Source organism: Malania oleifera, chromosome 9 (assembly GCF_029873635.1).
Source record: "Malania oleifera isolate guangnan ecotype guangnan chromosome 9, ASM2987363v1, whole genome shotgun sequence".
Lineage (NCBI taxonomy): Eukaryota > Viridiplantae > Streptophyta > Magnoliopsida > Santalales > Ximeniaceae > Malania > Malania oleifera.
In genome coordinates this window covers 21,296,049-21,368,137 of record NC_080425.1, presented here as the reverse complement: position 1 = coordinate 21,368,137, position 72,089 = coordinate 21,296,049, and the positions used below count along the sequence as shown (strand labels likewise).

The following is a 72,089-nucleotide window of genomic DNA, read 5'->3' as shown; positions in this document are numbered from 1 at the left end:
CATGTTCATTAATTACCTTATAATATGTTCAAGTAAATGGTGTTCATTATATTCTCATAATGTTTATCATGCAAGCATTGTGAATCCTATAATCAACCATCATACTTTAAAGGGTACGGATCCTATCCCATTCAGGAATGTTGCATTTACATTGCGATCAATTGCTCAAATTCCTTCGTCATAGTCGTTATAAATTTCGGAAGCATCTCCCCATAGCTCTCCAAGTACACGAGATGGGGGAAGTGAAAATTTTTCTAGTTTTCCATCACTAACAAATTGTCACGACACCCCACTATGCACCCAAAGAATACAAGTAGAGACGCGCTCGAAATATATAATGACAATTGACAAAGTATGAATGATGACAACAATCTAAATACAACTTCCTGAACTGTCTACATTAGACAATCCAAGAATGGTTGAAATACAAACATTACTAATCGTAAGTGAAACAAATAATTAACATGTTCAAGTGATTATTAGTCAACATAGTATGACTAATAATCAATTGAAATATAACAATTGATTTGTCTCACATGTACGATTAGGAATGAATGTATAGTAACCGTTCTTGGACGGGTTTAAGCTTCAATGAATACATGAAATAACAGTAATTAATTTGACATTTTACTTCATATTCCATTTAGTTCTTGACCTTTCACTGTACACTTACGATTGTTGTTCTTAGCCAAGTCTTTTTTATTTTCAATTATAAGATTAAGATCGTCTCTTTTCTTACAAATTTCAATACGTGAGAGACGCGAGTTAGAATGACTTTAAGTTTTAACTGATCATGCATGTATTTCTTTGTATATAGTTTTATTATGGACAAATTTTAATGAAATTTCGGCAGCGTGCCGTCTGTAAATTGAACATTTCTCAAAAAATTCCTACACTAAAACTTGATAGATTCAAGCAAACAAATCACAATAATACACATCATGCAGATACCCGTGAGTTTGAGCATGCGAGAACCTAATTCCAATACCAGCATACAATTCACAATGTACTACATCAGTCATGCAGTTGGCGTTCAACACAAGCATGTATTTCAGTAGTTCAATTTGGAAAATAAAGCTCCATCTAAACTATTTTTAAATAATTTTAATTAAAATAAAATAAAACTTGAAATGAACTCCAACAATCTCTTCAAAACTCATATATTAGCCTCATTTTCTTTCTAATTTTATATATTATATATATTATAATTGATTTATTAGACATTTAAAAATATAAACAAATCTGCTATATTAATTATCTAATTTGATTTGATATTTTTTTTCCTTTTCATTTAACTACTTTTAACTTGAATCAGGCCTTAATTTCATATATACAATGCATTGCCTTCACGCTAATTCATACCATAATATATATATATATATATATATATATATATATATATATATATATATTCATATTCACATTTAAAGTGAGTTTGTCTTCTTTAGCAGCTTTCAAAATATTGTCAGATCTTTTTATTTTATTTTATGGAAGGTTGTATCCATTCATTTATATTGTTATATATATATATATATATATATATATATATATATATATATTAATATTAATATTATAATTCTCTATATTTATAAATATTGCATTTTTTGTATTTTCTGCTGTTAAATATATATATTTTATTATAGATGAATAAAGAATAACTAAAGGGTGACCTGAAGTTGAAGGTAATAGGTACGCCCTATTCGCGCACAGAAAAATAGGGGTATACATAATCAATTAGTCATGAGATTGATGGTTTCCTTTCTTAACTTTCATTTGGGGCATCTCAATTTATAATATAATACATATTGCATGCAATTCAAAAACCCCATTATGCGCTATATATATAAATATATTAATGAATGAGTTATAATTTGCTATTAACTTTTTTCAGGTAAATTGTTTTAGCAAAACATTTAATAATAGACAAAAACTCAAAAAATTTAATGTCATATGTGAGTAGTGTTTTGACATTAAACCCTTTTTATAGTATTATATTCTCAACCCAAATGATATATTATAATTAAGGTGGCTAGCTTATCTTACATAGCACACATATAATTAAAACCGTACACTTAAAAATTAATTAGTTTGTTTCTAATTCACTTGACCATTGATTTAATTATAATTACCTTTTCACTAATAGTTAGCTAATCTAACTTAACTAATAAGATGAATCTCATCATTTATATATATTTGAATATATATATATACATACATACATATATGTATACTTGTCAATTCCAAGTGGTCGCCTAGTGGTTGCTAGCAGTTATGTATAAAGCTAGCTAAGGGTGACCCAACAATGCAAATAGATTCATCTGGTTTTTTTTTTTTTTTCTTTCTTTCTTTCTTTTTTCATAAAGGCATATATATATTATGAGGACCTATAGCTAGCTAGGCAGCTAGCTCCAACCCAAAGTAATGAATGAAAAAGAAAGATGGAGTAGTGAAGAGTCCATTTGTCGTATTTATCCAAAGAGCTAGCCTCCAATAGGATGTTTATATACATGTGTGTGTGTGTGTGTGTGTGTGCAGGAGGTAATTAATAAGTGTAGAGTAATAGAAAATACGTCAGATGTGGCATTCGTCATCAATCCTGTTTACTGTGACGTAGTTAATTTGTGTTCATCCAACTACAAATATAAATCACCAAAGTTGGAAGTATCACATGCATGCACCGCTATCTATTGCTTTCTTGCATATCATATCAATTACCAATTAGTCGCATGTTTATTTCCTAATGTTTTAGAGGAATAACTATGAATAACTCCTACACATTTAATGCATTACCATTTACCAATGGCTGATCATAAATTGCGGTTTCAAGACAAGAGGGAGATGGACAACTCAGACCCCCCACCCAAACAACTCAACGGTTTTTTGAAATCCCAATTAAGCTCTGCTATAATATTTATTGGCTATGATTCATCAATTGATTAGGTAATTTAGGGTTTTGGGTTAATGGTATATTTGATAATGTATGTATAAATATTAAATAATGTTAGGTTGTGGAGGGCATTCTATGATTATGATGAATAAAAAAGTACATAAATGGGCAATGAAATGTTTTGTTGAATGTGGTTAAAACAGAGCCAAAAACTATAGATCAAGTCGAACCCAAAATTCCAAAAAAAATAGAAAGGAACATAGAGACTTAGGTAGAGCTACTAGTGCCTCTACCCTCCCATAATATTGTTTCTTTATTTATGATTTTCATAAAAGTAATATTACTTTGGGAAAATTAGGGATTTTTTATGAGAAGGCTAGAAGACACTGGACGACCAAACAAACAGCCGCAAGCCCTTTCTTCCTCCTCCTCCTCTTCTTCTTCTCTCTCTAGGAAAATGCGGAGGCAGAGATAGTGACTATAAAGTGTCAAAGGGTGTAATGACCCGAATTTAAAATGAAATTTAAATAATAAAGAAAGGGAAATGGAAGCCGGAAACAAAAGGAAGTTGTTGACGACATTGAACTTTGGGAGGAAAATGGAAAGGGGATCAGCAGGACTTCGTCGACAAATACAGGGGATTCGTTGACGAACACAGAGCTTCTTCGACGAGAAAATGCCGAGAGAGGTTTTTAAGCTGACTGAATTTTATCGACGAGGAGTGGATTTCGTTGACGGAATTTGTGAAGGACTCGTCGACGAAATTCGCTGTTCTATAAATATGGGAAAATCCGGATATTTAAGCTTCTTAAAGAAGCTAACCCTCTCCCTCTCTCTCCCCTTCGGCTCACCCTCTCTCTCTCTCTCTTCATTTTTGGGCTATTTTTATGCCGGATCGACAATCCGAAATCACCACGATACTCCTTGCAGAGTTCTCTTCGAATCTGCTGGAGCGGATCATCGGTGAAAGTAAGGTGGAAACCATCCCAAATCCAAGGTAAGACTTTATACTCAATTTTTGGATTTGTGACAGTTGAGAGAAGTGTTGTACGCGTTAAAATATTAAAGTTTAATACTGGAAGTTTCCGTTTCCAGGGGTGTTAATTGAGAACGTTGGGAATCATCCCTGAGTTGAGGTAAGACCTTTTAAACCGAATTTGACTTAGTGGTAGTTATAAGAAGTGTTAGACGTTTAGAAATATTGAAGTTTAATTCTGGGGGTTTTCATTTTCAGGGCGTTGAGTTAGGAACCTTGCGGGTGCGGGGCAGTTCTATTAGGGGCTTTCCAGGAATCAGGTAAGGGGATAAAGTAAACTAGTTTCTGTTATTGAGAAAATGCTTTAATATATATATATATATATATATATATATATGTTTTATATTTGTAAAATACTATGAAAATGATCGTATGTTGAATATGTGGAAAATCCGTTTGTGTGGCATGAGTATAAAATGTTGTAAAATACTATTTTCTAGGAATGTGGATGATATGGATTTTTATGATGGAAAACCGGCGTACGGGCCGAGATATTTATATATATATATATGATTTGCTGACGTACGGGCCGTGCTATGTGAATATGTTTGCCGGCGTATGGGTCGTGCTATGTGGATGAGATTTGCCAGCGTACGGGCTGTGCTATGTGATTTTTCAGCGTACGAGCTGAGCTATGTGATTTGCCAGCGTACGGGCTGTACTATGTGATTTGCCGGCGTACGGGCCGAGCTATGATAAAATGTGTAATACCGACATACGGGCCGATGATTTTCATGATACACGTATATATATATATGCAAATGATATGATCGATGTGAAAATGAGTGATATGAGATATCTATGTATCACGGTTTTAGTATATGTATATGATATCAGAACCTGGTTGGCTTGGTTTAGGCTAACACTTGCACGGTATCGTTGCTATGTGTCCATGGTCCTCGTGATCATGATATCTGTGTTAACGCCGCTGTACGGAGTGGTGTGAAATTGGATGGTTGATGTGGTTATTTTCAAGAAGTGTGCTGTTATCGCTCCTAGTATACGGACCAGTCTGGGTAGACCCATCAGACCTACAAACTAGACTATTGACTTGGCAATGGTCGGCTAACCATTGTCAGGTCCCGCCTTCGGGCCACACAACCCAGTCATGTGAGGGTAATATATGACAACAGCCAGCTAACCTACCAGGATGGTTTTTATGTTGTTATTATTATTATGATATGAGATGAGAAATGTTTATGAAAATGCAGTATGTTCTGCCATGTTATGATATACATATGTTTTCCCAGATTTGATAAAAAAAGTACTGAGTATGATATGTATGGTATATGTAGAACACGGTATACTCATGTTGCCATACACTGGTATTAGTTTATTTCCCTTACTGAGAGGTGTCTCACTCCTAAACTTTACAATTTTTTAGGAGTCCTGGATATGAGAGCGGGAAAAGCCCCGCTGACATAGTGTGGTTTATCCGCCCTTTTTTGAAGGTAAGTTTTTGATAGGGACAATTAGGTTTTTGTGGGGATTGTCCCTGGATTACATTTTTGGGATGTATGTATGGAAATACAATGAATGTAGTATCTCTGGTATTGTGATATATGAAATGATGAGATGCATGAGATTGTATGTTTCCTGCTGCTTAGGCTTCTGCTATATATATTCTGATGTATCCCTCGTACCCATGGGTCCACGTGGATTGTGACCTGCTGAGCTGGAATGTGGGATGTGTGGTATTGATTTTATGATGATTTTATTATAATATATATATATATATATATATATATATATATATATGTGTGTGTGTGTGTGTGTGTGTGTGTGTGTGTGTGAAAAATGAGTAGGTCGTGACAAAGGGGGCCTAGGACACTGGTCAATAGAAAACGAAGAGAAGGGCTGAATTTTGAAAGACCTCATAGCTTTGTGCCCTTATGCTATTTTCCCTTTCTTCTTATTATTTTTTCGTAAGTGACTCACTCGAAAAATGAGCAGTTCGAAAGCTATCCCAAGTATAGGAGTTCTATTGTGTAATATTAAGTCCAAGGGCTAGATCGTCTCCTTAGGGAATGCGTTTAATCTCAAAATTTACATTCGTCCAATCGAAAATAAAAATGCACTGAACTTGGTTCAGATTCGGATTTTCAAGATGGTTCAATTTCACTTTTGATGAATTAAATGACACATAATTTAAAACCCTAAACTAACATGCACTAAATAAAAGAAAACAAGAATAGAAACCCTACATCTACTTAAGGAAATACCTAAACACGCATTATTAAAGATGGCAACTACAAATAAGGAATTAAAACATGCAAAGGAAACTCAATCAAACACACACACGCGCAATAAAAATCAAATCTGCAACATGAACCAAAAATTACGAACCAAAATCACAATTTAAACACTGACTAAATACTAAACTTTTAATACGAGTCAAGAACTCGAACTGAAATAACAAGACATAAACAAAGATCAAAATTTAAATAATAACGAAACACAATAAAACCTTTCTTTTTTTTCTTTTTTTATTTAGAACCCAACCAGAAATCATCGAAATAATTAAATAAATTGAAGCACTAGTTAAATCTACCACAAAATTAATTAAGAAACTAAATAAATAAACCGCGTCCCTAACATTCAAAATTAAAATCCTTCCATAAACCTCAATAAAAAAAAATAAATAAATAACAATAGTCACTTAACAAGAGCAGTAATAATAAGACATTCAAAAAAAATCCAAGTTAACTAACTTCAAATAAAAAAACAATAATATCCGACTAAAAAATAATAATAAAAAAAAGGTGTGTGTGTGTGTGTGTGTGTGTGTGTGAGAGAGAGAGAGAGAGAGAGAGAGAGAGGAGAGAGAGAGAGAGAGAGAGAGAGAGAGAGAGAGAGAGAGATAGAAAAGAAACAGAGGCCTGTGGAGTGTTCAGATGTGTTGGAATGGTGGCAGTAGGGGAAGATGGCTTCGGATGCTCTAGCTGCTGCTCATGGTGGTTGCTGGTCGTGGATTGCTATGGCGCTCTACTCAGATGCTGGAGCTGAAGGAGTTGCAGAGGGCAGTGGCCAGAGAGGGGGCTGGAGCTGTTGCAGCAGAGAGCTGCTGTTGCTGGCCGAGGGGGACAAGGGTTGTGGCAGCAGAGAGTTGCTGCTGGTGTGCTTCGCGGGGAACTGCTATGGCTGCCTTGGCTGTGTAGCAGGGAAGAGGAGAGGCTGGGACTAGTGTTGCTGGAGGTACAGCAGCAAAGGGACAAGGGAAAGACAGAAGAAAAAGGGAGAGAAGAGAAGGAGGAAGCCAGGGAAGATTAAGAGAGAAGAGATAGGGAGCAAAGTAGAATTGAAAAGAATAAATAAAACAAACTAAAGAAGAAGAAGAAGAAGAAGAAGAAGGAGAAGAGGAGAATGGGGAGCCACAGGGGCTGCCTGCGCAGGGAGAAGAAGCAAGGGAATAAAAAGGGGAAATTTGGTGCCCTAGACCCGGATCCAGCCAACTTGACCCGGCAACTTGACCCGAATTGTTGTACTTTTTTTTTTTTTTCATTTTTTTCATTATATGTTCATCGCAAATCTGACTCTTCTGGAGCCCGTATCTCACAAAACTCAAAACACAAAAGTTGTAGATAATCCTTTCCTCTTTCTCCAAAAATTTGAATTGTTTCGATCAGAGCTCAGACGGAAAAGTTATACATGAAATACAAATAGGTGTTGGTTTTGGTCCCCGGGAATTTTCCTGCGATAAAAAATTACCAAAACTTAATAAATAATGCAATAAAGTTCAAGAATGATAATTTTGGCACTTTATTAAAATATTGGACAATTTTAGACATTTAATTAAAAATATAAACCGTAAAGTTCGGGTTAAGTTGCCGAATTACGCAGTTTTGGCGCGTAATCAGTAAGTTGCCAAAATATTTTCTAAAATTTGAGTTTTGACCTCACTCTAGGTAAGAGAGACCTGACAAAATGGATCAATTCCGATAATCTGTAGTGGATTAGACAAATTATCGGATAAAAAATTATAATTCATATTCAACTTATTTAAGTGATTAGATAATTCATTGTGGATGGCAAATCCTCAAATATAATTTTGTTGAAAATTTATTTTGTATCATGTGTAAAATTTAAACTTTATTTTGAGTTTGAATAAAATTTAAACAACCATGTTTGTATTTTTTTTAGTTCATAGCTGTATTGCATCACATTTTCAATGTGATTATTTACAAAATTCAGAACATATTTAAAATTTAATGCATGCATAACATTTTAAATTTTAAACTGTCGAAATGCAAAACATGAGTTTTGAAATTTACATTTTTCTCTAAAATAAATACTTATTGATAAACATCTATCAATAAATTTATATGACATTCAATATATTCAAAACGAAAGAATAAAGACAAGGGATCAAAGTTTTATACATGTATACATAATCATTCACCAAGAAAGAAGAAGGAGTCTTACCCAATTAAGATGTAGTGGATGAATCTTGAAAGATGAACCTGCAAAAAATGAAATAAAGGGGCTTTCAAATCAGAGATGAAACTGAGAAAGCAGAAATTTTCACGAGTGGGCTAGGACTCCGACCAAACCTAAGATGTCGCGAGATCAAGGGCGTCACTCACCTGGGAATAGTGGGAGACTGGGAAAGGGGTTTGACGGGGGTCACAGCGGGAGACTGAGAGAGGGCGTACGTACTAGGCCGTTAGTCCACTAGGGCTTTGATGAAGCCTGAGATGTACGGCGAACAGGGCGTACCGGACGAGAGCAGCGGGAGACTGAGAGAGGTTCGCGAGTGGCCGGGTAGCGGCTGCGGCTCCGAGGGCAGCTAGAGGCGGGGTACTTAACGGCGACTAAGTGGGTAGGGAGGAGGAAAGAAGGGAGGAGGGAAAGGAGGGGGATCGGGGAGGGGAGGATTGGGAGAGCAATGGGAGACGAGCGGGAAAGTGATAAAGGAAATGAGGGAAGAAAAGGAAGATTGGGGTAAATTTAATAAAAGGACTAGTAGTAACGAATCAATAACCGTCACTACTAGTGGGGCAATAGTGACGAATTAATAAATTCGTCACTAATACTCTAAAACCAAAATTCTTTTTTTTTTTAAATACGGGAAGTATTAGTGACGGTTCTCAAATTCGTCACTAATACTGGGGCAATAGTGACAAATATGTAAAGTCGTCACTAATACTCTGAAACAAAAATATTGGGATTATTTTTTAATACGGGAAGTATTAGTGACGGTTCTCAAATCTGTCACTAATAATCGGCAAATAGTGACGAATAAAGTGATTCGTCACTAATACTCTGAAACAAAAAAAAAAATTATTTATTTTTAAATACGTGAGGTATTAGTGACGGTTCTCAAGTCCATCACTAATACTGGGGCAATAGTGATGAATATATAAATTCGTCACTAATACTCTGAAATAAAAATATTAAGATTATTTTTCAATACGGGAAGTATTAGTAACAGTTCTCAAATCTGTCACTAATAGCAAGGCAATAGTTTCTGAAATAAAATATTCTTATTTATTTTTAAATACGGGAAGTATTAGTGACGGTTCTCAAATTCGCCACTAATATTAGGGCAATAGTGACAAATATATAAATTCGTCACTAATACTCAGAAACAAAAGTATTGTGATTATTTTTCAATACGTGAAGTATTAGTGATGGTTATTAAATTCGTCACTAATAATTGGCAAATAGTGACGAATAAAGAAATTCGTTAGTAATACTCTGAAACAAAATTTTTTTATTTATTTTTAAATACCGAAGTATTAGTGACGGTTCCTTAACGAATATATAAATTCATCACTAATACTCTGAAACAAAAAAAATTGTTTATTTTTAAAATAATAGTAGTGACTGTTATTTATTTGTCACTAATAAATATCTTTTAGTGACGGATCTTGTTTGTCACTAATACTGTACAAATCGTCACAAATATTTTCTCGAGATATTTTATGCGCGAAAAACTATTTCCCGCGATTTTTTTCGATTTTTAGTGACGAAATTATTAATGACATAACTAATAGTTCCGTATTAGTGACGGTTCTCAAATTCATCACTAATACCCACCTTTAGTGACGAAATTGTATCCGTCACTAATAATTTCGTCACTAAAAACCAGTATTGTTGTAGTGTTTATAGATTCTCAGAAAATTTGACAGTTAAGGGACACGCTCGGTATTTTGGAAAAAAGTTTCATTAAAAAATTAATAGCGTTTTAGCCCTTAAAAAATTTCCAACCTGAGAGGTTCCGTCGACCTAGGTAAAGGTTCGGTCGACTACTTTTGTAAGTTCAGTCGACCAAGGTAAATTTGAACTAAGGATATAGTCGACCGTCTCAGGGCGATTCTGAACCCTTCGTGGGTTTGGTAGACCAAGACAAAGGTCGATTGACCATTCATATAGATTTGGTCGACCAAGCTCATTTTGAACTATAAAATCGGTCAACCAAGTACTTGGAAAAAGTGTATTTGTATATATAGGTCAGTCGACCGAGGAAGTTTAGTTCAAAAACAGTCCAGTCGACATAGACATCATCCACATTTTGACTTTGAGGCGAACAATGGTTCAGTCGATTATGGTAATATAACATAGAATCGGTCAGTCGACTGAGCATGCCAAAATTACAAATATGCCCTCAGGGCGAGTTCGGTCGACTGAGGTGATTTAACATATAAAAGGTCAGTCGACTAAGACTTTACAGCACATGCCTCACGTGGCACATTTGGTTGACCGAGTCATTTAGTACATAAGGGTTCGGTCGACCGAGACTCTTTTGTTGACTCTATGAGTCTAATCTCGTTTTGATTATGACAAAACTAATGTTTCTCACCTGTGCACTGAGCATCTTGAATAGGTTCATCCTTAGCATGCACTGATGGTAGAAACTCAAGGAAGCCTTATAGACCACAAAGATCATGTTTCATATATGGATCTAAAGAAGCAAAAGGATGAAGACCTCTTTGCTATTGTATTTGCATTAAATTCTATTGGGTTTGTAATATAATATAATTTGTAATAATGCATCTACATGCATGATAAGACTAAATTCTCAAGAGGTCATTGATTGACTATTAGGTCCCTAAAACATCACTTGCAAAATCCTCTTAAACTCACAAGTCATATCTATGCAAACAAGGAAGAATTTTAATCAAAATCAGGACCTATTCTTAACTTTGAAAGGGCTTCGACTGACCAAACTTAGGGTGTTAAAAACGCCTCGGTCAATCGAATAGGTAAGATTCAACAAAGTTGACAGAGGCCCGGGCGAATGAACTTAAAGTGAGCTAACTATCCCTGGTCGACCGAATATTTAAAAGCTACTTTTCCATTGTCTATGGGCGACCGAACGTTTAGTTCAAAATAGGCTCGGGCAACCAAATTGTGAGATTTGACAAATTGAACTACTTATCAGGTGACCAAACCTCAATCGTTTGGAAAATTGCCTTGGCTTCAGCCAACCGGACTCACCCTCAGGCACCCAAACCCAAAAGCTCACATTTTCTTTGTGTGTCTGGTCGGGCGACTGACCCTAAGGACCAGATGACTGAAACTCTTGGATTACCACATTTTTATTGCGGTAATTGGGGTTAAAACTTGTGTAAACATTTTTAAAATACCAAATAAGTCCCCAACGGCTATAATTTGTGGAGTATCTATAAATACTCGTTCATTTTCTTTGATTAGCAACAAGATTAGCAAATAGATTAGCAAAAAGTTCTCTCAAATTTTTACACTCCTATTTGCTCATACTCCATAATTTTTCAAGTAAATATTGTTCATATTCTCTCAAACTGTTATTTGCAAAAATCATCTTTGATAAGAGAGTGTTTATTGCATTCTCTTCATTTGCATTATTGTTGCAACTTGAAGAGTGAATATATTTGTGTGCTTCATACATTATCTTAATGCTAGTATTCTCTCTTATTCATTATTGTTGAAATTATTTTTCAGAGAGTCAGCTTGAGTTGATCCAAGATTATTTCATTGATAAATATTATCTTGGGATAACTCTTTTCAGCTTGAGGATCTTTGCATCTTTGTTGTAAGATTCAAAGGCTAGATTTTGTACTTATTGTAAAATATTTTTGAGAAGCTAATCTTGACTATCTCCTGATTTTATTGCTAAAATATTTTGTGGAGATAAAGTTATTAGAAGTATAGGTCTTTGAAATACCATTACTATCTTACACCTATTTGATTCAAAGATCAATCTTAACATCATCTCTTATTTTAATTGATTGATCAAATCTCACTTGAGCATTAATTCCTTATCATACTTGAGTGCTTTGATTATATCGTGCTTATTGCTGGTACATATTTGCTTAGTTGAGAAGCATTTGATTTGTACGCAAACTTTATATTCAATGTTGTATTCCAGGCGTGGCCTGAGGGGGTGTTAATTTAGCCCGTAAAGATTGTTTGTAAAAGTTGAGGTCAGCCCTCGTAATTTGACCTGGTGTTGTAAACGGTATCGCTCCACCAAGTAAGCGAGCATTAGTGGAATCTTCTTGCTTGTGAGCTTGAGGTAGGGACATAGGCAATATTGGCTAAACCCCGATATCATATGATGTGTTCCTTTAATTTCTACACTTCAATTTCCTTATATGTATGTTATTATTCATTGTCTTAGTTTACATACATGATTTAAATGTTTGAGAAACACTAATATTGATTTATTGATTTAAATATTTGCTTAGTAGGTTTTCTATGATATTAGGAAAAGTTTAGACAGACCCTAGGTTGTGTATTATTACTGCTGGCTTAGTTAAACCTTGGAAGAATAATTTTTTAAATATCCAATTCACCCCCCCCCCTTTTGGATTACACCAAAATCAACAATTGTTTACAACATTATTTTTCTGGTTTATCATTTAAGCACAAATCATAGAGTACTAGAAAAATGCAACCATATAGATCCAAAGATATTAAATAAATTTAAAATAGGGATCGTATGACAAAACCTAAGACACATGTGGCTAAAAAATATATTTTAAAACAAAATTCTCAATAAAATCATTTTGTTTAAGCACAAGCCACAATGAATTCAACAACATATCTAAGCCAAAAAAATTGGTGAGCATAACAAGATAGAATTTTAGCCTAAGATGCTCCCCCTTTTAATTTGAATACGTGCTTAGATACTGTTAGCTACTTATACTCATACAAAGTATGAAAATTTATTAAGAGTTCAAACAGTATAAGTACTCTTTTCAGATTTTACTGGATATATGTTAGACCCATAAATCTCACTAGTATGTCCCTAAACACACATACGCTAAATATCAAGCAATAGGTCTTGCATGGTGTTCATCCATACCGTGAACAATCCATATCAAAGAATGGTTCAGTAGAGACAGGATATGAGTTCAGGGTACCAAAATAAATTTGGGACTCAAAAAGTAGAAACAATGAAAGTATGAGTCCATGGGGCAGGTGAGTTATAATCCTTATATCAAGGATGAGGCTTAAACTCCCTGGTATAGTCTCACGCACGCATAAGTGCATTTACGCTCAAGGATGAATTTCATTCAAGCACATTCATCACATGTTCATCCTTCTAAATATTACTCAGCATGTAAGAGATGATAAATATTAAGTTCATTTTTCTTAAAAGTGGGGCTTAAACTCCCCTGTATATTTGCATGCATACATATTTGCATTAAGTTCGAGGATGATAGTCATTTAAGAGCATTCATAAAAAATTCATCCTTTCAAAAGGGTTTCCAGTATGCAGCAAATAATAAGCATTTAGCACACAACATTACATATTGCATTTTAATTTAAAATGTGATAGCCAGTCAAGGCTATACTTAAAGGTAATGCAATAGGGATTCAATATAAGAATGACACAACTCAAAGTACACAATGAGTGTGTGTGATAAACATTCCCCTTAAGTCAAGCAATTGCTCATAGTTACATGGACTTAAATATTATAACATGATGATTGACCATTTGGGTCCTTCGTGAGGTTCACATTCCAAGGTTAGGACCGAATGGTGTCCATGAACTAAGTTTCTCCTAGGTCCATAAAATGTGTACATGTTTTTAGTTTAGCGCAAACCAATAGGATTCTACATCTACAAATCTATTTAATTATCTAGAAACCTAGGAAATGACATGAAGATTGTGCATGTTTTTCTATTAAGCATATACCATTTAAAATTTAACATGCACAAGCGGACGGTTCAACATGCACCTATAACTAAGGATGAAAATTGATATTCGTTTATGATTCACTCATCCTTTCAAAAATATTTTAGAATGCGTTAACTTATTATCCAAATACATGATTTTATTTTTGGAAAAAATTCTACCGAAATTTTGGCAGCATTTTGTCTATAAATTGTACTTTTTCCCATTTTTCCATGTACTTGAAACTTGATAGATTCAAGCAAGCAATATAAAATAATCTACATCATGCAGATACCATTAAGTTAAAGGCATGCGAAAACCTATATCCACTACTAGCATGGAATTCTCATCAATTACATCTGCCATGCAAGAGACATTCTAGACTAAGCATGCAATCAGGTAGTTCAATCAATATATCAAATAATATAAAAACTATCCATCAGAAAATAAAATCATTACAAAAGTAATGGATAGTGACATTCAGCTCAAAAATCATTTACATCCTCTCCTTACGGGGGAAAAATCCCAACTTAATTACTAGGCTGAGCCAAATTAGTCTCACTTATGGGGCTGAGACTCCCTAGTTCAATTTTTGGGTTGAACCGAACCAGTCTCATTTACAGGGCTGAGACTCCCCAGTTCAATTCCGGCTTGAACCCAACCGTTTCAATAAAAATATTTTTGTACATATAATAATGCTTCTAAAATACAAGCAGAAATGTACACAATACAGCTCAAAATACATACACTCTAATATGATATGAAATATGCTCATTTGCTCTTTTAATAATTTTTGCACAAATAATATATATATGAATATATATAAGTGAGAAATATGTTCTCCAACAAAGATTTTTGCAAATAAAAGCGTTTGGAGAATTTAGAATTTTAAGTCCAAGAAAATGTTTGTGCAATAAATAATTTTTCCTGAAAAATATTTATCGCGGAAATAATCGGGAGAAACCCAAGCTATATTCTCAAAAATGATTTTCAAAAATAAATAGTATGTGAGAGTATAACATGTGAATACAAATATGATTGTCCAAAACAAATATACTCTCTCACAAAATGATTTTGAAATAAATGGATGGAAAGAGAGTTGGAGAGTTTAGTTTGAAACATTTTGCCCCAAAGAAGAATTTTTTGTAATAAAAATGGTTTGGGGGAACTTTGATTAACAAAGGATTAGAGAGAAATTTGGAGTTAATCAAAGTTGCTAATCTGAGTTATGGAGGGGGTATTTATAGATTTTTTAGAAAATTTGAACGTTAGGGACATATTAGTCATTTTAGAAAAAGTTTAATTGAGGTTAATAAATTTGAACTGCGTTTTAACCTCGATAATTCTCGCCAACCCAAGAGCACCGGTCGACCAAACTTAAGGTTCAGTTGACCAAGTTGCTGAGTTCGGTCGATCGGGAGAAATTTGAACTGAAAGGACACCAGACTTGCAGGGTTCAAGGGCAATTTTCCAAATCCACGCGATTTAGTCGATTGCGTCAATTTGAACTATGAAATTCGGTCGACTAGGCGGTTAGCATTTCCTACACGGGGGTTCGGTCAACCAGGGCGTTGCCCATATAAACTTGGTCGGTCAACCGAGTGGTCAACTTATTGACCCAGGGAGGTTCGGTCGACCAGAGCTTGCTTGTATATATTTGGTCGGTCGACTAACTGAGTTCCTCGGTTGACCGAACATGCCAATTTGGGCATTTTTGGCCTTTTTCTCTTTATAATGTTGTCCCTAATTATATGATGTTTATTTTCAAGACTATGAGGGACATTTTTATGCAATATTTAGGTTCCTAAGGTCAGTCTAAGGCCTTTGAGAAATAACCCTAAAAAACCGGCATCGGGTGCCCTAAGGTCATTCGGTTCCCTATGGTCAAAATATGGCCAACTGAGCATATAAGACATATCATGCAGATGCATGCGTTATTACAGACCAAGATATAAAAATTAAATGCATATACAAATTAAAATGAACGTCTTCGTCTTTTGCTCTTTAGTCTTCATGGAATACGTCGGAAAATATGATCTTTATATTCCTCCAGGCTTTCATATCCTTTACCTCATGTGTGTGCTGAATTATGAACCTATTCCAAAACACTGAATGCACACATGAGATACTTGTGTTTTATCAGCATCAAAATAGGGATCGAACTCAAAAAGTCAACATATATATATATATATATATATATATAAATGTATGTATATACGTATGTTTGTATGTATATAGTAAATGAGTTGTTTAAAATAAAGCAACTAGTTATAAGAAGACAAAAAAAGGAATCATAAAATATGAAAATAATTATTCTTTGTCTATTTATTCTATGAACTTTGAAAAAATTAAATGTTATTTGTTTTATGATGATAATAAATTGGTTAGGAGCTTTTGGATATTTAATAATTTTTTATATATTTATTTTTTAATTATTGATTCAATTAGGAAATTTTGTTTTTGTAGTATCTTATTTGTCATTGTAAATGAAGAAAAATATTGGAACACCTTCTAAATGCATTGATGATGAAGTCATTTATGTTGGAAGTAGATATGAAAATGTTGATAAATATGAAAGTGACATAAAAAGGGATTTGCATGTTGAGAATGTTGTAAGGTATGAGAAGGAAAGTGATGATGATTTGCTTGGCCAAATTGTGGGCAATGAGGAAGAAGCATTCAATTTATACAAAAATCATGCACTCCGTCTTGGCTTTAGCGTGTAAAAAGGAAAACATTCTTATTTTGCCAAGTCAAAAAATCTTCTCACCCAAGATTATTATGGTTCTAAAGAGGGTTTCAAGGATAAAAACAAATCCTAATGATGCAAATTATAATAGACCAGAAACTAGAACTAGATGTGGAGTAATGATCCGTTTCAAAGTAAGAATGACCAATGGAAAGTTATTCACTTTGTTATTGAACACAATCATGAGTTTGCAAGGCCTAAAGACAAACATTTGTTAAGGTGCGAACAATCACTTCCAATTGTCAAAGTTGTTGTTATAGATTCAATGGTGAATGTTGGAATAAGAATAGTAGATGCCTATGCTTATGTCGCTAGTGGAGTTGGCGGTGTTGAGAATGTAGGTTATACCAAATTAGTTTGTTACAACTATGTTAACAAACAAAAGATGATGATGATTGAGGCTAGAGATGGGCAAACTTTGGTTAGTCATTTCAAGCATAGAGCTAGGGAAGAAGGCATGTTTTATTGAGATGTACAAGTTGATCAAGAAAATCGAATGACAAATTTTTTTTGGAAAGATGGAAGATCAAGAAATGATTATGATGGTTTTGGTCATGTTGTGGTATTTGACGTACACAACATTACCAGACTAAATAGATACAATTTGGTGTGTGTGCAACATTTGTTGGGGTCAATCATCATTGGGAAAATATTATGTTTGGATGCGCATTCATTCTCCATGAGACAACTACATCTTTTGTATGGCTTTTCAAGACATTTTTGGAGTCAATGGTCAATCGCCCATCGAAGACTATATTCACCAATCAAGATCAAGCCATGGTGTAATGACCCGAAAAATAATGTTATTTAAATAATAAAGAGGGGGGGGGGGAATGGAAATAGAAACAGAAGGAGGCAGTAATAACCTAAGGAATTTTCTCATGGCCTCGTCAACGAACACAGGGGATTCGTCGACAAGGATACAAGAGGGTCTCGTTGACGAGGGCATGTTTTGTCGACGAGAAGATACTGAGAGAATGTTTTGGGAGATTCTAAATTCCGTCGACGAGGGGAGAGTTCATCGACGAATTTCCTATTAGACTCTTCAATGAGATGAAGTGACTCGTTGACGAAGGCCGCAGTATAAATAGCCCTAAACTTGGTGTAATTGCAAAAATTCGATGGAAAACTTCCTCTCTCTCTCTCTCTCTTTCTCCTACGGTCTCCCCTCCATCTCTTTTTTATTCCAACCCCGTTAGTCGTTGGATCGACGATCTGAGACCACCACGACACTTCTGGCAAAGTTCTCTCCAAGTTTATCGGGGCGGATCGTCAGTGGGATCGAGTTGAATTTCTTCCCAGAATCAGGGTAAGACCTTTTATTTAGTTTTTGGCATTTTGGTAGTTGTAGGAAATGATGGAGACAAAGAAATAATGATATTTTGTTCTAGCGAATGTTGTTTTCAGGGTGTTAAGTAGGAAACCCTACGGGTATTGGACAGATATTCAGTAGGGGATTTCCAGTAGTCAGGTAAGGGGAACATGCTATGCTAGGAAACTTCATTATGATTTCAGTACAAAATATAGGTTGTTATCAAATTATTATTCAAATTATATATATATTTATAGTTTCCAGAACCTGATAATATTAATATTTATTTGTGTGGCTTGAGTTGATAATAGAACGGTACTATATTTATAGAATTGGTAAATACTATGTTTATAGTTATTAACAAAAATACCATGATATTTGCATGTTTATAGAATGACGAATTTTTCAGTGTATAGTATACTCATAAATATGCATTTTCAGTAATTCTAGAATAGCATGTTTATCAGTACCATAATGCCCCAATATACAGATATTCAGACAGTAGTTCAGTTATACAGAAAACATATTTTCAGTCAGTTTATTTAGAATTTCAGATAAATTCTATAGGGTTATGGTTATTTTAGAAACCATAATAAAAACAGTATATTACAATTATCAGTTACCTATATAGTATCAGACCCTGATGGATCAGACAGTAGAGCACGGTACCGTACCTACAGATATTCAATTCAGAGTGTAACCACTTTACTTAGATAGTAAGTGGTATGAGGTCGATCGTGCCCATGTCGGGACAGGCTCTCCATCAGATATGGATTGAGGGGACTGATCAGACTGTCAGAGTTCAGTTGACTTACCCTGATAGGCCAGCCAGGATAGGTCCTGCCTTCGGACCGCACAACCCTGTTATGAGGGGTTAAATCATGACATACAACCATCCAAGGAAATTTTCTCAACTATCATAAGTAGATTTTTCAGAAATAGTAGTAGTATTATGAAAAGTGATTTTTCAGAAATAGTAGTAGTATTATGAAAAGTAAATTTATATAGTCTAATATATGTTATTTATACCAGCATTTATAATTTCAGTTATTCATGATATTATTTTTAAATCAGATTATTTATATAAAAATATAACTCAATAGTCACACACTAGTAATAGCATGTTTCGTCTTACTGAGCGTTGGCTCATCCCAGTATTGAATTATTTTTCAGGTGAACCAGTTAGGCGAGCGGAGTAAGCTCGTAGGTAGTGGGGTTGTTGTACTACCCTTTTGGAGAGTGAGTATTATTTTTGGGTGACATGTTTTTTGTAAACCCTTAGTATCAATAAGGGTAACTTCGAGAGAACAGTGTTGATTGTATATTGTGGGTTGATGTGATACTCTGGTATTATATTATGTGTGGATTTATTTTATATGATTGACCTTCCGTTGTTGAGGTAAATGATTGAATTTAAAAACTAGGGAAAAACATTTTATTTTATTAGCAGGTCATTTCAAATGGCAAGGGGAATTGAAGAGGTATTTCCTAATACATGTCATTGCCTCTGTTTATAGCATAATTCAAAGAATGTACCCTTATACCTTTGAAGTCTTAATGGTAAGCATGAATTTAGTCATTTATTTAATAGATGCCTCCAAGGTTGTGAATTGGAAATGGAATTGCAGGAAACATGGGATAAAATGATGACTATGGTTCGAAAACCCAAAACTAATGGTCGACTTGCTGATTCGTATAAGCTTCGTTAGAAGTGGTGCACTAAAGATCATTTCACTCTTGGGATCAAATCTTCTCAAAGAAGTGAGAGCACTAATAATGTTTTGAATGGAACTGCTAATAAAACAACTTTCATTACAAAGTTTGTTCTTGCATTTTAGAATTTAGTGAAGGGTTTGCGTTCTAATGAAGGTGATAAGGACTTACGTTGCACCCCAAGTGTGGCTTCACGTGTAAAAAAAAAATAGTGGCATCTTAAATCATGCTTCAAAGGTTTATACACATAATATGTACATGATACTTGAAAAAGAGTATCTTGATGGAGTTGGGACAACCACTTTTGAAGGGGTTTCTTATTATGCCAAACATTACACTTTTGAAGCAATGATAGAAGGAGGGAGTTCACGAGTGTGAACCATCCATTTTGATGTTGAAGCTTTGGAGATTGATTGTAGTTGTAAAAAAATTGAGTCGATGAGCATTCTTCGTTCAATTGTATTAAAAATATTTTGTGTAAAGAATATAACAAAAATTCCTAAAAAATACATTCTCAAGCGTTAGACAAAAGATGCAAGGAAGAGGATGTATGGTTACATCAAATGCAAATCCTCACAACAAGGCAATGTTGAAGGTGACATTGAGGCTGAAGTTGATTTTCGTAATCATATGATACAATTTGCATATAACCTAGTTATGAAATATCAAGATCATGAAGAAATTAGAAAATATGTGAGGATGGTTTTTGTGGAATTGATGTTGCATTCATGCATGGTTAGCGAAGTCTAGTAAGCAACATATAATGGTAATGGAAGAGCATGAAGTTGATGATTATGCTTGTGAAGAGCAAGAAGTAGATGAGGTTCAAGTACAAGATCCTCCTTGCATGTGACCTAAAGGACTTTCCAATGCTAGGCTTAAAGGATACTTTGAGAAGCGAAAGGAAGAAAATGTCTAAAAGAGAAAGAAATTTGAGTATTTCAATTATTCTTTATTAAGAATAAATTATTCTTTGCCCATAACGAAGATTTGTTTCTTTTGTAGACAAATAAAAAAACCCAAGAAATAAGCTCCCTTAGAAATACATGTTGTTGTTGATCCAAACTCCCATCTTTTCTCATTTCTTCTCCCTTCTAACCCTAACTTCTATAAAGTAAGTTTGCTATTAGTTGGTTTATATTAATAAAATTTATTATGTTAGTTTATCATATGCAACTTGTCTAATGTCTAATATGATGTTGTACAATGAAAATGTTTTTAGGATATTAACTTGGATGGAGCAAATGTTATAACCAACAAGTCAATTGACTCAAGTAACTTTCTATTAAATTAGTTGTAATTTTTAAATATTTTTTTTTTGCAATTAAAATTATAATTTATATATATTCTTAAATAAATATGTTGTAAGATTCGTCTACTTCAAATGTTGGTCCTTCTTGGAGTTTTATGTCAATGGGTTTGCCTAATACCTACGAGTGAAGAAAAATGGATGTGATTGGATTCCGCTATTTGTTTGGTGTTGTTGGTGAAGAGAAAGTATAGGTTTTCAAGATTAGTTTACTTCTTTGAGATTTTGGTTTTTTCTTTGAGTGTATTTGGAAGTACATTTCCAAATGATTTGCAAAGGATTCAAAAGCTGCTTGTAATTTTAATTATTGAAATGATCAACATTAGATATCACCGTCTTATAACTCCTTGAGGTTTTTGAATGGGCCGAGAGTTTCATGGACAAATGAAGTCCCTCTAAAGTAGCTTTGCCTGCACAATAAAAAAATCATGGTGTTATCTTCATAGTAATATATTTATATTATGTGTGCCCCCGTGTGTCTGAGAGAGAGTTTAGCAGTGGAAATAATAATTAATAAAAAAATAGAAAAACAAAGAAACATACAATGTGATGGGAAATAGACATCCTATAAATGAAAGTCACCACTATTTTAACAACAAATGAAGTATACATAAATAAAATTATAATGTGATAATGCTCCACTTTTACTATTAAACCATGTTATATGAAAATTGTTGAATTAAAACTTATATTGTAGGATTTAGTGTTTTGAGCAAAAATATGTACCATCGTTCCTATTTGTTAACTGATCTAGAAAAAATTAATCTAATTGATTACGATACATAGACAAGTTTAAAATTATAATTTTTTTTTTAAAAAGAAGAAGAAGAAGAAGAAGAAGAAGTTAAACATCATAATTTAAATTTTAATAAATAATTTCTAATTCTATGAAATTTTAATTTTATAATTTCTCTTAGAGTTATGACTCAAAACAGAAAATGTATTATCATCAAAAAGCAAATAACAATTTAATTTTTTTAAAGTCCATAAAATAATTTGAATAATTATTTTCAAATTTTCTTGTTAAAATCTATTTCCTTTTTATTCCTATAATTAGTTGCTTTATTTTAAACATCCCATTTATTTTATATATATATATATATATATATATATAAAATTTATACTTAGTGTGTATAATAGACAAAGAATAATATTTCAAAAATAATTATTTTATTTAAAAAATAATCATTTTCAAATCAAACAACCCATTTTTATAGTTTTTACTACACTAATTTATTAAATAACCCATTTACTAAAAAATAATGAGTACAATAATTATCTATTAAACATACCAATTTTTGTAATTATATGTTGCCGCCGCTCTTATATGTATATGTTGCCACCGTTGCTAGTATCGCCGCCGCTATTGGTGCTTCTATTAATGTATATGTTAGTTAAAAATTCAAAACGGAGAAGCAGTACAACCATGGAGAATTGAGATTTGGGAAAATTGAGATTTACATTTTGAAGAAGGAAACGACAACTATTATTGGATCTTGCTGCACTGGGATTGCCGCCGCTGCTGTTGGTGCTGCCGCCGGTTGAGGTGTGATGGGCGGCTGCCGGAGGTGGGGCTACCGTGCCTTTTGAATGAGACGACAACTATTATTGGGTGTTGCTGCTGCTGGGATTTTCGCCGCTGCTGGCGTGATTGGCGGCTCCCAGAGGTGGGGCCGCCGTTGCTGCTGTAACAGGGAGCGAACAGTAGTGAAGGAGAGGGAGAAGGTAGAACCGTAGAAACGCTGTAGGGTTTTGAAAAAATTAAGAATTAAATGTAAAAGATTTGCTTATGTGGCATTTATTGCATGTGTTCTCAAGTTTTAATTGGCGTAGTCCATAGATAATGTGTAGACAATTCTACCTAATAATTTCTCCTAGAGCCGCGGCAGAGACCATATAAAGAGGGTAGTGCGGAGCTGCCGACGAAGCAGAGAATCGAAGCAGCAGCGAAAAGATGGGAGTGGAGAAGGAAGTTTTGAGGCCAGGAACAGGTCCCAAACCTGTCGCTAATCAGGATGTCACCGTCCACTGCACTGGCTACGGTCATCTCTCTCTCTCTCTCTCTCTCTCTCTCTCAATACTACCGATCTCGCTGTTTCGTTTTTGAACTTAATTGCAGTGATTTGCGTACTCTTTAACTATATGGGTTTTCTTCAAATTCTTTGAATTTTGTGGGCACTGTTCGTTTGTTATTTTCTGTTGAAAATTGATGCGAATATTGTCTTGGATCCATCTTTCTTCCTTTATTTTTTCTGCGATTGTGCATACGAATGTGATCTGTTGCACGTGTAACTACAAATATAGTGATTATCATTTATTCTTAAATGAGAGAATAGGGTTGGAGGGTGGTTGGCTGTGAAGAAGTGAAGGGAAAAAGAAATCCTGATTTGATTGTTAAGATCAGTTGCTTTTAATTATTCTTCGGATGTGTTTAGTGTGTCGAGCGATAATGGCAATATAGTAGTATTTTATTTGATTTAAGATAGAATATTTCTGACACGGGGGTTTGGACTAGGGTTTAATTAAGATTTATGATGTGTGATTGATATTTAAGAGTCGTACCTTATAATGTTCCATGGTTTTGAATGTTTTTAGTCATGATCTACCTGTGCCAAATGAAATACAACAGAAATTCTTGATTGAGCAGAACTCGGAGCATCTCACCCACGTTCTATGCTTCGTGCCTTTTTTTACCTTTTTGAAGCTTTTTGTTCCACCTTCTAGGAGCTCTTAATTGGTGGGTATCTAATATTTTGGCATTGCTGAGGAGATTTGGGAAAAAAATAATTTCAAAGGGAGATTGTCTGATTGAATAAAATACCTGCTCCAATTGTGTCCTTCAAAAGAGTTGTGCAAAATTTTAGTCCAACTGAAGCATATGGGTATCCCTTGAGATTAAAATAAAGACGAACTTGATGTACTTGATAAATAGAAGAGCGCATGATTTTAATAGGAGTCTTTGCTTGTTGGTAAATGCTCCAAAGTTTCTGCCAATTTTGGGATATGGCCATGGCTCATTTTGCATTTTATTTTTTGTTATTTGTGCTGTCTTTTGATGTTCTATCTTCCCCTTTTTTTTGGCAGGGAAAAATGGTGATCTTTCCCAAAAGTTCTGGAGGTGAGGATTGTATTTCTATTTCTTAGCATTTATTCTTTGGTTTATTCAAAGGGATATTGGGTTGTACTTGGGCTTTGCTGACTCAACTTCTGCATTTTGCTTTGTTTTAGCACAAAGGATCCTGGGCAGAAGCCTTTTAGCTTTAAAATTGGAAAAGGTTCTGTTATCAAAGGTAGACTACTGTTATCTTACAAGTGTCCAGTATTCCATGATCATGTTTATTTCCTGAATTACCACAGGCTATGCAAAAAGTCCTGGCCTTCTGTAAATTTTTTTTTTTTCAGTGTAGATTGGCCGTCTTTGGCCTATAGATCACTTCCTTGCATGATTTTTTCTTTCTTATCTAGAAGTTAGTTTGTCAGGTCGGAAGAAGAACTTGTTATGCCTACATACTATTTGGTTAGACAATTGGAGATAAGAGAAAAGAAATGGATTCCTCCCCATTTCTCTCATTTGGTTCACATAAGATAGAGAGAAGAGAAAGCATTTGTGAGAAGAGGGGGAGGGGAGGGAGGAAAAAAGGCCACACTTGCTCTCCCAAATCAGAATAAGGGGATAAATGGAGAAATGGAGAGAAACTGCTTAAAAAGACATGAGTGCTGATAGACAAACTAAAGAAGTGGGCTTTGTGGTTTTTGGGGGGGGGGGGAGGGCGCTAATCTTTTGTTTCACCTTGTTGAACCAGACAGAGGAAAGAAATTAGTTTGTTTTGTTTTCTCTTTTGTTCTCCTATAAGTTTTTCTTCTCTTCCCTCTTTTCTACAATGAAATGGACTGTAAATTTTGATTGCTTGTGATGGGGCGGGCTAAACTTTTGTTTCACCTTGTTGAACCAGACAGAGGAAAGAAATTAGTTTGTTTTGTTTTCTCTTTTGTTCTCCTATAAGTTTTTCTTCTCTTCCCTCTTTTCTACAATGAAATGGACTGCAAATTTTGATTGCTTGTGATGCTTGTTTTGCCTCATCACCTATACTATTAATTAAAAAGACTTCGGCAGTTTTAACATGTCCTTTTTGGTCATAATAAGAAGTCCTGCAAAACCACTCAAAACTAAATATTCAAGAGAGGGGTACATGAGTAATTCAAAATTAAAAGAATTTTTTTAAAAAAAATAAATATTTAACTGTTTAAAATGACCCACTAACATTTGTAACCACTTAAAACTACTCATAATTAGAAAACAATTTAAGGATTTTGAGATTAAATAATGATCAACTGCTAGTCTTTCATTATGATATGTTCATAATCACAGAACTTCCTAAAAATTTTGAGATTAAATAACGTGTGATGCTTGTGCAGGCATAACATGTGCTCAACAGCTAGACTTTCATTATGATATTGTTCTTTGATATATTTATTTACTTGTATATTTATTTCTATGCTTTGTTCTAATGTAAGAAAATTATATACATATTGATGGATTTAGTTGCTTTTTTATTTTATTTTATTTTATTTTATTTTTCATTGTTATCTTGGTTGATGGTTCTGCTGTAAAGTTAGCGTGGATATTTGGTATTGAAACATGTTCAACTCTCCATGTGCATGTGTTCTGTGTTGTATGTGTTTTTTTTCTTCAAATTTTAAATAACACTTTTCATAGAATTTAGATATTTAGCTTCAATGCATAAAAAACGTAATTAAATAGATGGCTGTTGCGGCTAGCATCCACATGCATGCATAGGTATCACAAAGAAAATTTGCATGTGTTTATGTTTATCATGCAGAGGATTATCAGTGCTTATGATATTGAACACAAGGACAATCAGCAAGATGGTAAAATCTTATGCTGGAAGGAATGACTTTTAATGGGTTGGAAAAGCAGAAGAAGATTTGTGTTTCCAATATGTAATAATTAGGGAAATAGAATTTTAGTTTATAAAAATGACTACAGTTATGACGCACCTCGATCATTTTAGCTCTGTTGCTTGGAGTTTGCAACCAATTTGTCTGATTTCTTTGGTGAAAATTGGGTATGATTACTTGTTTCCAAGGTTTGCAATGGATAAGTTTGCCATCAGGTTGTTTATCCAAAAGAAAAAAAAAAAAAGAAAAAAAGAGAAGAAGAAAAGAAAAGAAAGAAAGAAGTATGCCATCAGGTTGTGGAACTGTTTTGTCTTTGCTTTACTTTTGAGGAATCTGCTTGGAAAACAATGATTGCATCTTTAATGGCTGTTCCCTGGATTCTGTTTTTATTTGTAAACTAGAAGGACTCTAGGGGGTTCATGGAAGCATGAAGAAGCCATACAGCCAATCAGTGAGCTCAATAGAATAATCTACAAAAACAGCGAGGAAACTAAAATTGTTACAAGAAGAACTATTGTGCCGAAAGTACTAAAAATCTAACCGCATCCCTTTCAGATTTTACACTGGAGGTTTCATGCCTTCAAAAGCTCTAGCGATCCCCTATCTGCAGACAATCCAGAAAAAAGGTTGTGAAATGACACCCTGAAGATTCTTATGTCTTGCCATGCTTCTAGAGCTCCTCCAATCCTGCAATTTATATCCAGCCTTGCCAATCACCACCCCAACCAATGGATTCCTACTGCAGCATAAACTGAACTCCACATATCTTTCATCTAAACTCAATGCAACAAAAGGCAATTAACTGTTTCACTTTCCTCGATGCAAAATAACACCTATTAACTGTCACAAGATTATTTACTGGTAGAATCCTTTTCCAAAATGCTCTCTTTAAAAAAATCAACTTGGTTGGAACTTTCATTTCCAATTTACCTTGTTGTAGCACCTGTTCCCCCATCATTTGCTGAACCAGTGTAATAAGACTTCACTGAGACTCAGAAACTTCCATTATTTGCTTGTGTCCATCTAATTTTGCCTACCACTTTTCCTTCTTCTTTGTCATAGGGAACCTTCATCGTGTTCAAGTAGCACTGCATTTCAGCCTCTCTAAAGTTTCTTTGGAAGCTCAAACCTTATCAAATTTGATTTCACTCTCTCTACAACTGCTCATGTAGTCATGGGCCAAGCAACCACCACATTATTGTTTAATAAAAAAAAAATTGGCTATCCTCAATTCAAAATAAACACCCTTTAAAAACTCTTCCCACCCTTTACTGATGAGTTTGTCGCTTGCCCTTGCTGTAAGGGACTTCTAATAGCACCCACCTTCTACCAATCATGGCTTTTCCATATATTTCACCAACTATCGATCTTCGTAAATTAGACTTTTCTTGGGTGTACCATTTCCTAAGAAGATCCCTATTTTTCTTTTCTATAGAAAAGAAGAGCCTTTTTTACTTTGGTAGAAAAGAAGAGCCTTATTCATAAGAATGTAAATCCAAAACTCCGACTCCACCCATTTGATGTGTGAGTGTCACTATACCTGATCTGACTGTAGGTATTTGAGAATGTTATCACCAAGACCCCTGAGATATAAACTGAAAGTTAGATAAAGTGCTTCTGATCATTGACAACCCCTTTTGGAGAGCAGCTGATCATTTCAGCCTGCTAACTTCTCAAAAATTTTGATACTTGGCAGTTCCCACATTTTGTTTTTTCATTTTAAAATTTCCTCAAGAGGTAAGTCTCAAAAAATCGTGGGAAAATAACCAAACTACTTCCAAGATATCAACAAAGTCCTGTCTTTTCATTTTTCTCTAAGCTGAACTAATCAAACAATTCTCCATATTCAACTTTGACCATGACACAGCCTGAACAGCAAGGAGAATGCATTCGAGTTAAAAAATTTGATCCTTGGACTCTCCACTCTAAATGAGTGAAGGCCAGAAGGGTTGCAGTCTTCCTTCATTCAAGAGGCTTCCCCTCTGGCAATGATTAGGCACCTGAGAAGCTGGGTTCCCTGAAGCTAGATCAGGTCGGAAATTTGACTGCTCAGGGAGGCTGGTGGGTAAAACTGACAGGCAGGTTCTTTCAGTAGGGTCTGACATGCAGGTGTTTTGAATGAGAGCATTGCAGTCAGGTGCTGAGGCGCAGCACATTTTTGTAACAAATGGAGAAGGCACTTAAAGAGGAATAATGATGGTAGTTTCACATTTATGGAGTGTCTGATTTATACATGGAGTGCTTCTGTGGATATGGGTTGCAAGGTTGGAGATCCAGTAAAGGGGTAATAAACATGGCAAAATTTTGGGTGAGGAAAGTGAGTTTTTGACAATGTTTTTGATTGTTGTCACGGTTTATTATTGGATGATATTGATGCTCAGTTTGGTTGCTATACGGAAGTCCTCAGATGATGTATCCCATGTATCAGTGATTCACACAGTTGATTTAGGAGTATCCTTATTTAAGGATGAAGGGATTGACTTGGATGAGGATTGTGAGTTTTTGACAATGTTTTTGATTTTTGTGAAGGTTTTATTATTAAATGATATTGATGCTCTGTTTATTTGCAGTCTGTACTTCCTCAGATAACATATCCCGTGTGTCAGTTATTAGTGCACTTGATTTAGGAGTACCCTTATTTAAGGATGAAGGGGTTGGCTTGGATGTGAACCAAGGTAAGCTAAACAAGGAAAATGAGGATGTTTTTAAAAGGCGATGGCCTTATACACGCACCTGTCTTGATTGAGGAGTTGAATGAGAAGGATAAAAAAGTTTAGGATATTCTGGACAAGATGGGTTAGCCATTGACCTGCTCTCCCCTGGACTGCAAGAAATTAGTTTGGATTGTGAAAAAATTAAGAAGAAAAAGGGCCAAAGAGAGTTAAAAATAAAAATGTTCGATTAGTTATGATGGGAAAGGTATACAATCTTTCTGGTAACATATTCACAATCAGTAACTCCAACTAATTCAATTTCCTTTCATCTTTATTTGTTTATTTTGATAGAAAAAAGAAGAAATTCATTAATAGAGAAGAAAATGTACGAAGAGGATGAGAAAATTTTCGTATTACAAAAGAAGGGGAAAAAACAAAAACTACAACATACAGGAAAACAAAGAAGTAAGCTAAAATGCCAATCAATCCTGCTGAATATCAGTTAAGGACATTCTATCAAAACATCCAATATTGAACACCCAAAATGATGCCAAAAACTAATACTGTTCCAAATAAGATATAGTGATGAAGCACAACCACAAAAATCCCATCATTCCTCTCCAATTAGGTAACCCAAATAGCTGCAGAGCAGCACACTGCCACAAAACCTTCGCCTTCGTTTGTTTCCCAAAGCTGACAAATTGATGGAGAAAAAATTCTCCAAAGACTCTGAACAAATCCACCACTCTATCAATGAACAAAAAGGCTTACTCAGTAAGCATCAAACCACAAACAGTGAAGCAATAAGTGTGCATGATCCTCACTATTTAGCATAACGCATAAATGGATTCCGTCGTAGAGGGGTCTTCTTCCATGATATTGGTTGGAATGTAAGGATGGGGATGATCATGCTATAATAGGAAGGATTATTTCCACTCAAGTCTTGACATCCCATAGTTTTACTGCATTACCCTCTTTACGCTGAACCAAATGAAGTCAAAAAATCTGCCCCATTCCTGACAAATAATTTTCAAAGGTGGACTTCAAACCATCCATTGCACACCTTAGGCCTTAGCATACCAATGTATACTATCCTTGCAATACTTGTTCCCAATTATTCTACACTCAAATTTCTTTTTCATATGCCAAACCTTTACAACCATTTTCTCAGTAAGCCTTATTAAATGGGATCATCTTTTGCGAACCCAAATCACTATCTGCACGGTAGAGCAAACTAGATCCGACTTGAGCTAATTTTCTATGATTATCCAATCCACCTGTATCCAAGTAGCCAACTGTGTCAAAGAATAGGGATAGGCAACAAAGACAAAAAAATGAGTAGGAAGAGTGGACAGTGTGCTCTTTATCAAGAAGGTCAATCGACCACCCGTCCACTAAAACATATGCTTCCAATATGCTGACTTAAGTCTCCATTCTCCAAATGATTCCATTCCTAATCCTTTTGGACTTATGTGCCATCTCAACAGAAGCCCTCTGTACCTGCAAACCAGAGAAGTTTAAATCATCCACTTCCCTTGGCCACCACTATTCTCTTACAGTCTTACCCAAATTTATTCTAAGATTAGCAACAGCTTCAAAAAAGTAAAGCAGGACACAATGTAAAAATACGGCTGGTCTTCCTTCCTTTACATAGCATCTGCAAACAACAAATGTCTTATCTGTAGACTCACACCAATAATAGGAACTACACAAAAAATTGACATCAGCCCAGACTTCAACAGTATTTCCAGCAGTTCCATAACCATCATGAAATAACAAAGGTAAAAGTGGATCTCCCCATCTCAACCTTCTTATATACCAAAGGATTCATCAGGGGAACTGTTAACCAACTCCAGGAAGCTGACCATAGAGATTCCAATGCCAAATCAACTGTCTAGATTCCTCCTTTGAATAGAAAGGTTCAAAGCAAGAATCATCAAAGGAAATATGGACTGTAGTTGTTAACAAAAAGCAGGCTCCTTTCCCATGCAAGGAAGGACCAATGAAATGAATGGACTTGTCAAAGACTTGTACTAAATAAGAGATAAGAGCTTCAAATTAGGGCTGGAGGGTTCACTTAGTTTGAGAGGGTTTGGATGTAGATCCTGGCATCCTGCACTAGATCAATGCAATCAAACTAGTTTAGGATTTTGATACTTTCTGTTTGAGTATGTATTTTTGTACATTTTCGTGCACAGCTTGGATTGCACAGATGTAATCCAACCTGAACTCATGCAAATTTTGCAGATTTCGAACTCTAATTTGAAGCATGGCAGAACTAATCCTGGCCACAACCCCCCATCTCCTTTTGTGCCCCCATTCATGCATGCATGTGTGTTTTTCATGTTCTTTTCACTTACTCGGTTCAAAGTGAAGTGGAAATAGGATTCGATTTTGGGAGGATGTTTGGGTGGGGGGGGGGGGGTTGTTGGCTGGGAGGGGTTTCATTGGAGTTGTTGATGCCTCGTCTGTTTAGATTATCTGCTGTTCATAATGCACCAACTGCTACTTTTTTTTTTCCCCTCCAAAAGGGGTTTTTCTATGGACTTCCACTTCTTTAGGAGTCTTAATGAAAGAGAGGCTGATGAGCTTACCTCTTTATTGAGTGTTTTGATTCTTTTGTTCCTCAATAAAAGGGAGATTTTCGGGTTGGCTAGTGGATTCTTCAGTTTCCTTTTCTTCTAAAAGTCTTTCTTATTCATTTTTGGAAAGCTTCAATCTCTCCTACCATGTCATTTAAGGCCTAGGTTCCTTTTAAGATCCCACTTTCATCTGACCCCGATCTATGACAGGATTAATATTATAATACCAATGACTTGGTACAGGTAACTCAGCATTGATATATGTATGTTGTGCCTCGAGTCCAATGAGACTCATGCACACTCTTTTCTTGAGTCCTGGGTGGCAACTGGCAAGACAATTTGGAATGTTCTTTTCTATTGTTTTGGTGAAGCGTGGATGTCAAAGTGTGTAGGATTTCTTGCTAGTGACTTTTTGGATAAGTAGAAGAGGGTGGGCTTTATGGACTTGTGCACTTTATGCCATCTTTTGGACACTTTGACTTGAGAGGATTGTGAGAATTTTATTTCTCCTTCTTTGTTGTGGGATAAAGTTAATTTTTGCTTCTTTCCAGGGACATGCATTTGGGATATTTGGGGTGATGTCATTGTCCAATCCATCAAAGGGATTGGAGGGCGGTGTTGTTGTAGTTAGATGAATTTTGGAGGGTGTTTTATCCTCGTATCTGCTGTACTTGTGTTTAGTTTTCAATAAAATTTGAAATTTTTTGTTATCTAGGAAAAAAGGGTTATTCAAGATCCATGTTTGCTGTCCACTTGGCTGCACCTGTTTTTTTTTATACATCTGATTTTGCCAAAGAGTTTTTCTGCAATCGGAATAGAAATTAATAATTGAATACCTTGTTTCAGATTCTGAAATATAATACATCTTAACAAATTGAGTTTGGACACTCTTCATACTATTGTCAGTCTGCTTAATCCCTATATTAATGACAGCTTGTACTCAGAAGATAATTACTGTTTATGTCGATTAAAAGATGTTTCTTCTTTGGGATACCCATGATTGCACATCACTTTTCTGACAACATGTACACAACTTAGTAGGGCATTATTCTTATTTGAACCAACATTCATGTTGTTCAACCATTTTGCAGGATGGGATGAAGGTGTGATGGGAATGCAAGTGGGAGAAGTTGCTCGTCTCCGGGTAAAGCTCACTCTTTTTGGTTTCAATACCATACTACTTTAAGTATTTTAGACTTCAATCATGTTATTTCTGATGCTTCAGCAGTCGAGACTCGAGAGTTAGAATATTTGATACTATAGGTCCAAGGGAAAAGTTACTGATCCTCCATGACACATACATTTTTAGGAATGGCCATATGAGGTCTTTTAATCTGCAGCAGATTTTGGCGCTAACTCGATTAAGAATGACCATCCACACAAATGTGTTTTAATGTTGTTGTAGGGGTTTTTGCCCAGGCCTAATTCTAAGCAATGTCAGGTGGTACTAGTCTCTAATCTAGTTAAGCGGGACCATACCAATCCATACTTATTAGATTTTGTGCTTACCCATTTCTATCCAAATTTTTTTTTGAGGCTGACATTAGGAGTTGATGGGATGACTTTAAGATACGGGGCCAAGATGGCTTCAAATTCATGAAAGAGTATTAAGTTTGTAAAAGAAACCCCGAAAATTTGGAATAAGGAGACTTTTGAGATGTAAAAGAGATGGCCAAGTTTTAACCCAATTTGTTTTGCAAAATCAACCCTAGAATAGAATCAAATTTTAGGAATAGAATCATATTCTTACCTTTGATTTTCGGAATCCATCTTCATTCCATAGAATCAAACTCATTTTATAATAAAAAATATTATAAAAATAACAAATAGTAATAATAGTAATTATTATTAAGGCAAAAGACACTGGCCTCTCCTGATATTGACGAAAAAACAAGGACCTTCCTAGAGGTTTCAAAAATCTCTGGTCGGGGGAGGTCCTTGGGATTTTTGAAACCTTAGGGGACGTCCTTGTCTTTTTTCCGAACCTCAAGGGGAGGCCAGTGTCTTTTTCCCTAATTATTATAATAGAAATAATAACTAATAATAATTACAATAACAATAATATTTTTTGTTATACAAATAATAATAGCAATGATAACAATATTAATAATAATAAAAGACCAATAATGCTAATTACCGTTACTATTATAATAAAAATAGTAACAACTAATAATAATTGCAATGACAATAATATTTATTATTATTTAAATAGAGAAGGACGAAATAATAATTAATTTAATGATAATGATAATTAAAAAATAATAATAACTAATGATAATTTTTATTATAATAAAATGATACTATCAACAATAAAAATATTTAAAAAAATGCAAAAATAATATAATAATTATTTTAAGGAGAATAATTATTATAAAAATAATTAAAAATAATAATAACAGCAGTAAAATATAATAATTATACTAATAATAATCACTTATAAAAAAAATAATAATAAAAAAAAACAACAACAAATAATAGTACTATTATTACTCGAATTATAAAAATAATATCTAATAATAATTACGAAAACACTAATATTTACTACTATAAAACTAATAATGACAGCAATAATAACAAAGGCAGAAATAATAATAATATTTATTTTTAAGGATAATAATTATTAAGAATAATAATAAAAAAAACAACAATAAAAAAAATCACTATTTAAAATAAAAAATAATAATTACAAACTTAAATAATTATGCATTACAGGTATTTATAAAAAAAATGACTTATTTTTCATTCCATTATTGTAGCCATTAAATAATATCAAATGTTGGAAAGAAATCAAAACTGTGCTACGGTCAATTCAATAGTGATTGTATTTCAAAAGTAATTTCATTCCTGCCTTGATTCCATTACTTCCTCAACTTTTTTCCTGATGATCATAGGGCTAAAACACTTGGTTTTAGTAACAATTTGGAGGAGGTTTTTATGAGGTAGGAAATTAATTTGAGGCAAAATTGGTCGAGGGGAGGGGAATTTCAATTCTAGATTGTTCTAGGTGGTTAATAGGGCAAAGAAGAAATTTTTCTGAAGGATGTAGACTTAAGACTCTTGTGCCATTGTGAGAGATCCTAGGCAGATTGGTGAGGAGATAACTGGTTTTTACAAAAATTGTATGCAGAGAGAGAAGGTTCAGGATAGGTTGATGATTGAATGTCTTGATTGGAGTCCCATAATCCCATTTGGGTGATAAGGCTGTTTGGTTAGTGAGGCCTTTTGATGTAAAGGAGGTCATGTTGTTTTTTAATGGGAAGGTTTTTTTTAAGCCTTTAGTTTGAGGGTATATAAGGAGTTTCTCTCACCATTTGTAAATATACCTCCCATTTTGTAAAGTAACAAATAGTATTTGTACTTTAAGGTATTTCTAATTAATATTGGTAATCTAAAATTTGCCCAAGTTGTAATTTTTTGGAAATAGTGAATTGAACATCGGCGTCCGAGGATGTAGGTAATTTTTTACCGAACCTTGTAAATTCTTGTGTTGTTCTTTGTTGTTGTATTTGATTATTAGTTTCTGCATTGCTTTAGTTTGGTTATATATTCAATAGTAATAGTTGTAGTATTGGTGTTTGACACAAGTGGGCTGCTCGACACAAAAAATTGGTATTAGACCTAAGTTGAATAGTGTCGATACGAAATTTCTCTGTTAGGATCCTTGATTTCATTTTTTGATGCCTAGAGAGATCTTGTCTAAGCGAGTACTCAGAGACCATTGAGGTTTAGTTACTCCCTGTAGATCGGCCTGATCAAAGTGGAATTTCATAGGATATATAGAGTAGACGGTTGGGATAAGTGCGGAACTATTTATCCTAGGCCTTTCGTTCCTGTTGGTTTGCTATTGGATATATAGTTTTGGAAGATGATTGAAATTACGCCTGCAGCAGTAGGAGAAACTCTGCCCATACGAACTCCAACCCCAACAACTTTGTTGTTATCTTTAAAGACGATAGTTAATGCTTGGTTTGAGGTGGAGAAATTTGATGGTACCAATTATTTTGGTACGTGGCAATGCGAGGTGATGGACATCCTGTACCAATAGGAATTAGATGTTACTTTTGGTGATAAACCAGAGGACATGAGCAACAAAGATTGGGAAAAGATCAACTGTCAGACATGTGGTACAATTCATTTGTATCTCGCTAAAAATTAAAATATTATGCTATGGGGAAGATATCTATAAAGAAATTGTGGAAGACATTGGAAGATACATTTATGACCAAGAGTCTAGAAAATTGGCTCTCTTTGAAAAAGAAATTGTTTTGCTTTTTGTATTAACTAGGTATTTCTATAAATGACAAATGCTTTCAATAAAATTTTGGCTGATTTGTTGAATTTGGATGAAAAGGTCAAAGATGAGGATAAGGCCTTATTGTTACCGAATTATCTTCCCGATGATTATGAATATCTCACTACCACTTTATTGTATGGGAAGGATAAAATTGCTTTTGATATTGTTTGTACTACATTGATTAATATTGAATGCACAAAGAAAGGTCAGAGGGTCCATAAGGAAACATAAGCAGAAGCACTGACAATAAAGGGACATCCTCAGAGTCATAAACCTAGAAAGAGGAGTAAATCTCGAGGGAGACCTGCTAAAAATGAATGCATCTTTTGTCATGAGAAAGGACATTGGAAGGAAAGATTGCCCTAAATTGCAGGAAAAGAATAAGGACAAAGCACCTTCTAATGCCTATGTAGCCAAGCGTGATGTAAGTGAGTCAAAATTTTCTTTTATTGGAACATTTTCGACACATTACTATGATGAGTGGATTTTGGATTCTGATTGTTCCTATCACATGTGTCTCAATAGGGAATTATTTTCTAATTTTGAAAAATTAGATGGTGAGGTTATTTTTATGAGAAATGATAATACTTGTAAATAGGAAAAATAACTTGTATCATTTTCAAGGTAGTACAATTATTGACTTAGCAATTGTTGTTTCTGAGAAACATGCAGGTTCAGATACAACTAGGTTATGACATATGCGGGTGAAAAAAATCTTTGCAACAATTTGTTAAACGAGGCTTATTCAAGGGTGCAAAGGTATGTAAGCTTGAATTTTGTGAACATTGTATTATGGGAAAATAGACGAGTGAAATTTGGCACTGCAACCCACCAGACTGAAGGTATTTTAGACTACATCCACACAGATGTATGGGGGCCTATCAAAATTGTTTCATTGGATGGTATGCATTACTTTGTCACTTTTGATGATTTTTCTAGAAAAGTTTGGGTATATGCTATGAAAAATAAAAATGAAGTGTGATATTTTCCTTAAAGTGGAAAAAATTGGTTGAAACTCAAACTGGCAGAAAGATCAAATGACTCAAATCAGATAATGGTGGTGAATACACAAGTGATCCATTTATGAAGGTATGTCAAGATGAATGTATTGCTTGACACTTTAGAGTTAGAAATACACTACAACATAATGGGGTGGCAGAGTGTATGAATCAGACTTTGCTGGAGAAAGTTCGATGTATGTTATTTAATGTTGGGGTGGACAAAGGGTTTTGGGCCGAGGCTATTAGATATGCATGTCATCTCATCAACCGTCAACCGTTATCTGCGACTGGGGGAAAAACACCCTATGATGTATTGTCTAAAAAACCTACTAATGATTATGATTCTTTGCATGTATTTGGTACTGTTACTTATTATCATGTTAAAGAATCTAAGTTGGATCCAAGAGTCAAGAAAACAATATTCTTAGAGGTTAGTGTAGGAGTCAAAGGATACCGTTTTTGGTGCTTAGAGATGAAATGAATGATTCTAAGCAGGGAATTGACTTTTGATGAATTTGTGATGATAAAGAAAACAATACGTAAGGAGTTACCAGTTGAAGAAAAGATCAGTGGTACTCAACGACAGGTGGTGGTTGAAACAATTTTGGGAGACCTAGTGAGAAATGAGGCATGTAACTCTCCAGTTATAGTGGAGAACAGTACAAGAAAAGGAAATATTAATCCAAGAATTTCCACAGCAACAATAATCAATTGTTTCTCAGAGGCCAAGAAGAAAAATTCAAAATCCTGCTCAGTATACTGACATGGTGGCCATATGCACTTCCAGTTGTGGATGATAATGTTCACACTTTCAAGGAAGCAGTGAGGAACTCTGAATAAAAAAAAATAAAAAATGGAAAAGAGCGTTGAATGAAGAAATTCAGTCTCTTCATAAGAATTAGACTTGGGAGCTAGCCCAGCTACCCAAAGTTGAAAGCAATTGGTTGAAAACGAGTTTATGCAAAGAAAGAAAGATTTCCATATGCAAATAATGTTCACTTCAAAGATAGATTGGTAGCTAAGGGCTACACACAGAAGGAAGGTATTGATTTTAGTGAGGTATTTTCTCCAGTTAAACATTCTTCCATTTGAATTTTGTTGGCTTTGGTAGCACAATTTGATCTTGAACTAGTTCCGCTCGATGTAAAAATTGCATTTTTACATAGTGATTTGGAAAAGGAAATCTATGACTTAGGTAGATGGATTTAAGGTTGCTGGAAAAGAAAATTGGGTATGCAAACAACTGGGAAAATCGTTGTATGGTTTAAAACAATCTCTAAGACAATGGTACAAATGATTTCATCTGTTTATGATTGATCACAAGTACATTAGAATAAAACATGATCATTATATTTACTCTTGTATGTTGATGATATATTGATAGATTCAAAGAACAGGGAAGAAATCAACAAACTGAAAGGTTAGTTAAATAAAGAGTTTGAGATGAAAGATCTTGGTGGAGCAAAGAAGATACTTGGCATGGAGATATGCAGAGACAGAGTGAGGGAGAGAGTTATTTTTGACTTAGAAACAATATTTGAAGAAGGTAGTACAAAGTTTTGGAATGTCTGAGCAGTCAAAACCAGTTAGCACTCTGCTTGCTCCTCACTTCTAACTTAGTGCATCTTTATCTCCTAATTCAGATGAGGAATGTAAGTATATGTCATAAGTTCTTTATGCGAGTGCAGTTGGTAGTCTGATGTATGCTATAGTTTGTACAAGACGTGATATTTCACAAGCTGTTAGTATGGTGAGTAGGTATATGCATGATCCGGGTAAAGGATTTTGGCAAGCTGTGAAATGGATTTTACGATACATTTAAGAATACTATTGATGTTGCTGTAGAATTTGATAAAAATAATACTATTGATCAACATGTTGTTGGATATGTGGATTCTGATTTTACAGGTGAATTGGATAAACGTTGATCAACTACTGGAGATGTATATACATTTGCTAATGGTCCAGTGAGTTGGAGGTCTATCTTACAGTCTACTATTGCTTTGTCTACGACAGAAGCAAATTAATGACAACTTTTAGAGGCTGTTAAAATGGCTATTTGGTTGTAGGGTGTGAAATTGAACGTTGATGTGCTTCGTTCATGCATGGTAAACTTGGTTCTTTGCCAAATGAATAGCACTTTGGCTATCACAGAACACAGTAATGTACTTTTGAACAACTTCCAAATTTTCAAGTAAACCATGCAACCAAATAGCTTCCTTAACAGCCTCTGAAGCTGTCATGCACTCTAGCTTCTGTCGTAGATAGATCAATAGTAGACTGTAAGGTAGAACTCCAACTCACTGGACCATTAGCAAATGTAAATACATATCCAGTAGTTGATCAACGTTTATCCAGTTCACCTGCAAAATCAGAATGCACATATCCAACAACATGTTGATCAATAATATTATTTTTCCAAATACTATACCAACATCAATAGTATTCATAATGTATCGTAAAATCTATTTCACAGCTTACCAATATCCTTTACCCAGATCATGCATATACCTGCTCACTATACTAATAACTTGTGAAATATCAGGTCTTGTACAAACCATTACATACATCAGACTACCAACTGCACTCGCATAAGGAACTTGTGATATATACTTACGTTCCTCATCTGAATTAGAAGATAAAGATGCACTAAGTTTGAAGTGAGGAGCAAGCAGAGTGCTAACTGGTTTTGACTGCTTAGACTTGCTTCAAATATTGTTTCTGAGTCAAAATAACTCTCACTCTCACTCTGTCTCTGCATATCTCAATGCCAAGTATTTTCTTTGCTCCACCAAGATCTTTCATCTCGAATTCTTTATTTAACTAATCTTTCAGTTTGTTAATTTTTTCTCTATTTTTTGAAGCTATCAATATATCATCAACATACAAGAGTAAATATATAAAAGATTCATTTTCTAGTCTACAAAAATAAACACAATGATCATGTTTATTTCTAATGTACTTGTGACAACAATCAAGTTCAAACATTATTTGGACTTAATAAATATCCTGCAAGTTTGAATACTTTTGATAGGCACCGATAATGTGGAACTCCAGAGAATGCTTGTGACTGAAAAATTTGTTGAATTTATTGTCAAGGTGGAGATTTGTTGGTTTTTAGTCCTATATCGGTGGGAAGGTATTTTTTAAGCCTTTAGTTTGAGGGTATATAAGGAGCTTCCCTCACCATTTGTAAATATATCTCACATTTTGTAGAATTTCAAATAGTATTTGTACTTTAGGGTATTTTTAATTAGTATTGGTAATTTGAAATTTTCCCGAGTTGTAATTTTCTGGAAATAGTGGATTGATTGTTGGTGCTCAAGGACATAGGTAATTCTTTACCGAACCTCGTAAATTCTTGTGTTGTTCTTTATTGTTGTCTTTGATTATAAGTTTCTGCATTGCTTTAGTTTGGTTATATATTCACTAGCAATAGTTGTTTTATTGGTATTTGACACAAGTGGGGTGTCCGACACAATAGGTCAGCGAGGTAGGATTAGAGATGGAGAAAAATAAGGCTTTTGGTTTAGATAGTTCTATTATTTCCTTTTTGGGAGGTGTTGATGGTTCTATTATTTCTTTTTTGGGAGGTGATTAAGGAAGACATTATCGGGTTTGTTATGTCGTTCATTGATGGGGTGGTTGGGAGCGGTTGGGTGAGTTCTACTTTACTGCTCTCATTCCTATGGAAAATTATTGTTGTAAGGTGAAAAACTTTAGGTTAATTAATTTGATTACTAGTCTTAAATAAATTGTTGACTAAGCTGTTATATAGGAGACTTGAGGGAGTTTTTGGTGATGCCGTGAAGATGGTACTGATTTTTTTTGTTTTTTAATATGCTAAGGATAGGGATGGTAATTACAAAGAGCTTATCGTCAAGTTCTTTCATTTATTGCGCCGGACTAGTGCTTCTCTCTTTCATTGGCAAAACATTTTTAAATGACATTGCATATATTACATTACATTACAAAATCTTTTTCTTTTAGTTCAATACATATTTTGATATAATGTCAAAATTAACACAACATTAAACTAGGATGGTTAATTTTTGATATCGTGGCAATTGTGCACTTCAAATCATCTTAAAAATCAAAAAATAAAAAGAAAAATGGAAAAATAAAAACAAAAATTGATTTTTTTTTCTTTTTTTGGGAATTTGATGATAATCAAGATTCCTTATTTAGGAATTTTAAAAAGAGTGGAATTATAAGTTAATAAAAGGGCAATCTAGTGTATAAAACTCTCGCATGTGGGGTTCAGGAAAAAAGGGGGGGGGGGGGACCAAGATGGGTCTATAGTATGCAACTTTATGTTGCATTCTTGTAAGATGTTGTTTCCACGCTTTGAATCCCTTTTCAATTAAGTGAAATTTATCTTAATCCATATAGTTTTAATTAGTACAATTAAGGACTTGAACTAAGTAATTTTGCATAATTACATGTCATTTAGATTAGGTTTAACGATGTTAACAAAACTTATCGAGTTACACACAAAGTGTTGACCTACTTTTAGTATACTTTATTGTTTTACTATTGATTGCTATGAACTCACCATTTTTATTTATTCATTTACTTTTAAAAAAACCAAGAAGAAGTTCAAGTCATAAAATAACAACTTCAATTGTGTAAATCTAATACGTATAAATAATTAATTGTACTATTTAAAAATATGAAGACAAATAAATTTCACTTAAATTAATACAGGAACCAACTTATGATATCACTTTGAAAAAAATAATGACCAGTGGAATAATAATAATAATAACAATAACAATAATAATAATAATATAACAAAGTGTATATGGTATATGATTTAGGTTGGAGAGAGAGAGAGATAATAATAATAATAATAATAAATGCACAACGGCTTAGAGAGAGAGCAAAGACACGAAGGTGGGTGTCAACAATGGAGGTTTGACTGGTGGTGGGTGTTGCAATATTATTATTATTACTATTTTCATAGCAAAAATAGATAGGGTGGGTGTTGCCCTTCAAGAAGGGAGGGAGGAAAGAAGATTGTGGAGGTTTCTGTGTGGAGCAAGTGGGTTATTTTGATGTCGGGTTGCTAGAAATGAGCTACTAGCAGTCCACATGCGCACACACAACAGATAGCTTTGCTCACCTCTTAACAGAATCCAGACCCACAAGAAAGAAAATTCACCACTCTAAAGATGCAAAGTTTAAAGATAAAGTTCACTATTGACAAAAGAGATATAAAACCAAAGAGAAACAAGGAAAGGCCAAAGTCTCTAGTTTTCACGCAAAGTCACACTCTAATTTGCTTATACATGCCCCTCAGATAACTTTAGTTCTTTTTATCCTTTTGAACCTTTTCAAATAGGCTAAAAATTGGGCCAAAACCTGTTGGTCCACAGCTTCAAGAACTGAATTTGTTTGCACGATTAAGTCACTTTCTAGCAGTCCTAATTCATTTGCATTGGTTGAGCACACTCCTGTGTCATATTTGCTCTCATATGGCAGTGGTGGTGCCTTTGCTTGGTGTCATGGGCCAACTATTTTCACATCTTTTTGAAAGGACTGTGTGGCGCTAGTTAAAGCACTTTTGCTTAACTAGCCAGCCTATTGTTTACTACAATTCATCCACGAAACACTTTCATTAGCATTCAATCAAATAGCAGCGGAAGTAGTAAATAATTATGAAAGCAGTGGCAAGTAAGCAGTAAACATTGAAGAACGCAACTTATTAACAACACCTCCGTTAACATTGTGTGTTTAGCGAGGGAGGCGAGTAAGCTAAACACGTTGACAATAGCTAGTGAGTTTTACAAGATTGATGAACACTCACCATCCCCTAAAGAGCTTTATATGCAATTCTCATCCTGACACTAGGAAACATCAAAGTGACTGAGGAGTCATACTGTCTTATTTGGCATACAGAGAAACAACTAGTAGAAAATAAACCTACACTAGTATTTACATGATGGAAACCCATTCCCAATGCACGAGACAAGCGGTAACAGGCAAGCATAATGCCGTGAACAAGTTAGGCTCATGACGCTCCCCCACTTATGCGGTCAATGTCCTCGTAGACTTTGACGTTAAGTACACTTCAACTTTGTCTACGAATGGTTGCATATCTTCCGCAGAAATCTAGTTGATTTCTTTATCACTAAGGCCTTTCCACTTCACTAAGAACTCTCGCCGCTTCTTCCTTGAGGATACTCTTTGCTTGCAAGGATATCTTCAACTTCACGTCTGTCAGGTTGTACTGTCTTGAACTTTGTTCTGTTTGACTGACTTCTGCTCGGATCGTCGGTGTCGGCATTGAATGGCTTGAGGCAGTTGACGTGAAACACATGATGCACTTTCATCCAGTTGAAGTGCTGCGGTCTTCCCCCCTAATATGCCCACTTCTTCATCTGCTTAGAAGCTTTCTCCAGGTAGGCTCGCGCAATCTTTGCATTCCGTCTCCATTCTCTTGCGAAGATGTATACCTTGGGACTCTTTCCTCTGTACGACTCATCCACTGTGTGAGACAATAGCGGCCGATGGCTTGTAACAAGTTTAAAAGGGCTCTTGTTGGTTGTTAAGCTCCTTTGGGCATTGAAACAGAACTGAGCCACATCAAGTTGTTGCACCCAATTCTTCTGGATGTCGTTGACAAAATGACGCAAGTACTGTTCTAGTAGCCCATTGAATCTCTCCGGTCATCTGTCTGTGATAACTCGAAGAGATGTCAAGATGTGAACCGGGGATTATGAAAAGTCTTGTCAAGAAGTTCCAGTGAATATTGAGTCTCGGTCACAAACAATGTCTTAGGGAACACCCAAATATTTCACAACATTCGTAACGAATAATTGTGCCGTCTCCTCTGCCGAACAGTACTTTGGTGCGGCTATGAACGTATCATACTTCGAAAACCTATCTATAACCACAAGTACAGACCCTGCATCTCCTACTCTGGGTTGGTTGGTGATGAAGTCCAGTGAGACACTTTCCCATAGTTTGGATGGTATTGGTAGGGGCTCCCGTAACCCTGCAATCTTCCTTCGCTCCACCTCGTCTTGTTGGAAAATGAGACAAGTTCGGGTATAATCAACATCATCACGCATGTGCGGCCAATAATACCTCTGCTTCAGTAGTTCTGTTTTTGGAGTCATTCTCTGCAAATACCTCTCTACAAACTTTCTGTATTAGTTGGTAAGGCCAAGAAAGGAGGGCAACTCCTTCACTGTCGTGGGGATCTTTCATTCTTGAATCATCCTTACCTTCTCCAACCGTCCGGATATGACCTTGCTCCATCACATGACCAAGGACTTTGTTGCTCCGTTGAGCGAAAGAGCACTTCTCTTTCTTCACATACAAATTGTTTCCCCTCAGCTTGTCGAACACCTTCCGTAGATGCTCTTTATGTTTCCTTTGAAACAACACCGATGCTCCCAACGATGCTTTGGGAGGGCGAACATATCTGCTTCCAACTCTTCAAGTTGTTTCCTCCGCTCTGCTAGCTCTAGAGTCACCATTCGATATGGCCCTGTAGTGGGGGGGTTCACTCCTAGCAACAACTCGATTCCATGCTCCACAGTTCGTCGTGGAGGCAAGTTATGAGGCAGCTTATCTGGCATCATGTACTCCTTCAACATCGCTTGGATGGTCGTAGGCACCCGCTCTTGGCCTACTTCTTTATCTACCACCATTGTGGCTAGATATGTTTGCTCACCTTTTCTTAATCCCCTCTTGAGTTGCATGGCTAAATGGAACTTTCCCATCGTCTCCTTTCGTCACAACGACTTGCACCATGCATGGGTGATCTCCCATCGGACATAGGGAACCAATAGAAGGCATCAACACTGCCTTTGTCTCCCTAAGGAATTTCATTCCCAAAGTGTCTGGAAAGTCATCCAATAGCAGCGCTGTGAAATGCGCATGACCTTCCCACTGTTCAAACCTCACAGTCACTTGCTTGGCTACTCCCAGAGTAGGCTGGGCTATAGAATTAACTACTTTCATGTGTCTTGTATCCTTCTCTAAGGATGAGCTGAGTCTCTTTGCTTCCAACTGCGAAACAAAATTATGAGTAGTCTCGGTATCCACCATAGCGGGGGTACTTTTCCCATTGATTTTTCAAGTCCACAAACATCAATCCTTTTGCTTGTGTAACTTTTGGAGCTTTCGTATGCTTTTCCAATGCGCTCACCTAACGTATTGCACCCACCCTCAGAGTATTCTCCTCTTCCTCATCACTTTTTGAAAAACTAAGGCGTAGTCCCAAGAGAGGGGGGGTGAATTGGGTTTATAAAATTTTTCTTTTAATTCCTTTTATAAATTCCCAACTTATTTTATATTTAGCAATCACTTAAGAATAATTTGATATTCAATGCTTGTATAGGTTTATCACAAATCACACTCAATTAATGAATTGATTTAATATCAACACAAAGTAATGATTCTTAATGAAAATCAACCAATTGATTTACCAAACACAAGTTAATGTATGAACTGCAGCACTATCAAGATTTAGTGATTAAGTAGCAAATTTTGAATTTGAATACTTGCAGAGATTAAGCCTTGTATTAATGAAATTGGTCTTTCAATTTGATTAGTAATATAACATCCAACACTCTTTCCAAAATTCAGATTTCAAATAAACTTTCAATTTATAGGTTTTGGGTGTTAACCAATCAACGTACTTCCTTATGGTTTCCGAAATTTATATTGATCAACCAACGTACTTCCTTTCAATTTCCGCAAGTCCCAAAAACATATTAATCTTTTGTTCATTTAAAGTCTAATCTATGTAGTATTTAGGATCAAGAAATTTAAATCAACCACGCAGTTAATAAGTATGCTGGAAAATAAAGAGTAAGGGAAAGAGAGTGAGACCGAGTTTTTTACGAGGTTCGGCTTATACCCAGCCTACGTCCTCGCCTTAGGTAACAACCTAAGGATTCTACTAACACGTTCCTTTACGGGCGGAATACACCGTTACAATCCCTCCTTCAATAAGGTGGAGCTCCCTCTCCAAGCGATACCCCACGCTCGGTTACAATGATCCAATAGCCTTGAACCATCAAGAAACAAGAAACAAGAAGAGTTTGTGCACAAGAATCACTCTCAGATAGAGCAAGTTAGTACAAGTGTAAGCACAAAATATACTTCAATGTAAATCTCAATATAATGAAATTGAAGCTCAATGTAAATCTATCACCTGTATAATCTTTCTACGATTGAAAGATTTAGATTTGATGCTTAATTTCGGTATGAGAAGTTCAGCAAAAATTCAGTTGAAAGATCAGTAAGGTGTGAGTAAGATAGCCTTTGAGAATTGAGAGCACTTGAGAGTATGTTGATTCCTGAAAATATTTCTCTATTATAAAAATCTTTGCCTAGAGGGATATGTATAGATTTTAAAAAGTGAATTCCTTGTTCCCCAAGTTTACTTGGAGTGTTTCCTAAGTTTGCACGAAGTTTTGAGCTTTAGAAACCAATTTTAGAAACTTTTCCCGGTTGTTAAAATTTCAAATTTTATGAAGGTCAGGCGCCTATCAAAAGGGTCAGACGCCTGGCAAGTTAAAACCCAACTTATTTTAAAGAGGTAGTGTTGTGTCAGGCGCTTGGGAAAACATGGACAGGCGCCTCGGATTGCAAAGTCAGGCGCTTGATACAAATCTGTGAGGCACCTATCCTGATGTCAGTTTTGAGCACCCTTCAGTATTTTGGTCATAACTTTTTCTATACAACCCCAAATTTGACGTTCTTGGTATCAATAGAAAGCTAGAGAAAATCCCACAACTTTCATGTTGAATACTTTTTAAGATAAGGAGTGTTTGATAGAAAAAAGTACTCATCAATGCGGATATAGAAAAAATAACAGAATTTGGAAAATCTTGTTTTGGTGCTTTTCATTCCAAAAATAATTTAAACCTTTTTTAAAATAACTTTTGACCTTATAAAAATATTTTCCAAGTATTTTAAAAAGTATTTAGGTCCAAGTAATTAACCTAAGAGTTTCAATACATTTATATTGACTTTTACTTGAAGTACTCACATAAGACTTCCTTAAGACTCTAAATCCTTCAATTCTTGAAGTGTTCATGTATGTCTTTGCTTTGAGTCCATCTTGTCTTGAGCTTCAACATTCTTTGAGCTTCCATGATATGTGTCAAACTTTGAGCTTTGTGACACTTTGATCTGAGCTTTACTTGAATCACTTATTTGTATGTTTTCATTGTACTCTTGTGATTACCTTATCTTGAGTTACTTAAACTTAAACTTGAGCTTTAAATACCTGTTACTTGAAGATTAATACTTACAACTCCAACATGTTAAATACCATTTTATTTGTTATCATCAAAACAAGATTAATAAGCCATGTGAGGCCAACACTTTTCAACACTTATCCCGAAGTGGAAGCTTGTAAGGCATTGAGTGCTCCCTTGTGTGGGCACTCAACAATTCTGTGAGGGCCTACACACAAGTAGCATGAAATTTTCCCTTTTCCATTGGGTGCGTTGAACCCTCAAGATGATGAAGCTTCCTTCGAAGTTAAGACCTTAGAGTCGGCTCCCCCACTTTTGGGTTTGCCTTTCTTGAAAGACTTTCCACTATTCCCCCTTTGCCAAACTCTTTGGACAAAGTGGTGTTATCGCCAGCGTAGTCAATCAAGCGTTCTGCGGCAGCTTGCGCGGTAGACAAGTCTTGAACTCTTTGCCTATGAAGTTTAGTTCTTGCCCATGGTTTCAATCCCTCAAGAAAATAGAATAACTTATCCTTTTCTGACATGTCCCGGATATCCAACATCAAAGCAGAAAATTGTTTCACGTATTCCCTGATTGACCCACTATGCTTGAGGTCTCTTAGCTTTTTCCTAGCATTATACTCAACGTTCTCAAGAAAGAATTCGGCCTTGAGCTCTTTCTTCAATTTTGCCCAAGTATCCACTACACAACGTGCCATTTTTAATTTCATTGTACTTGGTATGCCACCACAGTTTGGCGTCATCAACCAAGTTTATGGTTGCAGTATCCACTTTCACCTGTTCTGAGGCCATCCCACAATGTGAAAGTACTACTCCATATCAATCACGGGCACCCCCATATGTCCTGAGTTCTAATACTTTGGTCTTGCTAAACCTCGGAGTGTTAGAGTTTCCCATAGTAAGAACCATCATATTCATCTTTGCATCTAGATCAGCTATCTGCGATTGCAATGTTTCCACTGTATTGTGAAAGTCCTCGGACATTTCACTTATCAAACTTGCTTGATGCTTTTGTGATCCCATCACTTCATCAAGTTCCCTCAGTTGGGCCACCTCTGTGGCCACATTGTTGGCTGTTGTCTCAGCCTCTGCTTCTAGCACGCTGATTCTCTCAGCATTGGTTGGTTCCATGGTCACTTACCAAAACTTTCCCAATCCCACAACGAAGGTAACTGAATTCACGTAGCAACTAACCGAGCTCTGAAACGAAGTGTTACGGGCTGACTATTTTCACACCTTTGTGAAAGGACTGTGCGGCATTAGGTAAAACACTCTTGCTTAACTAGCCAGCCTATCGTTTACCACAATTCATCCATGAAACACTTTCATTAGCATTCAATGAAATAGTAGCGGAAGCAGTAGGCAATTATGAAAGCAGTGGCAAACAAGCAGTAAACATTGAAGTAACGTAATGCATTAATTACACCTCCGTTAACATTGTGTGTTTAGCGAGGGAGACAAGTAGACTAAACACGTTGACAAGAGTTAGTGAGTTTTACAAGACTGATGAACACTCATCCTCCCCTAAAGAGCTTAATATGCAATTCTCATCCTGACACTAGGAAACATCAAAGTGACCAAGGAGTCATACTGCCTTATTTGGCATACAGTGAGACAACTAGTAGAAAATAAACCTACACTAGTATTTACATGATGGAAACCCATCGCCAACGCACGAGACAAGTACGCATGAGACAAGTGATCACAGGCAAGCATAATGTCTTGAACATGCTAGACTCGTGACGGCACGATGTTGATATATATATATATATATATAAAAGAGAGTGAGAGAGAGAGATGAAGAGCTTTTATAGCTGCGGGGTGGTGTGTGTTTTCACGTTTCATGCATACCCAAACTAGCAATGTGGTGTACTTTTATTTATAGGAGAATAGAAGTAAGAGCAAAAGTACAACAATTTAGACTTGAAAAGCTATTAAAATTTCTAGGAATTATGAATCTTTCATATAAGTAAGATTTTTCAGTTCTTCCAATAAATCCCTTCTAATATCAATATTTTTAGTATAATGATATAATTATCTTGTATTCTTTAAAACATCCATCAATTCATATGAATAAAAAAGACGTGCTATCACTATGAATCATAATGCCTAATATATTGGAAATTTGTCCATTAGCAATGTAGGTCCCCAAAATAATTTGTCATATATAATTAGAAGTCTCCTACCCCATGACTTCTAGTTCAGCCATGCATGAAACAATTCGATAGCACATGCCACAAGAAGTAAGCCCATTTGTGGTTAGCTTGTTTGGAGATGCATGCTTCGCCTGCAATAGCACATGCCATGTGTTTTTTCTGTTTGGTCTGAAGCAGAGGGGCTGGAGAGAGGGCTTTGCTGGGAGGGGAAAAGAAATGAACTCTTTCTCTTACTTTTGCTCTCCAGTAAATTAAAGGAACCTACCTAGCTAGTGTGGCTATGCATGAAAAGTGAAAATGCTTCCACCCCTCAAAGCTATAATAGCCCTTCATCACTTTCTCTCTCTTTATATCTACCATATATCATTGCTGTGCCTCTGCAGAGTCGCCCCACCACCATATGAGAGCAAATAACTCACTGACCCGTGTAGAAACACCCCATGATCTTCCTTTCTTTCTGGAGCACAGAACCCACCATTTGCTGGGCCTTCATTATTTTTGCCCCCTCACGTTTTAGGTGTAAGGGTGCTCATAGAACCTCCCAATCCAACCAATTCAACCCAACTCGATCCGGCTTACAAATAATGATTTTATAGTGTTTGAATTAGATTGTGAATTGTAATTTCATATAAACCAAACATGGGAGTCGGATAACGGGTTTAAAAGTATAAATCATTTGACCTAACTTGCTCTGAATATAATGGCCAAAAAAAAAAAAAAAAAAAAAAAGGAAAAAATGATAATAAATAAAGGGAGAGGAGGCTGAAGTTTGAGTTTAGTGTTCTTTGGAGAAACCCTTTTCATTTCAATCTCCTTACTTTAAGCTATTAGAGACTTAAGCTTATGTTCTGCAAAATTTCACTTACGCTTTTACTTTTCCATGTTATTTGCTTCTTAAAGAAAAAAAGAAAAAACTAAATTGCCAACTGAATCTGATCCCACTTGAATATCAAACTGATTTAAACCAATCCATCCGTATCTTCGACTTTGCTTTGAGCTCTTTTTGAAATTGGTCTAGTTGATTCTGTTGGAAATTTGAGCTCAACCTAGCCCATGAACCACCTTACTCAGGTGATCTACCTCTATCTCTCTCTCTCTCTCTCTCTTTGCTGTTGTGCTTTGCTTGTATCAAAATATATTTTAAAATGAAAATGTTATTTGGTAAGTAATGCATGTAATGTCATTTAAAAATGTTTTGGGTTACTATAAGCACTAGTCCTCCCAATAGATTAGAGAAATTGATTCTAAGCCTGTCATGTAATTATCATCTTTTTAGTTGGACACGTATAATTTCATTTTTTTTTTATTACTTAGCAAGGTATTAGGAATGGGATTTTCTTGATTACAGAATGTTTAGTATATGTGAATGGTGTTTACCATTCCCAAATTCTTGATTTGAAAGTAGCTTGTGCAACCAACATATATTCATTTTTGATGTTTTTGCAGTGCTCTCCAGACTATGCCTACGGTCCCAATGGATTTCCAGCATGGGGAATTCAGCCTAACTCGGCGTTGGTTTTCGAGATCGAAGTATTGAGCGCGCAGTGAGTGCTTATTAGGCTGACTTAGAGAGTTGGAGCTGTTCACAATCTCATCTCTAATAAACACTATAATATATAAATACTCTTATTATCTTACTACGACTCTGCGACCGTCGATGACTGTAGTGTGTTATCGTCAACCTCTCTTTGTCTTTCTCTCTCTCTCTCTCTCTCTCTCTCTCTTCCATTGGTACTTTACTTCAGCAAAATAGGATGCAAGTGTTGGGATGCCCTCCCTAGAATATGAACTGCAGCAGTGCTGAATTTGATATGTGATAAATAATTGTTGAGTTGGATAAGTTTGTGAAGCTGTCGTTGGAAAGTAAATAGCCATTATATTTTGTTCTTAAAATAGGAACAAGCTGTGAATTCTTAAATTACATATTTCTCCCTTTAATAAATTTGGTTAGTTTCAAACACAAGCACACACGAATAAATAAAAATTTATATAAAATAAAAAAAATTGTTACAGCCTTTAATTTAGTGGAGAAAAATGCTTTCAACCGGGTGAATTGGATAAAAAAGAATTCATATAGAGATTTAAGATGACTTCTTGTTGTGCTACTGTCGGGATAAGTGCAATATAATTTGATTAAAAAATTATAAATTATAATAAAATTATTGAAGTATGACTCATAATTTTTAATTTGATAAATATGACAATAATTACAAAGTATTCTTTAAGTCTCATTAGGTGAGATCATTTGCATGGGCATGGACAATTTTTCCTAACAAATTTAGAACTATTAAATCCCTACATTGTTATTACAGCCTATTTGAGGATCATCCTCACTCTTTCCATTGTCCCTTATAATAATTTGTTATTCACTAGTGCACTATTTTGCTTAGGTTGCACATGTTGAAATCATACGAGTTGTTCTTCCCTTATCTTCTTTTATCGCGAATAAGTTCATTTCTTAATTTTTTTTTTGACTGTTATACGTTCATCCACCTTAATATTGTACAACTTCATTATTTGGATATGTTGTTTCTTAGTTGTCTAATATTTTGAAATTTTAGGGTATTTTACGATCACAAAGTACACTCAAAGCATCACTCCATTTTATCCAACCTGCTTTAAGTATATGTATTACATTTTCATTTTTGTATAATAAATTCAAGGTATTGAAATCTACTAATGCTATTAATTGTTAGACCATCAAGTTTAATATTTTCTTTAATATTTTTTATGTTATGATTGAAATTACGTTTCATATATTCTGTCTTATTTCTACTTATCCTACAACTTTTAAATTCTAAAGCTCATCTTTATATTTTTGACCTAAATTCTATTCCATCCCTAGTTTCATCAATTAAGACGATATTATCTGCAAACAACATATACCATGGAACCTTATTTTGGATATTACTACTAACTTCATCCATCATGAGGGCGAAAAGATAATAACCCAAAACACTCCGATGTAGATAGAAAATTCTCTAGTCTATTTGCTTGTAGTCCCAACGCTAGTTATTATTACATGCGTTTTTTAGTAATAATAATTGATTATATTATTAATTTATAATTTATAATAATTAAAATAATAAACTAAAAATAAAATGGGTAAAGTTATATGTTTAATATGGGGACATTCTCTGGCCAAAAGACTCTTGGCTTTGCAAGGGTAGGTAGAAGGGTTATCACAATAAGGAGACTGGTTCCTTCAACTCAAACTCATGACCATTGATCATAAAGCAAACGACCTTATCATTGATTCATGAGCTGTTCTTTATATGTTTAATATATTAAAATAGATTTATGTCTATACTATATGAGTAAAATCATATATTAATCCTTATCTACATTGAAGTACTCCCACCATCATAAATGTAAATTTTACTTATAATTCAAAAGTATTAACTGATCGTTGGATAAATATTTTAATTTATAAAATCACAATTTACAAGTATTGGATTCCGCCTATTTTTAAAATATAAAATATAAATTTAGCACTATATGCTATTATTATCATATTTTAGTTATTGTAAAATCATGTTTTTTTTTTTGATGACGTGGGCTGGACACTGACATTGATCTTTTCTGAGATTTAGTAAAAAGATACAAAACTCTTTTGAGATTTCAAAAATTTCAGAAACCTCGCTTAAGATTTCAAGAATTTCATAGACCTTTTTGAAAATTTGTCAAAAAATACGAACCTCTCTTTATAATTTACAAACAGACATATCTTTTAAGGGGTGTAGTGTTTCAAAAAATTAAATGTCAAACTTTTGAAATCGCATGAGACTCATGGGGTTTCTGAAACCTCAAGAGAGGTAAATGTCTTTTGCTCCCCTTATTATAAGTGATAACTATTATAACCCTAATGTTTGGATAAGTTTTGGATTTGGAATTATATTATATTTGGGTAAAATGCAATGTAAAACTGTATTAAAATTTGTCCAAATTCAAGATCTGGAATCCATACTTGTAAACGCAGCATGAGTATTTTTAAAGTACCATAGTCGAGGGGCTAAGTTAGGTTGGATCGGTTTTATGTGAATTTTGAGTACTTGCAACCACACCAAACAAATATGGAGTTTTTTTGAGTTGAGATTTAAAGGAGGTAAAATATATTTAAGTGGGGGTGGGGGAGGGGTGGAAGAAACAGTTAGCTCTCATTTGAAATTTGAAATATATATGTAAAAGAAACTAATAAGAATCCATTCTTCTCATGTTTTTTTGTTAAAGAATTTATGTTTTAATTTTTAATTATTAGAATAAATCTTCATCCTTATTTAATCTAACAAGAAAATATAATAAAAATAATTTATTTTTATTTTTTAATTTTATTTCATCAAATAAAATCGTTAATCAAGAAAAATGATGTAATTGTAAACGACAGAGTAGAAGACAAACGAACCCATGGGTTCTTTGCTTCTCTGGCAATAACTTACAGAAAAGGGAGATAATCGCTTCTATGAAATGAAACATGAATTTATAATGCACTAAATGATTAAAAATCACTGAATAACATAATGATAGGCAAAGAGCAATACTATCATAAATATTTATCATATTTATGTGATCGTGGAAACAAGTAAACTAATTGTGGAAATTGATTTGATCTTGCCTAAAATTAAAAAATGTTAATAATTTTTTTTAAAGAAGTTTAACTTGATTTAAATTTGTTATTGAAAAATTAAATCAAATCAAACCAAATGAACTCTAAAGTAGTATGAAGTGTTGAAGTAGTTTTTGGATGGATAGTATCTTTGGATATCGTGAGGCTCCGTGAATCTCGTTTCGCTAGCAAAACAAAAGGAGTGATCGGAGAAGTGCTCTAGAAAAACCATATGATATTTAAGTTAGTAAGAATTATGAGAGGGAGACATTTGAGAGAATTAGATATGTATAACTTACTTTCTCTTTTTTCTTTCCTCATTCTTTTTATGCAATGTCCCCTCTTCTGGGCTTCCAAAAATATTTTTGGAGTTTTAACTTTCCTCACACTTTAGGTAGTGGGCTTAGGGCATAGCTCTTATGATCAATGTGGTAGTGTCCTTAATGGATCGATTAAGTCTTTAACCTCTTATTAGTAACACTAAGTCGAGGGATATTAAGACTAGTATTGCACAACATCAATCCAGTTTGGCAATCGACATTAGTTTGTCAAGGCACTCCTCTATAATGTGAGAAGGTTTTGTGGAGACGTTCCTCAATGCTTATCCCAAACTCAAAGCTCCATCCCTAGCACTTTACTTTATTCTCCACCCTGGATTTTGATGGGAATCCTTTGTGAATCCATATGACCATATGTTTTGGCTTTCAGTTCTTGAGGTGTGCGTGTGTGTAGGGAATGTGTCATTAGTAGGGATTCTTGATGCACCCTATGCTTGCCATGTGTTGCCTTGCTTTGGGCTTGCACTACTTTCATCTGGTATTTAAATCCTGGTTATTTTCATTCTCCACTTTCCTTATTTCATATCTTTTTTTGAGCCTCTTATTTCAAGACTTGTTCTAGCTTTGAATCCATTCCTTTGCTCTAACCCTCCAATGACTCCAATCCTTCATTTTTGGCGTCCACCTTCTTGCATCCCTTTCACTCTTAGGTACACCATTTGTTTCTCATTTGTTGTTTCTCTATTTTTTATTTTCTAGTCTTAGGCCTTGTGGCCCTTGCCCATTAGATATTTATTTTATTGCTTATGCGAGCTCCGAATCTAGTTGGTTATCTCTTTGCTTTTGATCATATTCTGGTTCTAGAACTTCTTTCCCTTCATTTTCATTCCTTTCCTTTACGAATAAAGCTACCGAGCTAACATTGTGGCTTAGCTTTAAAGCCACCAACCATAAAGATTAATACAAGGCTCTCGTCTTTGGACCATGCCTAGTGTCACGGGCCGACTCTTTCACACCTTTATGAAAGGACCGTGCAGTGTTAGCTAAAGCACTATTGTTTAACTAGTTAGTCTATCGTTTACCACAATTCATCCACGAAACACTTTCATTATCATTCAATCAAATATCAGCGGAAGTAGTAAGCAACTATGAAAGCAATAGCAAGTAAGCAGCAAACATTGAAGCAACATAATTCATTAACAACACCTTTGCTGACAGTATGTGTCTAGCAAGGGAGCCAAGTAGACTAAACATATTGACAATATCAAGTGAGTTTTACAAGTTGATGAACACTCACCCTCCCATAAAGAGCTTTCTATGCAATTCTCACTCTAACACTAGGAAACATCAAAGTGACCGAAGAGTCATACTGTAACGCCCCGAACCCTTAAACCCGAGTCCGACGCGTTATACCTGATAATCCATAATTCACAATATACCCAACGGAAAACATAAACATAATCTCCATATAATATGAAACCATAAAACCGTAATATACCAGAGTTTTCTATTTTCTATCTATAAATCCATAAAAACCATCCATCACCTTCATTTCCATATATACATATCCCCTAAAACATTTCAGTATTTTCACAATCATTCATCCCTTAACATCCATAAAACATAAAGACATAAATATTTACATCCAAACTGTCATTAACATATACCCTGTTTCTTTATATTCCTAAAAAAATGCTAAAATACCCTCTAGCTCCTAAGCCGGACCTTGAGGATGTCTTGAAAAAGATGCATTCATATTCGGGTGAGACACATCTCAGTAAGGGAAGAAAATATATATATATATATATATATATATTAAAACAGCATGTGGCCAACATAAGGTAAATAAATATCTTTTTAATTACATTTACAAATCATCATGTAACATTGAAATCGTTTTCTATACCTACACAATCACACGCAAATATTTAACTCACGAGATTACCCAAGGATAGGGGTGATTACCCGCCCATACAAGTAGCACCCCTCTGTTCTAATACTTAGGTAACCCTAAGGTCACAACTAAAGCATACTAGTGCACTCACCTTACTTAGTAAGCCCTCAAGTGTTAACTTGATCTTGTACTCATGCATTCAACAATAGTTTACCGGCAAAGGCCCTAAGAATAGAGAATTCTACCCGCCCATATAAGTAGGTTTCCTCTACCCTAGTATGTTATGTAGCTACTACCATATCTGAAGCTACTAGTGCACTCACCTTTCTTAGCAAGCCCTCAAGCGAAGAGTTCGCCTCACCCAATTGTAACATGTTTTACGTACATACATATTTCTAATATCATAATACATCATTCCTTTTTGTCATTATACATTCATACAAATTTATTCATGTTCATAGCTTAACTTTGCATTTCGTTTCACTTTAAGTGACTCTTTCCCATTTACACCATTCACTTTTATCATTTCATTTCATTCCCAATTCATTGTCATTTTCTTGCATAAAATTTTCATTTCATTCCTTCGTACTAGAGTTAATCTTTAGCCATCATTTGTTAGTTTCTATATAGAAATGCTCTAGAATCTGCTACAGTTAGTCCACATAGAAATGCTCTAGAATCTGTTAACATGACTGTCTTTCAGCTGTCTTACATTTACATGGTTGCATTTAATATACACAAGCAACATTGTCCATAACATATTTTATTTATAAAGCTTTACTTAACCTGCATCTCGTATATCTAACATATATTTGCACAAAATCTCATGCCACATAGTTTTAGCAATAAAATTCATATACATTCCTTACAAAATAAGCCAACTCATAATTAATATTTATATACTGAAAATACGTTTCATTGCTTACTTAATTCCTTAGAAAATATTTTCACTTTCATTCATTTACTTTCACATATACATAACTATATAAACAGTCCTAGGCTCAGAAAACATAAATTTCATGACTGACATTTTAAACCCACATATAAATATATATACAAAAATAACACATAATTCATTTTAATTCATGAAAAATCTAATTTAATATATAAATTTCCCTCTTACCCGACTTTCAAACTACGCCTGTAGGATCCTTGAACTGATACCCACAACGTTCACCTAGACCCTGAATCCAAAAATCCTATTATAATTAAATAAATTTCAATTAACTCAGATCTTAAGAAAAACACCTATTTACTACTTCCTAGGCTCCAAATAACATTATTCCTTAAGAAAATCCCAAAATAACTCACTTACCCTAATTTTGGGATGTTTTCCAAACCCCTCAATCCAACGATAAGCTCATACAGCCTTGTAAAGAACGATCCTATGAACCACGTGGCGGTTTCGGATCGTCAAACTGGGTCAAAAGCGGCTCGAAATCGAAGAGAGAAGGCTGGAGGTTCGTTTTAGATAGAGAAAAAGAAGAGAGAATTCATGAAATTCACGCTGAAAAATGAAGGACCACCTATTTATAGGCAGAGCTTCGTTGACGAGACACGTGGATTCATCGACGAGGCACTATGGAGACTTCGTCGATGAGAAGATACCTTCGTTGACAAAATTCAGAGTTCCAAAAATACTCTCTTGAGATTCCTTCATCGACGGGAAACTGGATTCGTCGACGAGTTTTAAAAGGACAGTCGTCGACGAAGACAGGACATTCGTCGACAAGGCCTACTTTTCCTTCTTAAAATCCTTCCTTCTCCCTTATTACCCATTAATCCATTTCATTTATTGTATTTCCTAATTATTTAATTTTTCAGGTCATTACACATACTGCCTTATTTGGCATAGGGAGAAACTACTACTAGAAAATAAACCTACACTAGTATTTATATAATGGAAACCCATCCCAAACGCACGAGACAAACAATCACAGGCAAGCATACCCTAAACAAGCTTGGTTCATGACACTCCCCCACTTATATGGTCAACATCCTCGTAGACTTTGATGCTAGGTACACTTCTAATTTGTCCATGAACGATTGCATATCTTCCATAGAAATCCAACTGATTTCTTCATCACTAAGGCCTTTCGACTTCACTAGGGACCCCCGCCGCTTCTTCCTTGAGGATATGAACTCTTTGTCTGCAAGGATATATTCAACTTCACGTCTGTCAGGTTGCACTGTCTTCAATTCTACTCTGGTTGCTTGACTTCTGCTTGGATCTTTAGTGTTGGCATTGAACGGCTTGAGGCAGTTGACGTTAAACACAAAATGCACTTTCATCCAAGTCGGAGGGTCGATTCTATAAGAGGCCTTCCCAACTTTGGCCATGATGGGACCTAGTATCATGACATTCTCTTAACAATGTATTCCTCAAATCACCAGCTTATGGCACAAAGAGCCGGCTACCATAGGTCATCAGCAATCTATCTTCTATTCAGAGCTGATGTGGTTTGCACTCTTTGGTCAGATTTATTAGGTTCTTTGTAATTGGATCTTTAGCTAAATTCTCTTTGATATGCTCCTACATCATCATGGTAATAATACCCACAGTCAAGTGTGCTACCATTTGCAAGGCTGCCAGCTCGACCTTCCTACATAGTGCATCAGCAACTTGGTTTAGGCGCCCCGCCTTATGCTCAAAGGAGAAATCAAATTCTGCCAAGAATTCTAGCCATCAACCTTGCTCGGGTGTCAACTTCAGCTGTGTAAAGAAATAACTAACACCTAGGTTATCTGTTTTCACCACAAACCTTGACCTAAGTAATGCCTCTACATGCGAAGACAATGTATCGCTGCTAACAACTCCTTCTCTTGAGTTGTGTACTTCCGATCTGCTTATATAAGCTTATGGCTCTCGTACGCAACATGATGTCCCTCCTCTAACAAGACTCCTCTAAGAGCGAAGTCTGATGCATCTATTTGCACCTCAAAGGGTTTCACGACATCCGTAAAAGCAACTATCAGATCTCTCATTATGACATCCTTCAAGTCATCAAAGGTTCCCTGGCACTTCTTAGTCCAGGTCCACCCCTTACCCTTCTTCATTAGTTTTGGCATAGGAGCCGTTCTCCACGAATACCCCTCTATGAACTTCCTATAATAGTTGGCAAGGCCAAGAAAGGAACACAACTCCTTCATTGTCATTGGGATCTTCCATTCTTATATCTCCCTTACCTTCTCCATATCCATCTAGAAATGACCTTGATCAATCACATGACCAAGGAATTTGATGCTCCGCTGAGCGAAAGAGCACTTTTATTTCGTACACAACAAGATGTTCCTCCTATAACAAGACTTCTCTAAGAGCGAAGTCTGTTGCATCTGTTTGCACCTAGAAGAGTTTCATGACATTTGGAAGAGCAAGTATGAGATCTCTCAGCATGACATACTTCAATTCATCAAAGGCACCTTGGCACTTCTCAGTCCAGTTCCACCCCTAACTCTTCTTTAATAGTTCTGTCATAGGAGCCGTTCTCTACGAATACCCCTCTATGAACTTCCCATAATAGTTGGCAAAGCCAAGAGAGGAACGCAATTCCTTCACTATCGTTGGGATCTTCCATTCTTAAATCGCCCTTACTTTCTCCATATCCATCTAAATATGACCTTGCTCAATTATATGACCAAAGAATTTGATGCTCCATTAAGCAAAATAGCACTTCTCTTTCTTTCACATATAGACTGTTCCCCCTCAGCCCGTCGAACACCTTCTATAGATGCTCGTCATGTTCCTTTATAGTGGAACTGTAAACAACAATATCATCCATGTATACCACAAAAAACTTTTTGAGGTACTCACAAAAATACCTAGTTCATCAAGGTACATAATGTTGCAAGCACATTCGTAAACCCGAATGGTATCACCAAGAATTCATACGCCTTATACTGCGTCACACAAGTAGTTTTTGGCTCATCCCCATAAACAATTCTCACCTAATAGTAGCCTAACCTCAAGTCAAGTTTAGTGAAGTGCTTGGCATGACTCAACTGATCCAGCAAATCAGCAATCAAAAGAATAGGATACTTGTTGTGCACTGTCACCTTGTTGAATGCGCAGTAGTCTACACACATCTGCATGCTCATATCATGTTTCCTTTAAACAACACTGGTGCTTTGATAGCTCTGGAGGCACAATCCAATATAACCCCTTAGCAGGTGGTTTCACTCCTAGAAACAACTCAATCTCATACTCCACACCCCGTCATGGAGGCAAGTTATGAGGCAGCTTATTTGGCATCACTTCCTTATATTCATCAAACACAACTTGCATGGTCGTAGGCACTAGTTCTTGGCCTACTTAACACCACCATGGCTAGATTTGTCTGCGCACCCTTTCTTAACCCCTTCTTAAGTTGCATAGCTGAAAGGAACTTCCCATCGTATTCTTTAGTCGCAATGACTTGCATCATGCAAGGGTGATCTCCCATTTGACACAGGGAACTCGCAAAGGGCATCAACACTGCCTTCGTCCCCCTCAGGAATTCCATTCCCAAAATGACTTGAAAGTCATCCAATGACACCACTGTGAAATTCGCATGACTTGCCCACTGCCCAAGCTTCACAGTCACTTGATTGGTTACTCCCAGAGTAGGATGGGCTACAGAATTCACCACTTTCATGCATCTTATATCCTTCTCCAAGGATAAGTTGAGTCTCTTTGCTTCTACTTGTGAAAAAAAATTATGAGTAGCCTCGATATCAACCATAGCGCGGGTACTCTTCCCATTGATCCTCAAGTCCACAAACATTAGTCCTTTTGGTTGTGTAACTTTCGAAGCTTTCGCCTGCTTTTCTAATGCATCCACTAGCCGCATTGCACCCATCCATGGGGTATCCTCCTCTTCCCTATCACTTTCCCTTACTTGCTCAGCAGTGGAAGCTTGTAAGGCATTAGGTGCTGCTTTGTGAAGGCACTCAAAAACTCTATGAGGGCCTCTACACAAGTAACACAGAATTTTACTCTTTCCATTAGGTGTGTTGAACTCTTTAAACGATGAAGCTTCTTTTCAAGTTGATGCTTTATAGTCGACTCCCCCACTTTTGGGTTTGCCCTTCTTGAAAGACTTTCCGCTATTTCCCCTGATACATTTGGTGCAACCCCAAGGGGGGGGGGGTGAATTGGGTATTTAAAATTTATCGCTTAGGTTAACTAGTTTTGTCAACAGTGCAATACAACCTAGGGCTAGTCTACACAATCAACAAATAAACATACACGTGCAATAAAGGTAAAGTGCGAAAATGTAAAGAACATGCACGATATGTTATCAGGATTCGGCCAATTGTAACTACGTCCTTGCCCTGGCCACACCAGCACAAAGATTACCACTATAATGCTCACTTAAACGAGTGGAGTGGCACCCAATACAACCAGGTCAATTCAAGGGACTGATCTCAACCAACACGCCTTAACAGGATGGCGCACCTAGCTTTCCTAACCAAGTTAAAGCCAATCCGGGACTATTCCACATGGCTAGTCTCCCTCTTCAGGCTCGCGCCTGGAATACAACCAATGTGTATAAAACGTGTGTACATAGGAATTCACTTCTAGACAAGCAGATGTGCACCAATACAACTTAATCAATAATGCAAGCATGAATGATATGTAAATATATGCTCAGTGCTCTAATGTGTGCTAAAAACTCAATCACGTATAGGTTTTCTGTCCAGATCTAGAGTGTATACCCAGGAAATATTTGAAACACACTATGTGAACAACACAAGATCAGATCAGGGTTTCAAAATATGCTAAGCAAGTTCAACCAAACAAACTCAATAATAAATTCTAATATTCAAGGTACCATGGAGTTGTTTGAAGTACTAGCATTTTGAAAAGGATTCTTGGACACAAAATCTAGGTTTAGGTATCTTGCAACTACAATGTAAGAACCTCGACCCTCAAAGTCTTTCCACACTTGATTTATCAAATGAAATCGGTGGAAGAACTTTAATGCTAAACTCTCTCTCAGAAAATCAATCAAACAATAATGTAAATGAGAGTTCTAGCTATAGAGATTAAGCACACTTTTCACGACTTGTTTAAATATTTATATAATAAAACATAATTAATAACAAAGTCAACCTGAACCCGTAGGTTTCGGGGACACTTGTCATACACAGCAGAAACCTAAGCAGCAGTAAATTTAAATCACATTTTTCGTAACCATAAAATCCAAATACCAGTGTTAACTACATTCCCAAATATCTGTGTTTATATACAATCTCCAAAAATACAAAATATATTCATATCTAGGAACCCACGACACTAACCTATGACTCCTATACAAAAAACTTACCCTCCTAGTAGGGTAGAACTACACTATCTCAACGGTGGCCTCGATCCGCCGGTCCTCTTGGGTTTCCTAAAAATCATTTAATGTTTGGGGGTGAGACACTTCTCAGTATGGGAAAATAAACTAAATACAGCTATGTGGCAACGTGAATATTTAATGATAGTATAGATATACATTACATTTTTCATACTAGAAAACATTAATCATTTCATAACTGCATAAACGTATACCTTCATATTTTTAATAAATCATACTAATCATAACTGTTAGATATAGCTAATAATACAGAAAACATACCTAGGATGAATAGCTAGCTGATGTCATGTATTACCCCCCATGATGGGTTGTCCAACCCGAAAGCGAGACCCGACAATGGCTGGTCGACCACTGCCGAGTCAAAAATGTCTGTAAGTACGATGGGTCCACCACACCTTGGTTCGGACTGCTAGGTGGATGTCTACAACTCTACACTAAAAGCCACATCGACTATCCATCTCTCACCCCCTTGTGGGATGGTTAGCACCAATCTAAACATAGATATCTGATTTATATAACTACGGTACCGTGCTCCTAAAACTGAACTAAACTAAGATTTCTGATTTTCTTCTACATTAAAACCGAGTTTCACATTATTTATACTGGAGGCTTCATCGACGAGCCACGTCACTCGTTGACGAGGTCAATAGGCAATTCGTCGACGAACTCTCCTCTTCATCGATGAAATTCAGAGTCGCCCAAAAAATCCTCTCGGTAACTTCTTGCCGATGAAAATACCCTTGTCGACGAGACCCTATGTTGTCCTCATCGACGAAGTCTACTGCCTCCTTCTGTTTATGTTTCCATTTTCCTTTCTTTTCTTTATTATTTAAAATACCATTATTCCTCGGGTTTTTACAACATTAGCTTTAGAAAATACTCACAATGCTTGGAGAAATCAAGAATAAAGAGTATGTGAGTGTTTGGAAGTAGTATTTGGCTAATATAGGGTTTTAAATGTTGAGAGAATTTTTCCCTAATCAAGTTTGTTAATCCTTGCTAATAATGACAAATGAATGGGTATATATAGGCAAGGAGGAATTTTTGACCGTTGGAGACACAATGGGTATAATTAACATTGTTTAAAAAGCCATTAAGAAAATTAACCTAGTTTACCCCATTTAAAAAATGAGTAAGAATTATTTTAACTCGCGAGGTTCAGGTGCCTAGCCAGAGGTTCGGGTGCTCGAACAGAAAAAATGAAAAATTCAACTTTTAAAGGTTTGGGTGTCTGAAGGGTGAGTCAGTCGGTTGAACCAAAGTCAGTAGCATTTGTTCGATTGTCACGACCTGCTCCTTTTTCACATATATATTTTTTTAATAAATAAATTATCATCACATCATACATTCCAGCTCAGCAGGTCACAATCCACCTGGACCCGTGGGCACCAAGGATATATCAAAACATAAAGCAGAAGCCCTAGTAGCAGAAAATATACAAACATGTACATCTCAATATCATATACCACAATATACCAGAGTTACTACAATTACTGTATTTTCATATATACATCCCAAAAATAAAACCTAGGGACATTTCCCACAAAATCTAACTGTCCCTACAAAACTTACCCTTCAAAAAGGGTAGATAGATCGTACTATATCAGCGGGGCTTTTCTCGCTCTCTTATCCGAGGCTCCTGAAAAGTTAATAAGATTTAGGGGTGAGACACATCTCAGTAAGGGAAATAAACTAATACCAATGTGTGGCAACATGATTATTATGTGTTCTACATATACCATACATAACATATTCAATACTGTTTATCAAATCTGGGAAAACATACATATATATCAACACATAGCAGAATATATTGCATTTTCATAAACATATCTCATCTCATACAATAATAATAACATAAAACAATCCTGGTAGGTTAGCTGGCTGTTGTCATGTATTACCCCCACATGACTGGGTTGTGTGGCCCGAAGGCGGGACTTGACAATGGTTGGCCGACCATTGCCAAGTCAAACAGTAGTCTGTAGGTCCGATGGGTCTACCCAGACTGGTCCGTACACCAGGGGCGATAACAACACACTTCTTAAAAATAACCACATCGACCATCCAATCTCACACCTCTCCGTACAGCGGCGTTAACACAGATATCATGATCACGAGGACCATGGACACATAGCAACGGTACCGTGCAAGTGCTAGCCTAGACCAAGCCAACCAGGTTCTGATATCATATACATATACTAAAATCGTGATACATGGATATCTCATATCAATAATTATCAAATCAATCATATCATTTTTCACATATACATATTTCATGAAAATCATCGGCCCGTACACCGGAATTACACATTTTATCATAGCTCGGCTCGTACGCCGGCAAATCACATAGCTCGGCCCGTACGCCGATAAATCACATAGTTCGGCCCGTACGCCGGTAAATCACGTAGCACAGCCCGTATGCTGGTAAATCTCATCCACATAGCATGGCCCGTACGCCGGCAAACATATCCACATAGCACGGCCCGTACGCCGGCAAATCACATATATATATATATATAAATATCTCGGCCCGTATGCCGGTTTTCCATCATAGAAATCCATATCGTCCCCATTCCCAGAAAACAGTATTTCATAACATTTTTATACTCATGCCACACTAAACAATTTTTCCACGTATTCAACATGTCATCATTTAAACAGTATTTTCCAAATATAAATCATATATAGATATATTTATTTTTCCTGAAACCAGATGCTACATATATATACATGCATTTTCTCAAAACAAAACTAGCTTAGTTTATCCCCTTACCTGATTCCTGAAAAGCCCCTAAGAAAATCTTCCCCGTACCCACAAGGTTCTCAACTCAACACCCTGAAAATGAAAACTCGCAGAATTAAAGTTCAGTATTTTCATACGTACAATATTTTCTATAACTACCACTAAGTCAAATTTGACTTAAAAAGTCTTACCTCAACTTAGGGATGATTCCCAATGTTCCCAATCAACACCCTTGGAAATGAAAATTTCCAATATTAAAGTTCAGTATTTTTATGCGTATATCACTTTCTTCAACTGTCAAAAATCCAAATATTGAATATAAAGCCTTACCTTGGATTTGGGATGAAATCCAACTTCATTTCCTTGACGATCTGTTCCGGCAGACTTGTAGAGAACTTCGCCAGGAGCGTTGTTGTGGCTTCGGTTTGTCGATCCGGCGTAAAACTAGCCCGGAATCGAAGAGAGAGAGAGTCGTATGAGAGAGAGAGAGAGACTGTGAGAGAGTGCACTACGCACACCAAAAATCCAATTCAAATTGGATTTTAACTTTCAAAACTTCTTGAAGAAGCTTGAGTTATTATATATATATATATATATATATATATATATATATATATTAATATCATAGAAATCATTAATTAAAGTAAAGCTTCTTGAAGAAGCTTTCACACTTTATATATATACCTTTAACCTATATATTAAATGCATATCATAATAACTTACTTATATATATATATAGACACACACACACACAGATATATATATATATATATATATATATACATGCTTCAATATTTATATATATATATATATATATATATATCTTCCTTATCATACTATTCATTTTACTTGTTAATTTAATTAATTAATTTTATTTTTATTATTATTATTATTTTTTTAAATTTTATTTTTCCCGGTTACTACATTCCTCCCCCCTTAAAAGAATTTCGTCATCGAAATTTACTATTTCCGTAACTCGCCATCCTTTAATCAGGAAAAAGGGTCTACTCATTTTATTACTTACCCTTACTTATGGTGGAGGAATACCGTGATTACAATCAAAGTCCTGGAAGATTACATATACAAAAGAAACTTCTTCTAGAACTAAAATACTACACTATTCAAATCATTATATGTACCTGCAAAAGAAACTACCTAACTACTTACATTTTATCCACTCAGACTTCTTGAAATAAATGCGGATATCTCTGTTTCATCTACTCTTCGGACTCCCAAGAAGCCTCTTCTACCACATGATTCCTCCACAGAACCTTTAACTGAGGAATTTTCCTGTTACGTAGTTCATGTACTTTCCTATCCAAAATTTGTACTGGTACCTCCTCATATCCCAGTGAATCACTATGCTCCAACTCATCATAACTGATGACATGAGAAGGGTCTGAGACGTATTTCCTTAACATAACAACATGAAATACGTCGTGAATCCTGAACAATACAGGTGGCAAAGCTAGCCTATAGGCTACCGGTCCCACTTTATCTAGAATCTCAAATGGACCGATAAACCTAGGACTAAGTTTACCCTTCCTCCCAAATCGCATAACCCCTTTCATCGGAGCTATCTTCAAAAATACGTGATCACCTACGTCAAACTCTAAATTCCTACGGCGATGGTCGGCATAACTCTTCTGTCAGCTCTGAGCTGCACTGATCCTGTCCCTGATAAGACGAACTTTATCATACGCCTGCTGAACCAGCTCTGGCCCCACTACTCGCCGCTCACCCACTTCATCCCAAAACAAAGGAGAATGACATCTCTTACCATACAGAGCCTCAAATGGTGCCATGCCAATGCTAGACTGATAACTGTTATTATATGCAAATTCTTCTAATGGCATGAACTGAGTCCAACTACCCCCAAAGTCTAGTACACACGCCCTGAGCATGTCCTCTAATATCTGTATCGTCCTCTCAGTCTACCCGTCTGACTGAGGATGGAATGCCGTACTAAACGATAACTGAGACCCCAGAGTCTCTTGCAGACTCCTCCCAAATCGTGATGTGAATCGTGGGTCTCGATCCGACACAATAGATACAGGCACCCCATGAGAACGTACTATCTCTTGAATGTAAATCTCCGCTAAACGGCTGAGGGAGTAGTTGATCTTGATAGGAATAAAGTGGGTGGTCTTCGTCAATTGATCAACAATCACCCAGATGGCATTATGGCCATGTAACGCCGTCAGTAGTCCTGACACGAAATCCATCGATATGTGATCCCACTTCCACTCCGGGATGAATAACGGCTGCAACTGCCCTGCCGGTCTCTGGTGCTCAGCCTTTACCTGATGGCACGTCAAACACTGCGCTACATACTCGAAAATTTCTCTCTTCATACCACTCCACCAGTATGACTCTCGTAGATCTCTGTACATCTTCATACTACCGGGATGAACTGTATACAAAGATCTGTGAGCCTCCTCTATAATAGTCTTCCTGATCTTAGTATCGGCAGGAACACATAATCTGGAATGGAACCGCAAAGCTCCATCATCTGCGATACTGAACTCCTCCCCTGCCTACTCTGTACTTTGTCTATCACCTCCACTAGCTCTGGATCTTCCTTCTGGGCAGCTTTAATTCTCTCCTACAGGGTAGGCTGTACCACTAGGCTGGCAATATATACTGGGAGATCACTCTCCACCAACTCTATGCCGAGTCTCTCCAGATCCATTATGATCGGATGCTGGATCCCCATAGCCGTCAACACTAGCTCCCTGGATTTCCTACTCAACGCATCAGCTACCACGTATGCTTTCCCTGGGTGATAACTGATGGTACAATCAAAATCCTTAATCAGCTCCAACCACCTTCTCTGCCTCATATTCAGTTTTTTCTACGTAAAGAAATACTTCAAACTTTTATGGTCGGAGAAGATCTCACACTGCTCACCATATAGGTAATGCCTCCAAATCTTCAGTGCGTGTACCACTGCAGCCAACTCAAGATCATGGGTAGGGTAGTTCTTCTCATATTCTTTCAACTACCTAGATGCATACGCCATTACCCTGCCATACTACATCAATACACAGCCAAGTCCCTTCAAGGATGCATCACTGTAAATGGTATACCCCTCACCCCCAGACGGAATGATCAAGACAGGCGCTGTGACTAACCTTTGCTTCAGCTCCTGAAAACTCTTCTCACAGCTATCATCCCACTCAAATCTGACATTCTTCCTCGTCAGTCGTGTCAAAGGTCCTGACAGCGCTGAAAATCCCTCAACGAAACGACGGTAATAACCTGCTAGCCCCAAGAAACTCCGAATGTCCTGGACATTTCTTGGTCTAGCCCAATTCACTATAGCCTCAATCTTGCTAGGATCCACGGAAATACCGTCTCTAGATACAACATGCCCTAAGAACACGACCTTCTCAAGCCAAAATTCACATTTACTGAACTTGGCGTACAACTTCTTTTCCCGAAGTGTCTGCAAAACCTGCCTCAAGTGCGTCTCATGCTCCTCATAGTTCCTAGAATAGACCAGTACATCATCAATAAAAACAACAACAAACTGGTCTAGGTATTGGTGGAAGACTCTATTCATCAAGTCCATAAATACTGCAGGAGCATTTGTCAAACCAAACGGCATCACTAGGAACTCGTAATGCCAGTACCTGGTCCTGAAGGCCGTCTTCAAGACGTCTTCTGTTTTCACCTTCACCTGATGGTAGCCAGATTTGAGGTCAATCTTCGAATACACCTGTGTACCCTAGAGCTGGTCAAACAAATCATCGATACGGGGTAAAGGATACATATTCTTGATTATCACTTTATTTATCTCCCTATAGTCTATACACATCCTTATAGTCCCGTCTTTCTTTTTCACAAATAAAACTGGAGCTCCCCACGGAGATACACTGGGTCGTATGAAACCCTTATCAAGCAGATCCTGCAACCGATTCTTCAACTCTGCTAACTCCACTGGCGCCATCCGATAAGGTACTTTAGAAATCGGCGTTGTACCGGAAGGTAGATCAATAGAGAAATCTACCTCACGATCAGGTGGCAAGCCTGGTAACTCATCTGGGAAAACATCTATAAACTCCTTTACTACAGACGTGCTAGCAAGTTTCAATTCATTCTCTGACATCTCTTTCATAACAGCCACAAACCCCTGACAACCACTCGACAGTAATCTCCTGGCCTGAATAGCTGAATCGAGCTGAGGCAGGGATTGCACACGTGACCCTACAAACTTGAATTCAGCTTTCCCCGAAGGTCTGAATATCACTTCTCGTGCTCGACAATCTATGTTTGCAAAATTGGCCACTAGCCAATCCATGCCAAATTTAACATCAAACCCGTGTATGTCTAACACTATCAGATCAGCAGACAAGATCTTCCCTTACATACCAACTGGACAATCTCAAAGTACCCTACTACATCTTACTACCGACCCAGTCAGTGTAGATACCAACAGTTCAACATCTAATGATTGTGTTTCAGCCTCACATAATTTAATACACCCCAAGGATACAAATGAGTGTGTAGCTCCTGAATCAAATAATGCAATAACTTTAAAAGAAAGCATAATGACCATACTTGTCACCACGTCACCTGACGCTTCAGCCTCACCCAGTGTCAGAGTAAACACCTTGGCTGGAGCCGTATTCCTCTACTGGCCCCCACGTGGCGCCTGATAACCTCTCTGGTATGGTCTAGGAGCTGGAATTGCATCTGGTGGAGTAGAGAAATCTCGTACCATGTGCCCTGATCTACTGCAGCGATAGCACATCGGAGTTGCATCTGGCGGGGTAGGGCAATCTCGCACTATATGTCCCGATCTACCGCAGTGGTAGCACACTGCACCACCAGCTCGAAACTCTCCCTAGTGCGTCCTACCACAAGTCTGAAAAACTAGAGGACCCTGCCCTGTCTGCACTTCGCGTCCTCCCGTCCCCTGTCTCCGCCCTCTACCATGATTACCTCTCCTCCACTGACCCGGCCTGTGACCCTGCTGGTAGCTCGTAGATGCAGATCTCTTCCTCTGTCCCTGCTCATCCGCATCAAGACGCTCACCAATCTCTTCCAAGGCCGCCCTGTCGACCAACTCAGCGAAGTCCTGGATCCGTAGCACCACCACCTGCCTAAATATACTCCGCCTCAAGCCTCTCTCAAACTGCCTCGCCTTCTTCACCTTATCAGGAACAATGTATGGGGCGAATCGAGAGAGCTCGATAAAACGTGCTACATACTGCTGGACAGATAGTTGTCCCTGCTTCAGACTCAGGAACTCTTCTACCTTAGCCTCCCTCACAGTAGCTAGAAAATATCTGTCAAAGAACAGATCTTTAAACCAGTCCCATGTCATAGCTATCGGAGTCACCCTCTGCTGCTCCAATAGTCTCACCGCAGTCCACCACCTCTTAGCCTCTCATGTCAATTTATAGGTGGCAAAGAGGACCCTCTGTTCCTCAGTACATTGCAGCACAGCCAAGATTTTCTCAATCTCCTGCATCCAGTTCTCAGCGGCTATAGGATCAACTCCACCTGAGAACGTCGGAGGATTCATCTTCGTAAATTTTTCTATAGTGCACCCATGGCCTGTAGATGGACCACTATGCTCCCTCGAGCTCCTAGCAATCTCAGCCATAACCTGCTGAGCCATGCTACGTAATATCGCATCAGAGTCGGTCCCAGCTGCACCTGATGGTCCTGCTCCATCACTGCCACTCGCATGGGCACTATTTCCTTCTGGATCCATCCTGAAAAATAGCAGTTGCAATTCAGTAATCCTATCCTCATAATTTACCCACATATCCTCACCACTTATCTCAACATTTCTAACTCATTGCTAATCCCCCGTCCTACATTCTAAGAACACAACCCGATAATAGCTTACTATGGTTTTCCTGAAATCGTCAGCCCAGGAAAAACACAGAAACTACCACGGAAGTCTTGCCTCTAGACTGTAGAACAAAATCTCAAATCCTTTCCTAAACTCTGGTATTGTTCCTGCTGCACTCTAAAGTCTACAGAACCTAGCAACCTAGGCTCTGATACCAACTGTTACGACTTACTCCTTTTTCACATATATATTTTTTTAATAAATAAATTATCATCACATCATACATTCCAGCTCAGCAGGTCACAATCCACCTGGGCCCGTGCGCACCAGGGATATATCAAAACATAAAGCAAAAGCCCTAGCAGCAGAAAATATACAAACATGTACATCTCAATACCATATACCACAATATACCAGAGTTACTACAATCACTGTATTTTCATATATACATCCCAAAAATAAAACCTAGGGACATTTCCCATAAAATCTAACTGTCCCTACAAAACTTACCCTTCAAAAAGGGCAAATAGATCGTACTATATCAGTGGGGCTTTTCTTGCTCTCTTATCCGGGGCTCCTGAAAAGTTAATAAGATTTAGGGGTGAGACACATCTCAGTAAGGGAAATAAACTAATACCAGTGTGTGGCAACATGATTATTATGTGTTTTACATATACCATACATAACATATTCAATACTGTTTATCAAATCTGGGAAAACATACATATATATCAACACATAGCAGAATATATTGCATTTTCATAAACATATCTCATCTCATACAATAATAATAATATAAAACAATCCTGGTAGGTTAGCTGGCTGTTGTCATGTATTACCCCCACATGACTGGGTTGTGTGGCCCGAAGGCGGGACCTAACAATGGTTGGCCGACCACTGCCAAGTCAAACAGTAGTCTATAGGTCCGATGGGTCTACCCAGACTGGTCCGTACACCAGGGGCGATAACAACACACTTCTTGAAAATAACCACATCGACTATCCAATCTCACACCTCTCCGTACAACGGCGTTAACACAGATATCATGATCACGAGGATCATGGACACATAGCAACGGTACCGTGTAAGTGCTAGCCTAGACCAAGCCAACCAGGTTCTGATATCATATACATATACTAAAATCGTGATACATGGATATCTCATATCAATAATTATCAAATCAATCATATCATTTTTCACATATACATATTTCATGAAAATCATCGGCCCGTATGCCGAAATTACACATTTTATCATAGCTCGGCTCGTACGCCGGCAAATCACATAGCTCGGCCCATACGCCGGCAAATCACGTAGCACAGCTCGTACGCTGGCAAATCTCATCCACATAGCACGGCCCGTACGCCGGCAAACATATCCACATAGCACGGCCCGTATACTGGCAAATCACACACACACACATATATATATATATATATATATATATATATATAAATATCTCGGCCCATACGCTGGTTTTCCAT

The 72,089-nt window shown here is 36.2% G+C and overlaps 1 protein-coding gene across 2 annotated transcripts; it reads left to right on the top strand.

The window, feature by feature from the left end:
* Positions 1-22,449: 22,449 nt before the first annotated feature.
* LOC131164577 (peptidyl-prolyl cis-trans isomerase FKBP12) lies at positions 22,450-50,780 on the top strand. 2 transcript variants are annotated; one of them, XM_058121871.1, is made up of 6 exons: positions 22,450-22,836; positions 22,990-23,153; positions 24,196-24,229; positions 24,340-24,401; positions 32,359-32,411; positions 50,387-50,780. In XM_058121871.1, the coding sequence occupies exons 2-6, from the start codon at positions 23,066-23,068 to the stop codon at positions 50,486-50,488; spliced, it is 339 nt and encodes a 112-aa protein (XP_057977854.1). In that variant the 5' UTR covers positions 22,450-22,836; positions 22,990-23,065; the 3' UTR covers positions 50,489-50,780. The 2 variants fall into 2 exon arrangements, with proteins under 2 accessions (XP_057977854.1, XP_057977853.1); XM_058121870.1 differs by having other exon boundaries at positions 22,525-22,836; positions 23,001-23,153.
* The last annotated feature ends 21,309 nt before the right edge of the window (positions 50,781-72,089 follow it).

What these genes read in the sequence shown, in the direction of transcription:
- LOC131164577 (XM_058121871.1), top strand. Translation starts at nt 23,066, where the DNA reads ATGGGAGTGGAGAAGGAAGTTTTGAGGCCAGGAACAGGTCCCAAACCT. An exon ending in CGTCCACTGCACTGGCTACG is followed by an intron (nt 23,154 to 24,195) that starts GTCATCTCTCTC and finishes TTTTTTTGGCAG; the next exon opens with GGAAAAATGGTGATCTTTCC. An exon ending in CTTTCCCAAAAGTTCTGGAG is followed by an intron (nt 24,230 to 24,339) that starts GTGAGGATTGTA and finishes GCTTTGTTTTAG; the next exon opens with CACAAAGGATCCTGGGCAGA.